Raw genomic sequence first — 54,560 nt, forward strand, 5'->3', positions numbered from 1 at the left:
AGTTTTGTTCTAAAAAAATATTATTTATTAAATACAAAAGTGCTGAAACACTCGTTCGTCATTCCCGCGCAAATCACCAGCTTTATAAGTTTAATAAAGGTAAACGGAAATTAATGAAACGTAAGCATTTTAAAAACATAAATTAAAAACTAAAACGAAACCTATAGGCCTATTGAATTTTTAAAATAGTGTGAAATGGCAAAACAAAATTAAAAAGGAATAAGCATCAACTAAGCAAATAGCAACGATAAACTATTTACAACGAAAATTGTAATAGCAAATTGTTTAAAAAAAAAAACGTTAAAAGCAGACTGCCTTAAACAACAAACGGAAACATTTTGGCCAGATCAATTTAACCATTCCTCTATGTTTCACTCATTTTATAAGGATTTTATGTTCGTTTCCGACAATGCAGCGATACTGAATACACTTTTCTATGGAATACACCTATGATGTGCTTCACGATAATAAATACACATTAAATGCCAATTAAGGACTAGCTGCTCTGTGAACGAAATCAAATCAAGTGTCGGCTACAAACAAAATCAAAAATATTAGATTGTTTTTTCTAAAATATGTATTTTCCAATTAAAAAGAATTAAGGCTCATATTGAAGGTAATTATAACTTCATGATTTAGAAAATTTATGTTTACAAATCGTACGCCTTTGTGTTTGAGGTTAGGTTTACATTTATATGCCATTAGTATTGAGGATTGAAGGAACGTTAAATGCATGTGGCTAACTGAGTGACGTAAACTCATTATAACATTTAACTTTCTTATAAGTACTCGTATATATGGCGCCGTTCTATGTCAGTTTTACGTCAGGATTGTACATGTAAATATTTTCGCTGCTCTCACTTTGTGAATCTACGATAATCGATTCACCTCGCAGGTGTGATAGATTAGCTTTGGATTCCACGAAAGTTTCCAAATTGATAAAAGTCTATCTGATTCATGCAAGTGTTTTTTTACAACGAAAAATGTTTCCTGTCCTGGAGAATAACTTGCCCTGCCTTAATAATACGTACTGGAAGTTTGAAAAAAAAATTTCAGAGATGCAAAAAAAATTCACACGTTCAGTGTTCAGTTAAAGTCGAGATAAATGTGATGGCAGCCTTATATCGTTATTTCACGAGATGATGTCATTACGAGAAATATTCCTCTTTTCAAATAATAGTTACTAACGAGGTTCGACGGCATAGGTCTTTAATTACCTAGCCCGGTGTTCCGGGTGAGCGCGTGTCGATTTTAAAGTGGCTGGAGGCCAAAAAAAAAAAAACATTAATCTTTTTTTTTTATATATAACCCTCGCTTGCTTTCTGTTCCTAGCCTTTCCCTACTCTCTCTCTCTCTCTCTCTCCACAAGTGCAAATTTTAATAAGCTTTCAAAGATAACTTCAGGCGAAACTTGCGTATCTCTGAAGCTAAGATCACGGGTTATCGAGTTGTCGAATTGGCTTCCGCGAAGGCGATCTGGTTCGATTCTCGTGCGAACCGTGACGGACGTTGCCGTGAGACAGTAGGTTTCCTCGGAGTACTCCCGCTTCCCTCGCTCACACATTCTTCCAGTGCTCCATCCTCATTTTTGCACAGATCATCGTCTCTGTCGACACAAGATGTCATTTATTGTTATCTTTAAAATATTTGTGCAATGGGAGTGCATGACTTGATGTAAGTTTTTGGACATACGCCATTGCTAAGAACTTTTTCTGTTGAAGAAAAACTAATAAATAAAATAAATAAATAAAAATACCCAAAAAAGACAAAAAACACACAAAATTAAGCAAACAATTGCTGTTGTCAACAAGGATATGAACACCACAAAATATTCCGAAACAGGAATATGGTCAACAAACAAAGAAAAACAAAGAAAAATGTACTAAGAGAACGAAAAAACCCCCACAAATAATGACAACACAAAAATATTGAAACCAAAATAATTCAGCTTAACTTAGTACATTTTTCTTTGTTTTTCTTTGTTTGTTGACCATATTCCTGTTTCGGAATATTTTGTGGTGTTCATATCCTTATTGACAACAGCAATTGTTTGCTTAATTTTGTGTGTTTTTTGTTTTTTTTTGGGTATTTTTATTTATTTATTTTATTTATTAGTTTTTCTTCAACAGAAAAAGTTCTTAGCAATGGCGTATGTCCAAAAACTTACATCAAGTCATGTCATTTATTAAAATTTTAACAAACCATCACTTGCGAATTTAAATCTACTTCAGGTTTTACTGCCATTTTTTTTACTATAAATATTTTCCACTTTGTTTAAGCAGTGCGTGTAGTAAACATAAAAAAATAATATATTTTTTAATATGTTGGTTTTGTTTTTGTGTATTATGATCCAAAACAATGTTTGTTTCCTAGTTTCACCCTTGTGTGCGATTTTATTAATTCGGCGAGCTGCCACCAAAATGTGTTGTAACACAGAATAATGTGTGTAATTATACAAATTACGATATTGCATAATTTGATAATTTTAATTTAAGACTTTCCGTTGGTTTCTTTTAACCGAGTTTGATAAAGTCATCATATTGGTTTCAAAATATTCCATAACATTATCGTACCGTTTAATATTGAAAAACTGGGCTTCGCTAAGGCATAGCCTACGCCACAATTAATGAATTCAATACTAAAAGCCATTAATTTCACAGAGGAAACTATTTGTAGTCAGTCATTATAAAACTTCAGACAGTGTTATAATCCATATACTATGATTTAAAGTAGCCCTTCATTTTATTAAATTAAACAATCGTAAATATTTATTGCTTAAAAATACCTGAAATCAAGAAGGCGTCGCGTACTGTACCGAGTTTACGGCAACGTGTCCCCACACACTGTGCTGACGGTTTTCTTTTTTATCCTTCTTGGCGCACCTTTGAGAATCCTACTTCATCTAAATTCCCGGGTTTGAGCCCCGAGTAAGCAGTGAATAATATTGTGCCTGCTATTTAAAAGTAAGTTGAGTTTTTTTTTTTTCCATTCGCTTGCCTGTTTTACCCTCCCTGGCATGACTTTGAAAATTTCGTTAAATAAGACTTGTTTGTGAATAAGAAAGCAAATATGTATTATGTTGTTGTTCCCGGCAGGGAATGGCGCTGTCCAGTGGGAAATGTACCTGTCCTGTACACGACCCAATACCTACGTCTGGTGAGTCACGCAAATTTGTCATTTCAGCGCAGGGCAATTGTGAGCGAAACTAAAATACCTAGCTCATTAACTACCAAAAATAAAGTTTGAATGTTCATAAGAACCGAAAATGCACTGCTACTTCTTACCAATTAAACTGAGATGAAATAAGATACGCGCTTATTAATTGTTGGTTTGAATTTCATAAGGCAGTAAAAAAAAGTTTGGATCTATTTGAATTTTGTTTAAATCCTGATATCATTAAATATACCGTATTGACTAATTTCAAAACTAAACATTGCTGTTGACAGATTCGCTTTATGCAGGTGTTTCTTTTTTATTTTAAAATAATGCATGCACAAGTCTATCACGGTATGCGTTGTTACGAATACTTTACCTGATGTATGCGTCCCTAAATAAAGGTATTGTTTGAACCGCTCGGATTCCCGGCGGCGTCACACCGGGAATTCCCACACATACGGTGTACAGAGCTTCAGGAAAAACAACGCGATTTCAAAACTACTCAAAATATCTGAGTGGGGACTGTTTACGAAAAGTATTTAAGAGTTCACTGAGGGCCGAAAAGTACTTTTGATTTCGGATTAAGTTTTCAAAATGTATTTCTAGAAGAGTTAAAATGGCTAAAACGCATGATTTCAGAGTAATTTTTAGGCGTAAAACAACCGGTACAGATTCTTGAAAGCACTTGAGGGACTTGCAATACACCTTTATCTTCATTTCTACGCAATATAATGTTATGGTCACCGCTCAAATTTCACAGTTGTCCTGTGACGACGAGAAGACTGCGCACCAGTTCAGAGCCTTGCGCTTAGAGGCGATACCGCGCTATAAATACCAGCGAGCGTCGCGCTTATCATCCCGCCTCACTAACACACATACACCCCTGACGAGGGATGTATCTGTGTTAGTGAGGCGGGATGACAAACGCGAAGCTCGCTCTAAGCGCTAGGCTCTGAACTGGCGCGCAGTCTTCTCGTCGTCACAGGACAACTGTGAAATTCGAGCGGTGACCGTAACATTATATGGCTGAGAATTGAAGATAAAGGTGTAATGCAAGTCCATTAAGTGATTTCAAGAATCTGTTCTGGTTGTTTTGCTCCTAAAATTAACTCTGAAAACATGAGTTTTAGCCATGCGTTTTAACTCTTCTAAAAATACAGTTTAAAAACTTAATCCGAAATCAAAAGTACTTTTCGGCCCTCAGCGAACTCTTGAATGCTTTTCGTAAGCAGACCCCACTGGGATGTCTTGAGTAGTTTCTGAAGTTCTGCGCACCGCGTGTGTGCCCGGATAGGCGGAACCCTTTAAAAGTTATCTCGTGGTACTCCCGTATCCCCTGCCTTTCAATTTCGTCAGTGCTCCATTAGACTGCCCTAGTTTCCTCTCAACTCGCATTGCCACTGTCTTTATTGTGAGTTGATGTCTCTAGAAATAATGTAAGAAGGAAATTATTTGAAAAAAAAAAATATTAAAAGGTTTTCTTACCTCAAAGTGTTTTTTTTTATATCTGAACGAATTATTTTTTTAGTTTAAGAGTTTATGTGTTAGAGAGGTGTGGAAGAAGGATTCGTCACATCGACCATGCCGTAGGACCCCACAGAGGCGAAGATGCACGTAGTGAAAGCTTGTAGCTCGACCTTGTATTCATTCTATACACTGTTAAAAAAAATTTCACCTTAAAATAACGAAGAACGCTGGTTACAAATTATTAAGGTATCTTCGTGAATTTACGGTTTATCTTCCAAAATTTACGATACTGGGTTTAGCTTATTTTTAACATGAATCAACAATAATAATCTTATTATAATAACGAAGCATCCAAAAACTTGTTGAATCAAAAACCTTTTTTTTTTTCCACGCTTGTGTTTGCCCAGAAACACTTAACTCGAAGTTAGAGAGACTACGAAGAACACTTATTTTATTTTCAGGTTGATTCTACGTCCAAAAATCCGTAAATTTACTGCAATTTCTAATAGTGTGCTCGGTAAAAGGTCAAGGGTAACTACCACTCATCTTCACATCACTGTCGATTATTGCACTCCCGAGACATTATCATTGTCGTACAATGCATTTTACTGCAAATTTCATCTCCATGTCTATGCCAGGCAATTAAAAACTTTTTATATTACTATTTGTGTCACTCTCAATTACCATACATTTTATTTCTGTTTTTATTTTATCAGCTGGATAACGATTACAACTTAGCACCCATAGCCCTGTTTTCGAGAAAAAAAATCTATCGTAAAAAATATAACATATATTGACCACCGAGCCTCATCGATAGTGTTAGAAAGAACCGACATTTCGCTCTGCATTGCAGCAGCCAAAATTTCAAACAGCTTTGACTATTCTTTAAAAAAAAATTATTCATTTATTTGACGATTTTTTGAAAGGTGATACGAAAATACAGCCTACACTATTCCCATATCTACTCTAGAATTATGTAACGAAAATTCAAATTCAAACAGAACTTTGCACACACTATTTTGTAGCATGTATGACTATGCGCTAAAACGCCATCTGAAAAAATATATATTCTTCCCTGTCGGGGTCATGGTAGACTTCAAATTACAAATAACTGGAAAATGTCCATGAATTGTAAATTGTCCATGCCAGTTAAAAATTTCCCTGTCTTTCCAGAACGTATGCACCCTACAGGCAGGGGCGTAGAAACGGCGAGGGGACGATTGCAAGACCGTGACAGTGAAACACGTTTTATGTCATAACTATCTTTTATAGAAAACTTTTTGTATATTTTTTTTTAAGTTGTCTTCTTATTGCATGCATGTGGGCCAGAATGTGGGCAGTATGCAACATACAAGAACCCATCCAGCGGATGGCTTGTGTCGGTTTAAGTCCACGTGAGAAACTCTCGGACCCCCCCCCCCCCCCCCCCCCACCCTTTTTCAGCACGATCGCGACTGTGAAACACGTTTGATGTCTATCTTTTATCACGAAAACTTTCTGTATATTTTAAAAGTCTTCTTATTACATGCTCTTTTTAACTTTCATCTTAATAAAAACTAATGTTCTTAGGTTATATTTTTTATATATATTTATTTCTCAGTTATTATACGTTTATAAATGTTTACATTTGTCAAAATACCGCATGTAATTTGAAGCGGTGACTAGATGCACTCACATACAAGATAGCTTTCGTGAGTGCTAAACTTCCTGGTTGATAAAGAAAATATTGTTGACAAAGTGTAAAAAAAGGGGAAATAAATGCTTATTATTATGTGGGCCAGAGTGTGGACAGTCAGCAACATACAAGCACGCTATCGAGAGAGGAAGACTTGAGTCGGCTTGAGCCCACGTGGGAAATCTCTCGGGCCGTGCTCCCTCCCCCCCCCCCCCCTAAGAAGTGGGCCCCTGTCTGCCGGTGACACCTACATTAGGCACCTACATGGGCACACGCAGCTATGTGACTCTGGGCCTGGGACCGCTGATCCGGCGCTGCTCTTGTTCCCTCCAGGCTGGCGCAGCGTGGGTGTGATGATCCAGAGTCCTCATAAGGACACCATGGACCAGGCCGTGCTCCCTTCCCCCCCCCCCCCCCCCCGCAGATGTTGGGCCCTGTCTGCCGGTGACACCTACATTAGGCACCTACATGGGCACACGCAGCTATGTGACTCTGGGCCTGGGACCGCTGATCCGGTGCTGCTCTTGTTCCCTCCAGGCTGGCGCAGCGTGGGTGTGATGATCCAGAGTCCTCATAAGGACACCATGGACCAGGCCGTGCTCCCTTCCCCCCCCCCCGCAGATGTGGGGCCCTGTCTGCCGGTGACACCTACATTAGGCACCTACATGGGCACACGCAGCTATGTGACTCTGGGCCTGGGACCGCTGATCCGGTGCTGCTCTTGTTCCCTCCAGGCTGGCGCAGCGTGGGTGTGATGATCCAGAGTCCTCATAAGGACACCATGGACCAGGCCGTGATCCCTTCCCCCCCCCCCCCGCAGATGTGGGACCCTGTCTGCCGGTGACACCTACATTAGGCACCTACATGGGCACACGCAGCTATGTGACTCTGGGCCTGGGACCGCTGATCCGGCGCTGCTCTTGTTCCCTCCAGGCTGGCGCAGCGTGGGTGTGATGATCCAGAGTCCTCATAAGGACACCATGGACCAGGCCGTGCCCCCTCCCCCCATGCAGATGTGGGCCCCTGTCTGCCGGTGACACCTACATTAGGCACCTACATGGGCACACGCAGCTATGTGAATCTGGGCCCGGGACCGCTGATCCGGCGCTGCTCTGTGTTCCCTCCAGGCTGGCGCAGCGTGGGTGTGATGATCCAGAGTCCTCATAAGGACACCATGGACCAGGCCGTGCTCCCTTCCCCCCCCCCCCCCCGCAGATGTGGGGCCCTGTCTGCCGGTGACACCTACATTAGGCACCTACATGGGCACACGCAGCTATGTGACTCTGGGCCCGGGACCGCTGATCCGGCGCTGCTCTTGTTCCCTCCAGGCTGGCGCAGCGTAGGTGTGATGATCCAGAGTCCTCATAAGGACACCATGGACCAGGACGTGCCCCCCCCCCCCCCCCGCAGATGTGGGCCCCTGTCTGCCGGTGACACCTACATTAGGCACCTACATGGGCACACGCAGCTATGTGACTCTGGGCCTGGGACCGCTGATCCGGTGCTGCTCTTGTTCCCTCCAGGCAGGCGCAGCGTGGGTGTGATGATCCAGAGTCCTCATAAGGACACCATGGACTAGGCCGTGCTCCCTTCCCCCCCCCCCCCCGCAGATGTGGGACCCTGTCTGCCGGTGACACCTACATTAGGCACCTAAATGGGCACACGCAGCTATGTGAATCTGGGCCCGGGACCGCTGATCCGGCGCTGCTCTTATTCCCTCCAGGCTGGCGCAGCGTGGGTGTGATGATCCAGAGTCCTCATAAGGACACCATGGACCAGGCCGTGCTCCCTTCCCCCCCCCCCCCCCCGCAGATGTGGGGCCCTGTCTGCCGGTGACACCTACATTAGGCACCTACATGGGCACACGCAGCTATGTGACTCTGGGCCCGGGACCGCTGATCCGGCGCTGCTCTTGTTCCCTCCAGGCTGGCGCAGCGTGGGTGTGATGATCCAGAGTCCTCATAAGGACACCATGGACCAGGCCGTGCTCCCTTCCCCCCCCCCCCCCGCAGATGTGGGGCCCTGTCTGCCGGTGACACCTACATTAGGCACCTACATGGGCACACACAGCTATGTGACTCTGGGCCCGGGACCGCTGATCCGGCGCTGCTCTTGTTCCCTCCAGGCTGGCGCAGCGTGGGTGTGATGATACAGAGTCCTCATAAGGACACCATGGACCAGGCCGTTCTCCCTTCCCCCCCCCCCCCCCCCGCAGATGTGGGCCCCTGTCTGCCGGTGACACCTACATTAGGCACCTACATGGGCACACGCAGCTATGTGACTCTGGGCCTGGGACCGCTGATCCGATGCTGCTCTTGTTCCCTCCAGGCTGGCGCAGCGTGGGTGTGATGATCCAGAGTCCTCATAAGGACACCATGGACTAGGCCGTGCTCCCTTCCCCCCCCCCCCCCCGCAGATGTGGGGCCCTGTCTGCCGGTGACACCTACATTAGGCACCTAAATGGGCACACGCAGCTATGTGAATCTGGGCCCGGGACCGCTGATCCGGCGCTGCTCTTGTTCCCTCCAGGCTGGCGCAGCGTGGGTGTGATGATCCAGAGTCCTCATAAGGACACCATGGACCAGGCCGTGCTCCCTTCCCCCCCCCCGCAGATGTGGGGCCCTGTCTGCCGGTGACACCTACATTAGGCACCTACATGGGCACACACAGCTATGTGACTCTGGGCCCGGGACCGCTGATCCGGCGCTGCTCTTGTTCCCTCCAGGCTGGCGCAGCGTGGGTGTGATGATACAGAGTCCTCATAAGGACACCATGGACCAGGCCGTTCTCCCTTCCCCCCCCCCCCCGCAGATGTGGGCCCCTGTCTGCCGGTGACACCTACATTAGGCACCTACATGGGCACACGCAGCTATGTGACTCTGGGCCTTGGACCGCTGATCCGGTGCTGCTCTTGTTCCCTCCAGGCTGGCGCAGCGTGGGTGTGATGATCCAGAGTCCTCATAAGGACACCATGGACCAGGCCGTGCCCCCCCCCCCCCCATGCAGATGTGGGCCCTGTCTGCCGGTGACACCTACATTAGGCACCTACATGGGCACACGCAGCTATGTGACTCTGGGCCTTGGACCGCTGATCCGGTGCTGCTCTTGTTCCCTCCAGGCTGGCGCAGCGTGGGTGTGATGATCTAGAGTCCTCATAAGGACACCATGGACCAGGCCGTGCCCCCTCCCCCGCAGATGTGGGCCCCTGTCTGCCGGTGACACCTACATTAGGCACCTACATGGGCACACGCAGCTATGTGACTCTGGGCCCGGGACCGCTGATCCGGCGCTGCTCCTGTTCCCTCCAGGCTGGCGCAGCGTGGGTGTGATGATCCAGAGTCCTCATAAGGACACCATGGACCATGCCGTGCCCCCCCCCCCCCCCCCCCGCCACATATGTGGGCCCCTGTCTGCCGGTGACACCTTCATTAGGCACCTACATGGGCACACGCAGCTATGTGACTCTGGGCCCGGGACCGCTGATCCGGCGCTGCTCTTGTTCCCTCCAGGCTGGCGCAGCGTGGGTGTGATGATCCAGAGTCCTCATAAGGACACCATGGACCAGGCCGTGCAGACGTCCTTCGACTACGACGACGAGCCGACCGGTGAGTAGGCCTGCCTCTGGTCTGTCCAGTCTTCGGCTGACCCTTGAGTCAGAACCCAATTAATCATCTCGTTCCATCGTTTTCGTTTTTTTTTTTTTTGACGTGACAACGTCTAATAAATCGTTGAACGCCGGCTGCACGCACGAAAAAATGTCCCGTTACGCACATTGTTCCGTTACGCTGTGTCCCGTTACGCTCTTTGTACGCTTGCGCCACATCTAGCTCTCTTCCACTCGATTGGCCTATGCGTCCGAGGAGAAGAAAGACAGCGGCAGCACACAACTTATATCTAAACGTGAACTGTTTCGTCGACTGTTTATAAAGTGAAGTGAAAAGTTAATGTGGTTTTCATTGGTTTTTTTCAACAATAATTTCGGCAATAAAGTTTATTTATTCTTGCATTTAAAAAATCTGATTACTAGTATAATTTCAAGAATTTATTCTTTTATTATTAAAATAAAAATTATTCAATTTTATTCATAAAAGTATGCAATCATTTCATCAATGTTTTGTAATGACGTTGTCACGTTAAACTTTCGTCCGTAAACTGACTTTACAGACAACCAATTTTTTGTTATATGTGTAACATCTTAGCTCTCAATTGACTGCATTTAGTGGGTGGGCGTAATTTCGTGAAGGGACATAAATGTGTAACAACCACGGCGCTGCCATCTGTGGCGGATGGCAACCAACCAAAGTTCGCAAAGCCAAAAGGGAAAATTTATATTGTTAACTGTTTAATGCTTATTTGAACATACATTTTACGTATATTTATCACGCTCGGTATTACCTTAAAGAATTCTACGTTAAACTTCGAATCAAAGTTTCGTATTATGAGTGTATTTGCAACAAGAAAAGACATGAATTGGCCCGTTACCTACGTTAGATGTTACAATCTCTGGGGTGTAATGGATAGACTCCTTCACTTTTTCTTTTAGTTGCAATAAGTAAAAGGTATGTTAAGTGGGTAGCAGTCACTAAACCTAAAGTCATTTGACCGAAATGTCGGAGAAACGACAGTTGCTCAAACAACTGCCGGTCTTTTCCTGTCGGTCCATTGAATTTTGGTCTACTAACACGGTCCCGCGGTTAGGTTAGGTTTGTTAAATAAATACAATTCTCGGATTTCTTTCTTTAGGTTTTTTTTTTTCGAGGGCGTAAGTTTTCACTAGGTCACTCCAACGTGTCATGACATCGAAGAGAGATGTTTCCGAATATGATGCAATCCACTAATGAACTCTATTAATACGTCGTCGCCCGAACCTTCCCAGTAAGGGACGAGCGGCAAGTGAGGTTATGTAGTCGGGGAAGCTACTCGACCATCCTCTATTTATTTTACTGGATCGAATCCGCTCGGCCAGGCAGTTTTGCTTGCATGGAGTGATTCCGCCGAAGTTCTCGCCACTCGATCAAATCGCTGGCCCAGTGTAAACCAGCCATGGGTCCGAGTTCCAAATTTGGTGTCTCGCTTTGTGAAGTAATCCGTGCCGAATACGGCCCGTTCGTCAGTATTTCCCACTGGGCCCTGGTTTGCTAGAAATACTCACGTCCGCAGGAGGAGACCCACAGACTTGTCTTTTGCATGCACGCTATCATCGAAAGAAATGAATTGAAATTCTCATCTTACGTGGACCACCTTCGCTGCAGTTAACTTAAAATTTGTCATTTTGTATTTTTTTTATAAGTTTCCAAATTAATACTCCTCAGAAAAGAAATATATTTTTTTTTGTAATTTTATCGATAACGTTATTTTCAATCCAAAAACCAAAATAAAATTGTATTTTTAATTTACAAATTACAATGTAAATTGCGCAATACATTGCTGTAGAATTATCTAATAACTGTTTACTAAGGGAGAAAATATTTATATACTTCTAGATGATAAACATGCAGTATAAGCATTATTTTATTTGTCTCATAAATGGATTTTATATGTAAATTTTGTTTTACTTTATCGTTAAAATAAAACTTTTGGGCAACTAAGTTTCCAAAGAATTTTCGATGTTAGGTACATATAATTAAATAATTATATATAATTATATATATATATATACTCGATACTGTTACCGTGCCCTAGCATTGTTTGGCCGCGGCAGTGAGTCTGTGGGCTTACGGTAAAACGTGTTCCCAACTCTTGGGAACAGTTGGGTTTCAGTCAAATTTAGCGCTGCAACAGTGTGTTCAAACCAACAGATACCTACGTGGTACGCTGTGTTTTTTATTTATGTATGTATACTCAGAATATGTTTAAGCAAAACTGACCGAATAAAACACAACTACTTCTGTGATAACAATGTTAAAGCCCGACGTTTTGACATGCCCTTGCTGCGTGTATTGTCAAGGGTGATTAAGAAACTGAAGGCCTGGTAATTTAATAAATACATCCACACACATTAACGGTAAACCCTTAACCACCCACCCCCCCCCCCCTCCACAAAAAAAACAGATTTGTGGAACCACTGAATGGTTTAGGTGTAAAGTTAACAGAGGATAGATATATTTTTATGTTGAAACATAACAGCTACAAAGCAAATTTTAGTTAGCTGACAGATGTGAGAGTGGCACTATCATTGTAAAACACACCCTAAAATAAAAATCCTCACTGCTGAAATTTATTTTGTTAAAATGTATATACTACCGCTTCTTAAAGTTAGCCTACGTATTGAAATATTGTATTACTTTATCATATAAGTATATTATCTCCCAGAAAAGTTACGTATTATTAAAGAAAAATTTCTTCTAATCTATAATCGTAAACATGGCCTACTCACGCCACAGTTTGAACTAAGAATAATTTTATATGTGTGTGAACATCATGACTAGGCCTATATATAAAATTATACACTGAGAATGCCATGAAAAATAAAATTAATTCTCCTGTTTAGCGACAAAATGGTTCAAGACTTTTGGGATAAAAACTCAGTTATCAAGTATGTCGGAACTCATGAAATGTGTTTTGGAAAAATTACTCGTAATTGGACGACATTAACTGAGCTTCGCTTTGGATGATGATGGGCGTACTATCGCTCTCTCGGCTTGTCACAATCATGACCGTAATGCATGAGCATAACTCTGCAATTGAGCGTCCTGTAGAATTGCAACCAGAACGACACACGAGACTGTAATGATCAGAGCAAGACTATAATGAAGAGCAACTGTAATAAAGAGCGAGTTTATAGTCGAAACTTAAGTATAAGAGACGCCTTTTAAAACCTTCATAATATCCAGAAAAATTGATAAAGCATACAACAACAATCTGATCAGGATATGAGCTCTCTGACTGGATTGGCACTCCGGCACCTTAGATCAGTACCTATCTCCAATTTCATGATATGGATTCTCGCTGTGTCTCGCAACCATGGATACCTCAAAATAAATTATCTGTCTCCAATATTTAGGACTTAGCTCTCTCTACTTGACTGTCACATTTCACAAAATCTTTGAGACAATATTTAAATCAAATTACTGTGTTTATTTTCCGTTTCGTCCATGAACTATTGTCACATTTATTTTTTAAAATATTCTTTTCAATAATCCGTGTGTTATTCTTGTTAAATCTAATAGTTCTAATGACTCCAAAACCCTTAAATTTTCGCTCAATTTATAAACCCTCTGCTGTTTGTTACAGGGGCGGGGACTGAAATGGACAGGAGTCATCTAGAGAGAGCCGAATATAATCTTCTGGAGACTAAAAATAGCAGCTTTAAATTCCAGCCGATGTATTCGTCACCTAGTGATCAACCACGTTTCGTGATCGAGATAGATGGCGAAGATTTTACAGAACATGAGCGTTCCCAAGAGGCGCATGAACCAGCGTCTAGTATGGAGTTTGCCACACAGACTGAAATTGTTTCTGTTGTGCAGTGGGGATTTGATGGTCAGAGAGATAATGGACAGGACCTAATATCGGAACCGGTACCCACTGAAAGTAAGTTTCCGAAGGTGTACGAGGACTGTAATTATCAGTGTGAGTTCGTGTTCGAAGTTGAACCAGAAGATCCTGCAGAATTAACTAAAATAAGTAATTTGGCACACTTTGACGACAGTTTACCAGAAAAAGAACCAGTGGCAGACCCTCACATTGGTCTTAGTAGCAGTAAAACAGAGAGAATCGAAGCCCAGGTAATGGAATCTGAAATCTCACCATTTGAAATTCTAAAGGTATATGAGACACATTCTAAAAAAATAAATGCTATACTCGTATTTGAAGATTCACAAAAAGAGAACACTTTAGAAACTGTAACCATACTCGAAAACAAAAAGATAGCGACTGCTGAATCATATCTATTACAAGAGGAAAGTAATAAAGGTGGGATTCTGATGTTAAATGAAGAGACTAAAGAAAAACACGAGATTGATAAACTACCCGAAGAACATATAACTTTTGCAAAAACTGAACCTCTAGAATTAAAGGCTGTGCCCTATATTTTAAGCTATTTTTTACCAGAAACACATTTTCCAGAACTTCGAAGTCGTGTTCATGTAACAGAGATACAAAAAATCGAAGCTCACATGTTTTTAAAAGAACTTGCTTATGATGAGGTTAAGGAAGTAAGTCGAGATGAAGATTTGAACATTGATCCCCGGAAATCACAAAACCAAATTGATTTTTCTTATTTTGTTCATCTTACGTCGCACACAAATTATAATGTACAATACAGCTCTTTATATTCGAAACCAGAAGATGGTAAAGAAGATTTATTTGACATTTCGCAAGACGAGCGCAAAGATTTAGATGGTGTTTATGTTACATCCCCAAAAGATATAAAAACTGTTACTTCTATGCAATATGACAAAGTGGAAGAAAAAAGATATTTTAAACTTGGTGTCGTGTTACCTGATGTGAAATCTGACCCGGAAAAAAATAGAGCTGAAAATACATTTGTAGACATGAATTCTAACCATCAAGTGAAAACCGATACTGCGTTACCTTCAACATCAAATAATGAACGGAACAATTTTAAATCAGATATTATTACAGCTCACCCGAAAGACCTGAATTATCCCAACCATTTCTTAAAATCTGAGTTCCATTTGCAAAAAGAGGAAGTACAGACATTCAAAAAAATAATGTTTAGTCAAAAAAATATAAAAGAAAATAGGAAGATTCGTAGTAATTTACATGAGATAGCAGCTACTCCAGTTTCACGAATAATACAGGAGAAGCATAACCAAGAACAAATAAATTCAGAGCAGATAAAACCACATACTAACCAACTTAAGAATGAAAGACCAAGAGATGTAATGCCATCATTTATGGGTATAAATTCACCGCCACTTCCAAAACATCATACTTCGATTAAAAATTCCTTTAGGGCATCTCATTCTAAAGGAAAGGGGGTTTCTCATGCAGATGTTCCGTCACATGGAGGTGTATTTCTAGCAGGGAAAGATCATGTAGCAATATTCTCCCAAACTAAGGTACGCGAACCGCAACCTATCAAACATGAAGAATTACCCTCAGATTCTGTGTCTCCTGACTACATCGTCAGTCAATCAACCGAAGTTACACCAGTTCATACTTCCTCGCAGTCTTATAACACCGCAAGTACACTTCAGTATCCCCAAACTAGTTCAGTTGCCATGAGTAATGATTCCACGAGTCAGACAGTGCCTAGCCATCATGAGGTACCTATTTTTCCAGAACATTCTTCTTCGCAATCTCATTACAATGCAAGTACCCAAACTAGTCCACTTATTGATGATTTTACCCCTCAGTCAGCCCCTAGCAATGCTGAGGTACTTACTTTTCCGGAACATTCCTCTTCACAGTCTTATTATACCACAAGTACACATTCTTCCCAAACTAGTTTATTTGTTACGAGTGATGTTTCTACCAGTCAGACTGCCCCTAGCCATATTGATGGATCAACTTTTCCAGTGCATTCTTATTCACAATCTTATTACAGTGCAAGAACACGTCAGTATCCCCAAACTAGTTCTATTACGAGTAATGATTCTGCCAGTCAGACTGCCCCTAGCCATATTGACGGATCAACTTTTCCAGTACATTCTTATGCACAATCTTATCACACCGCAAGGACACATAAATATCCCCAAACTAGTTCTATCGTTACGAGTAATGATTCCACCAGGCAGACAGCCCCTGGTCGTGTTGATGTATCAATTTTACCAGTACATCCTTACTCACAATCTCATTACACCGGAAGTGCGCATTATCTCAAATCTAGTCAATTTATTGCTAGTAATGATCCCACCAGTCAGTCAGCCCATGGCCAAGCTAAGGTACCTCCAGTCCATCCTTCCTCGCGGTCTCGTGACACGGCCAATAGACGTCGGTATCCTCAGACCAGAAAACCAGGGGTGAATATTGATTCCGTCGCCAGTCAGTCGGACCTCGGCAATGATGCGGGGCCTAACGTTACAGTACATGCTTCCTCTCTGTCTAGTTATGCTGCAAGTAGACGTCGGTATCTTCAAACCAGGAAAGTTGTGGCGGATAAGAAACGCGCAGAGCCAAAAGATCCATCGGCCCGTTCCACCCGAGCTCATGATGCGGCATTTGGCAGCAGTGCTCCTCGGTGTCTTGGAACAGATCGTTCTGGGTTTGAAGCGTTGAGTTCTCTGAGAAGCGGAATCACACGTCCGCCAGCAGTGAGCCGACGACGTTTGCTCGCCGGAGCCTCGTGCCAACCTAGTTCAGCCGCCCAAGAGACCCCCCGCAGAAGTGTAACAACTCACCACTACTGCCACCTCCCATTTAACCATTCCTTCGTCAACCCGGGGGTGGGACCTCCTGGCCTTACGGCGCACAGCCAGTGTCCTCGCCACTACATGACACAGTACATAGTGCGGGAGTTCTTCACGTTTCCAGTGATGGTGACGCTATACAGGCGGCAAGTTTATGAGTTTCCTTTCATTTGGAAGCTGGCAAATGTCACGAAAATTTCTGCTGCGGCAGGTAAGAAATTCTTTGAGCTGCATACTGTTGATAAATGGTACAAAAATTATAACATAACTTTATTAAATGCCAGTAGTAAAATTTTAGAATAGTAATGTTTAAAAAAAGTTTAATATTATTTTTCATTATCATTTTTATGGACACCATTATTCTGTGTATGTAGTTTTAAGTAGCAAATTGGAAATCAGATTTTTTTTTTTTCCATGTTCGAAAAGTGGTGGACATTGATTCAAGTTTATGTCAGCTCCCTTAAGCGCATCAAGTTATACATTAGGTCTACATGTCACAAGGAAGCGCCAGAAACTGAAATTGACTATCTTCATTCTAAGTTAATTATTTCTAAGTTTTATTCAATGGTAATAGAATTATCAGTCACCATCTGCCAAACTGAGTGATAATTTAGCGGTATCACCTTGTTTGCAAAAAAAAATGTTGAAAGTGTTGAAATACAAAATTTTAAATGTTATCTTAACCCTCTCCTATTAGTTTTATTTAATACTGTTATTGATAATCAAATTTTTCTAGCTCGTATTGCTAGTTGGAAATATGCTCATTGATGGCTTTATAAATTATTCGTTGGAGCTTGTCGTTAGAATTGTGAGGTTAGGCGATGATGATTTGCGGGGTGAGTATTTTGTGCTACATTAATAAATTCCATTTTGAAAAATCTGTTAGCTATAGCTTATATTTAAAAAAAATGTTGCATGTAGTTAATAATTATGTTTAAAATAGTTTTCTTCTATATTATATATTATGAAAATTAATGTTTCAAACATTTTTTAATGTTAAATTCATTTCAAAACATACATTGCAATATTTTCATGTTCATGAAATTCACTTTGAATTAAAAAAGTATTCTCGTTTTGATAGTTAAACATCAAACGATGTCGAAAAACAAATCATATCCAAAAACAGATCAGGGAGAAGAAAAGTCACACTCTACTCCCCTTGAAAAATAACTTATGACTTTTTGGTTAGATGTGTATTATAGCGCCCACGAATTCATTTTATACCGCGTGATCATGTACATTCTGTTTTCATATGATGCATCTTTTAACACAAACATTTATAAATATAAATCTGAGTGATCGGGGAAAAAAATCTTACTTTACTCGGGTGGTTTTTAAGTGCTGTTTGCCAGATTCGTTTGAAGATTTCTCGCGATGAGAATCAGAACACTTTTAATTTTTCGTTCCTCATGTGTTCACTGCTTGCTTTCAAAGATGGCGCCTCAGCTTGTGTCACGTCGCTGAGTGCAAGACATGCACATCTCCAATAGCTGAACACGACTCTGCTGGAGTAATATCGAACGCATGAATATCTCGTTTTATCGTAAAGGATTTTTTTTTTAAATTAAAGGTATGGATACGCTTTCGTTGGATGCTGGAAGACAAATGGATTTGTTTGAGTTTTTGTGGCCAAAATTTCAAACTTTACACCGTTAGAAATCACAGAAAATTAACCGTTTTTTAACGAAGAAGTTACCTCAAATAAACGAATAGTTCTTCGTGATTTCAAATAACTGAGTCGACGTAGAAACTACGCCAAATTTCAACTTCAGAGTTGTTTTTATTTCTAAATAAAGGTACTCACGTGGACAAAAGAGTGTTCTGACTGTAGACAAACGTTTTTGAATGTTTTGTTAATATACAGTAGTAGTGTAAAAAAAGGGCATACGGGTGCAATGTATTTCTTATGGGACTATGGCTTGGTGACTTACTCATTTGTGGATTACCAATCGTGAGGAAATGACCACGATCAGAACCTCAGTGGCCATTTTTAACGACGCCACATCCGCCATCTTGAAATCCACAATTTTGGAAAATCAGTAACTATTTAGCTATAACTTCGGAAAAAAAAATCCAAAAATAATCCAAATTTTCAGTTATTAAAAAAAATATTGATTCAGTTGAATTCTGTCCTTGGTTCAATCCTTGCCCGATGCCAAAATTTGTAATTTCATGTAAAAAAAAAATATTTACTTAATATAATATGGTGAAAAAATACTAAAAGATGTATACATCACTCATCTACCAGCCTCCAATTTATTCGATCTATTCTTGTCCATGGTTCGATCCTTGCTTGATCCAAAAAAAAACACTTAATAAAAAATCGTGAAATATCTTAAAAGCAGCTGAAATTCCTCATCCACCAGACGCTAATAAGATGCCGATAAATCGTTTTTTAGCTAGTAATTAGGAAAAAAATAAAAACCATAAAAAACTCAACAGTTACATTACTACTTAATTATTTCAATTCCTGTCCTTGATTTGATCCTTGCTCGAACCAAAAATAAATTAATTAATTCAAGTAAAAAATATTTATTATAATTTAAAATTGAAGTGACATGTTCGAGGAAAAAAGCAACAAAATTACAAATAAATTACAGACAAAGATAACTTATACAAAAAAAAAAAGGAAATTACAAGTTTTTCTTGATGTATACAGTCTTCTTAGAAGGCGAATCGAATCCTTTCTATGCCTTGAAATGTGTTTTTAGGGCATCTCCACATGACAGTCTATTAATCAGGCACGTCCAATCAGTGAGCACACTCGTCCAGTTGTTGGGAAGGCACATCCAGTTGTTGGTTAGGAGCAAACAGTTGTTGGCCAGGTACATCCAGTCGGTCGTCCAGGTACATCCAGTTGTTGGCCAGGTACATCCATATGTTGGCCAGGTACTGCAGTTGTTGGCCAGGTACATCCATATGTTGGCCAGGTACATCCATATGTTGGCCAGGTACTGCAGTTGTTGGCCAGGTACACACAGTTGTTGGCCAGGTACATCCATATGTTGGACAGGTACATCCATATGTTGGCCAGGTACTGCAGTTGTTGGCCAGGTACACACAGTTGTTGGCCAGGTAGATCCATATGTTGGCCAGGTACTGCAGTTGATGGCCAGGTAGATCCATATGTTGGCCAGGTACTGCAGTTGTTGGCCAGGTACATCCAGTTGTTGGCCAGGTACATCCAGTTGTCGGCCAGGTACATCCAGTCGGTGACCAGGCACGTCTGTCCGACCTTGAGAGCTGCTCGCGGCGACTGCGGCAGGTTGGCCCGGCAAGCTGGTGTCCGCGCCGCGGCGAGACGACCCGGGGGACTGGTGCCACTGCAAGGAGCAGTGCCGCTTCGTGTCGGCCGTCGACAACACGTGCCTGTGCTCGTGCGAGGAGTGCAGCGCCCGGCGGCGCCGCGAGAGACCGCTGCAGACCTCCAAGGTGCGAGGTCCATACCACGTCCTGGCTTGTTGTCACTCTGGTTCTAGTCATGGGCCGGGCAGATTGTAGCAGAAACTGAAGTGCCAGAAACTGGTTTCGACTATCTTCATTCTTAATTGGTAGAGACCTGTAAAATTCGCGGATTCATTTCGCGATAGGATAGAGTCCAAGTAATTTTGACATTATTTTGCTTCAGTGATTGGGGCACAGTTTATCTGAAGGACTCTGGGCCAATGAAAAAAACTTTAACAGAAGAATTAGCGAATCACGATCATTCCAGTCAACAGGTGTTACGAGTCGGTAACCAATCAGCAGATGTAATTTGCACGAGTGCATAGAGTATCATGGAGTATATCCTTTAGGGATTTGAAATCGCGAATTTTACAGGTCTCTATTATTTGGTAATATAAATATCAGTCACCATCTGCCTACCTGAGTGACCATTTAGCGGCATCACCTTGTTTAAAAAAAAAATTCTTAAAAGCGTTAAAAGACAAAATTTTAAATGGTATCTTAACCCTGCACTTTTTGGAAACATTACTGGCTGAGGGTCATCCAAGCAATTTCAAAATAATTGTGGGCCAGAAATCAAAGAAAATAAAATCACGCGTGTGTGCGCGTGCTTCAAGTTTACTCTGCTACCGGTGAAGTGAAGCAGATGTATTGAGTGTGTCAAGTCTGCTTTGCCACCCAAATAATCCGCGAAATAGTCGTAACTCTATCAATTGGTATCCAACCATCATTCGTGATCTTTAATGGCCTCTTAATTCTTCGAGAAGTCAAAGCTATGTCTCACTCACGAGTTTTTTTATTATTATTTGAATGTCACTGCTATTATTTGAGGGCTTTTCCTGTAAATTTGTTTCTATACCTCCTTGGCATTTGTTATTTGATCACAAATGTTCTTGCCATTTACTAAACGTTACTTTCGAGCTGTAAAAAGTCCCGCTAATATATATCAACATTTACGTGACTTTTTACAGCTATCAAATATTTATAACAGGACCGTGCCAGTAGTCAAGGGTAAGAGGTGAGCGTGCGCCTAAACTCTGCCTCACACCCTACTCTTTTCCACAACTCTACTCTTAAATTTAATTCTATTAATAAATTAAAGAAAATAAATATTGCACTAGACCATTTTTTCTTAACAAAACCAATTTTTTATCGTGATTATCTTTCAATGTTTTTATCTCATTGCAAACCCTTGTTATAGCAATGACCACAGTTTATCATTCGAAATTTAGCAATTTGGACTATGAACATTATTGTACGATACAGAAATTTATTTTGCCAATCCCCCCCCCCCCCCCCCAATAAAGAAGAAAAAAATATATATTTTATTTCCAGAGAATAGTTGGCGAACCCCTATTTATAGAACATTTGTTGAGAAAATTTGAGACGAAACAAAAAATTTCAAGGGAGTTATTGATGGGAATAAATCTTCAGGAAAAGTTCCGAAATATTAGTAATGATAAGAATATGAGATAAGTCTCGACGTGTGAGACGGAAGCTTGTTCTCGCGAGGGACGACGCACGGTGGTGCCGCAGTTACATATGACAAAACTTTTATATGCATCGTTATAACGGACATTTCACTTATCGTTTCAATGATATCGATATCACTAAAATAGCGGCTTGACAACATCGATAAACAAATATTTCAGTTAATGTTACATTGAGTTCTTGATACGTGTACAAGATCTTATAATGAAATCGCCTAAATAAACTTTATCTCTGATAAGTAGAAGCCAATCTGGTATATAGCTACTACAAAACTTAAAAAATATAACAATAGTGAAAAGAATGTTAAAAATAAATGATGACAGAATAAATTAATTATCATTTCTAATTTGAGTATGTATGCTGTAAGGGTGCAGAATCAACGAACACTTATAAATATTTCGAATTTTGGGTGAAAATTGGGGAAAAGATTATTTAAACCCAGTTCCATATCATCGGGAAAAAAATTATCTTTAAATAATTAACGAAGTTTTAAAAATGTAGAGCAATAATTTAATATTTACTAAATTACAGTAACTTCACGCCAATTCCAATCCTTAAGGACTTGGAGTTCTAAATTTTAATTTAATTTTAAAAATTAATTGCTTGTTTATACAAATGTTTGATAAACACGTGGGATAATGATATGAAACAAGCAAGTACGTGGTTGAAGTTGTAGTTGAAGTTCTGAGTTGTAGCCGCCGGTAGGTAACTGCTCCCTGATGACGGCGACTGCAGTGTCGACCGAAACGTCGGTGAATTGTTCTCCGAGGACGAGGCTCGCCCCTCGTGCTTCAATATTAGATTATTTTGAAGGCTTCCGTGAGCTTCATAGGAAAGTGTCAGCAGGTGAAGTACTTGCACGAGAACCTTCAACCGCGTGTAACACAATCCTTAAAAAATATGATAATACTATGAGCTGAGTAAACAGTGTTCAATTGCGTGATCCAATTAATTATAGCCAAGGATAGTCACATTTCGTTTTAATCGTGGGCAATAGCCTCATGTAAGATCCTCATACAATTACACAAACCTTTTACATTGAAATTAATACTGATTACATAGGGATACAGATACAATTATATAAAATTAAGTAAGTATCCCATAGAACAAAAGCACTAGTACAGTTGTCACGGCAAAATACGTGAACGTATTTTCAATATGACATATACTTTAGTATTTACTTTAGACAAATAGTATTAGATAGTATTGGATAGTAAAGAATAATCTCTCGTTAAATTAACGTCAACAAGTGCAAAAGAGAGACAACCCTCAATCATCGCAGCGACCGAGAATTACGTTAATACAGACAAATGCCTCATTAGAATTACAAGACCCGTAAATGTTAATGCGGGCGACCGCGGCCTAACCAACACTAGGTGAATTGCAACTTAATTCAAATGCATAAGATATCAAGAGAAAAACAATTTAACACTACGTGATTACATACATTACGCAAAAGCGAAACAAAAGCCCTAAACACGAGTAACGACATGACGGGGAGAAACGTCAGACAAAACACGAGTAGCAATGCAAGCTATTAATAAAAACAAACGAAAAGGGTAATAATGCCAAAAATAATTTCAAAGGTGACGGCCGAATAAACACTTTAGAATACCTTAAGAGTTTAGCTGTTACAAGTTACATGAATGTAAGGGTCACCACCTTACAAGCACTTACATGAAGTCTCCCCGCTGTCACACTCACTACATTTAACTAACTGACCTACATACTGAATTCAGTAAATACCAGCACCGACTGGCTATAACAACCTATCTACATGATTTGCTAACGAACAAGAAGAGCCTTCAAGGCAATACACGCAGTTTTAAGTAAAACAGAGGGCGCCACGCGCATGCGCGGACACCTCAAGAGGGGAAGTCAAGCACAGCACTAGAAGCAGGGAGGGGGGGAGAAAGGAGGAAGGGAAGGAGCGCCAAAGCCCACCGCGCGGCGCGAAGTACAAACGCAGCGCACCGACCACTTCAATTTTAAATTAATAAATAAAACCTTGGAAACTGCTGGGTTCAAAAATATTAAGAAAATTAAAGTTATTTGCCAGAGGGGGCACAAGGTGGTGAACAAGACAATTTTATACTCCCTGCACACAAGCAACTTGGTAGCTAGTGGATCGTTAAAATAGATTAAGGTATAATAAACACTACATAAGTAGCTTGGTCTATAGGTTTCCCTGGTTTATTTAAATAGGTTTTGTTTTTGCTTTGTTTTCGAATTCACAATAAAATATATTAGCAAGTAACAAAAAGGAGGGCCGGCCCGAAATTATATAAAACAATTTATATTAAATTAACTACACGTCAAAGCAAAACAAAAAAATTTAAATACTCCACCATATTAGATTCTTTCACTGATTAAATTGTTTACCGTTTATGCTTATTTTACATATTCTCGGGGATTGAGTTATTAAGAGGGCGATAAAGGGCTTCATTTAGAGCTGTTTTAGTGGTCAATGCGATGGCAAGTAGAGGTCAAACCAGTTAATGCAGATGAATGAGATTTTTACACATCATTGAGGAAATGTATAATGAATGATCCCAGTTGTCAGAATTTGGTTAATGTTGTTATTAATAAGCAAAATTAATTAGTAAAAAGGTTTTATTAGCACAAATTTGACAACTTGCAGAAAATAAAGTACTCGGAATAACAAAAAAGTAAAAACTGAACGATTTACATGTAACATTATTTTATAGTATATGATTTTTGGAAATAATTATCTTCATACAATTGCGAAATAATTGCACACGCGTAAGTCACTGCACATTCATGTTTGAGCCGAAAATTTGCCACTTCACTGTTTGGAGATAGGACACTTTTATTCCAGCCCTTCAGCAAGACCCGAGCGCTGTAGATAATCCTCGCCATTAGAGTGGTCGGGTTCCAGCTGTTATCTGAGCCTTGTTGACGAATGTGTGGAAGAGGTGTAGAGGAAGGTCTGGTTTTCGATAACACATGTCTTGTCGGGTTACTCTGCATTTCTCTTGTCATCGCATTCGCGTCCACCTCATTTACATTATTCTTAGAGTATTCTTTGCACACATATATATTTTATAGTACCGTTTATTTACAAATATTTAACTGGATTGTGGATATACAATTAATAATTTTTAGTTGCTTTTAGGATTCTTGGCATACATCTTATTTTCAACCAAATAATAGTTGTATAAAAATTAAATGAACTAAATATACCATGGGATATTACTTTGCAAGGAATTTATTGGAGGATAAGTTTTACAGATTTTGCAGTTCCAACACTTATAAGCACAGCACAAAATACGAATAATTACACAAAAATGTAAAGCTGATTTGTAAGCAAAATACATAAATTACAATATTTTACCTCGCGGTTACATACAAATTGATAATATACATAAAAAAAATTGGTTGTCTGTAAAGTCGGTTTACGAACGATAGTTTAACGTGACAACGTCATAACAAAACATTGATGAAATGATTGCATACTTTTATGAATAAAATTGAATCATTTTTATTGAATTATCACTATTTTGTATGGATACAAAGAAGGAGTGAAATGAAATCTACAATTTAATTGATAAATTTTCTTTTATTTGCACTCATTAATTCAAATATGTTTATTACTTTAACAAAGAGATTATTTTAACTATAACTTTTATACATGTTTGCCTTTTAACTTCTTCCAATCTGTGTTATTCTGTTAAGGATAGGACGATGATAGGAAAAGTAGGAAATATATGGGAGTGTTTCAAGGATGATGTGAAGGAAAATGGCTTACACAACACCAAAATGCAGTCAAAAATAATATATTTGCGCTACGGACTCTGCAGCAATGCTAGGAGAAATGGGTTAGCAAAGAGCAATGTAAATGTTACATCGTAATGCATGAAAACAGAATTACGCCACGGACTCGGTCGCAATGCAAGGAGGTTCAGGTTTTCAAAGAGCAATATAAAATGAGCGTAACGGGACACAGAGAAACGGGACAAAGTGCGTAATGGGACACTTTTTCGTGCGTGCAGCCAGCGTTCATCGATTTATCAGACGTTGTCATGTCAACATTTTTCAAGTTTTCAAAACTATCATGTTGTTTCATTATGTAGCATATAAAAGTACTAGCTGCAGTACCCGGCGTTGCCCGGGCTAAACACATGGAGCTTTATTGTCTGCGAGTTAAAGCAAACTGGATAGCACTATATGTCAGTGTGTTGGACATAGAGAAATGTCACACAATTACTGTTTGTATGCTTTTGACATATGATTTTTTGTTTACCCATGGCGATCGGTTATTTATTATTTATTATTAATTATAAATTTCTAAGACCATTAATCGAAAAATAACTATTATATCTCTCAAGTTGGAAACAATTATACATAAATGCCAAGTTTCATCGAAATCGGTTGACTTGATGAAGAGTTCACTGGAAACAAACATCAGGACACTGGATTTATATATATTAAGATCTCTTGTTTGTATCCCATTTAACACTAAAATGTATTTTATATATAATGTTTCACATATATAACGCATGTATATTTCATGAATAGTAGTTACTAAAGTAAAAAGGTTTTTCCTTTATTACAAAATAAAATACACAATATAAACTATTCATAACGTAATTTCTTCTTGCTTTTAGCATTCTCAGATGTAGTTTCTGCAATTGGCTTACTTTCTTCAGTATTTGTGCTTTCCTTTATCCTTAAATCAAGGTAAAAAAAACACATGTTTTTATTAATAACACTGCCTGAAGCTATACACTGAAAACGACCCATGAATACTATAAATAATTTGTGTACTTATTTTTCTCTCTCCAATTTGCTAGATTTTTACCTTTATTCCGTTTTCTTCACACAGACAAATGCAATTTACCACGAGCATTACCTTTTAAAAAACGTGCGTTTGTTTTCGCCATTTATAAATGAACATCCATTCTTATATCTCGAGCTAACACAGCGACAGCGAGGAAAACTAAATCCGACTGCCTCGCAGTGCCACCCCACCCCTTTCGGTCCTTATCGTGGTACTGAGAAGTGTCGCCTAACGCGAGGGACTCAGAGCAATATCGGTCTAACGCACAATATCAGTCGCACATGTTACGCTTCAAGCAGCTGGAATTTCTAGTAGCTATTTATCCCACTCTTAAGTCACTGTTCGCTGGTTTGTATTTTAATAAATTTAGTTCTATTTAAGGGAGAGAAATATTTCTAATATCGCCCGGATCTTCAGAGTATGATGTTGGGCCGGGAAAAATTATCTTCTTAAGGGGACTCGGAGCTCGATATCCCGAATGACATGCTGGGAGCAAATTCGTCTCCCAGCCCTTGGACCCTGTCTGAAACACAAGTCAAATTCCAAACGAATTAGACCTGCTTCCAGACAGTCAAACACAGTCGGCGCGAAAAGGCCAACAAACGGGAATTCGGGGAGAAAAAGAATACCGGAGTAACTCACCAAACAGGGTGTAGCTCCAGGGCTCAGGAGATGTCTCGCGCCGACATCAGAATAGCGCGGACGGAGAAATGCGTGGATGACGCGGCAGAAATCGAAATTTAGTAAAATAAAAAAAATTAATAAAATTTAACTAAAACATGACTTTTTTTTCTAATCACTACTTCTGACTGGCTACTGTTCAACTGGAATCACATCCCCCAAGACAGCTGACTACATCCTTAATTGAAGGTGATTCCGTCGTAGCCGTGACAAGAGACTGCGAGAAGTTCTGCCCGACCTGCAGCGCGGTTAGTAGCCAGTGGCAAAGTCCTGAGTGCCACGATGGCGGACAAAGCTCCTAATTAAAACGCGTGGTAGGCCCTAGGGAAAAAGAAGGGGGAAGGTTCGGCTCTGTACCGAACATATCCGGAGGTGCCCGAAGTGGTCGTAGCCACGACTTCAGTCGTTTGCGCCAAAGAGCGACTGCCGCTCTCTCTACCGGCGGGCACAGAAAGCAACAAACAATCGACTTCTACAGGTCGCGATTTGAAAGCATAGGGGCATATGGCGCCGCGGAGCTGCTCTCTAGCGGCGTAAAGGGGAACTAACGGGGGCGGTGAGCTGACTCGCCACCAGGTGTCACGAGCGTGGGCTCTGCACGCTGGCACCCAGGGCTGAAGTTACTTTTTCTGTCACTAGGTGTCGTGGAGGGCTCTGTAGGGCAAGGGAGAATGTCCTTGGAGTAGGCCACCGCCTTGGCGGGGTTCACCACAGGGCAATGATCTTGAGTTAAATTCTGCGAACCAGGGGGGGAAAGAGAGGAGAGGGTGGACAGAAAAGAGCAGAGATGGCTGGGAACGAGCATCCACTGGATACTCAGTCGTGCCTGAGGCTCGCTGATCTAGGCGGCCCTCTAAGAACTAAAGCTTGCACGCCAGAAGCTGCGCTCTGCAGATCTAGTCATGTAGCAAACTAAAATTACGGACCCCAGGCATGCCTGTAAGCGGGAGAAATTTCAACCGGGCTGCTAACGACTACATTAGACTAGCAAAAGCTCAGATAGATACTTGAGAAAAGGTGCTTCGGTCCACTGGCACAAAGTTTAACTACGTAGAGTACAACAGCCTAACAAAGTGTAAATCACCCCTTTAGTAACCAGATTATAATAAAAATAATTTAAAATTATAATAACAAATAAAAAAATGTGTCAAAATTCCTCATTTCCGGCACAAACCCGGACTACGATGGCCGTGAAAGCCTGCGAACATGAAGTGTGTGGATGGGTCGCTGTCTGTCGCAGTCGCAGAGGGACAAGGGCGTGCAGGTGCCCTCGCTGGAGAACATGGCCGTGCAGACTGCCCCAAGCGCCACCGTCTGGGAGCCGCCGGCCCGCCCGGCGCGGCAAGAGCCAGCGCTGCTCCCGCAGCTGACCGTGTCGGCCGAGTCCACGGCCGCCGCGCGCCACCGCCCTCCCCCCCACGACCACGGCGACCACGGCGGCGCCCGCGCGCAGCTGCAGTTCCTGATGCCGCCGCGGGAAGGATGGGGCGCGCCACGCTCCGTGCCCGTCCGCGACTTCAACGTGGTGTTCATGCCCGGCGCGGACGAGTCCATGGAGGGTGAGCCTGCAGTGCACCGTGTTGGGCGGGAAGCCTTCTTTTCCCAGACGAGAGAGCCAGACGCCCGATCGTGCATCTTCGGAGTTTTTTTTTCCCCTTCATTTAAATAAATATACAACTCATGATAACTAATGGTCAATTAGGTCAGGTTAGCTACATTATAAATACTTTAAAACATTGTGGACGGTTGATTTGGTTAGGATAGCTACATATTAAAAAGTTATTTGCTAAGCAACCATAAAAAGATTTTACAGTATTTTTAATGTAACTATACTTACCTCATATATCCAACCATCCACAATGTTTTAAAGTATTTGCATATAATTACTTCTTGCTAATTTTAAGAATGACATCTTATAAGATAAACCCGCGCATTTGGATAATAAATGCCCGCGAATTTCCCCCCCCCCCCCCCCCCCAATAAATACACCTGTTGTGGTACGGAAAAAAAAAGCAAGCATGAACTTGGGGAACATCGGGTTCAGCTATCTCGTCTGTGAAAAAAAGGCTTGCCAACGTGAATATTCGGGTATGTCCAGAAGGACGAGTGAATCGTAGGCTTCCCTGCAATGCACCGTGTTGGGCGGGAAGCCTTCTTTTCACAGACGAGAGAGCCACACCCGAAGTTCCCCGAAGTTCATGCTCGCTTTTTTTCCGTTCTATCTCATTGTAAAAACCGGTGTGGCATTAAATGTTGCGGTCGATTAGGATAGGTTAGCTACATTATAAATACTTTAAAACATTGTGGATGGTTGGTTATGTTAGGTAAGTATAGCTACATTAAAAAACACTGTAAAATCATTTTATGGTTGCTTAGCAAATAACTTTTTAATATGTAGCTATCCAGCGCTAGGAAACCGTTTACATGATTTCACAGTATCTTAAATGTAGCTATCCTAACCAAATCAACCGTCCACAATATTTTAAAGTATTTATAATGTAGCTAACCTAACCTAATTGACCATTAGTTATCATTAGTTACAATGAACAAAAAAAAATCGAAGATGCACGATCGGACGTTTGGCTCTCTCGTCTGTGAAAAGAAGGCTTCCCGCAGTGCACCGTGTTCGGCGAGGAGGCAAGGAGGAAACTTCCCAACACGGAGTTAGAAATTGCCAGGAGACGGCGTGCTGTGACTTGGGTGAAGTCACTTTCCTCCCTCGCCATCACCATATTGTATACGCCCAATAAGCATTGCGGAAATGGTGCTTGACCACGTCTGATGATGGTTAGTAAGTATGAATTAGGCCGGCTTGCACAGTCGTGACTTGAGACGAAGTGGAGTATTCTTCCATTTGATTAACCTGCCAAGTTTTTTCTCGGACTTCACTCACCTGACTCTGCAAGCGGCCCTTAGACTCTCCGTCGCGTCGTTAAAAATAGTCCCTTTCATAAAAAAAAAAGTAATTTAAAACTGTTTCCACACTGCAAACACTACACATCAGTCAATGTTTTGGGTGTTTAACCAATGTGGCGCAAGAATTATCTGAAGAAACAAAACTGCATGTAACCATGCCGACATGACCACCCCCTGCGTTCCAAGGGTGGATACGCGAAGCATGTGCCATTGACAAAGTCACTGATTTCAATGGTAAATAATGTATTGTGAATGCATGTCTGTTATTGGTATTCAAATACTTTAAACAGCCAAGTTATGTGGTTTGAGTTACCTTTTCCAGTTTTTAATGTAAAAAAAATAATAGTTCAATTATTCTTAAAGCCTACATAATTGTGACGAATCTGAGCTGAGAATTAACTTTTACATTTTCAGTATCTGTGATTCAGTTAATATGTAACACACATAAAGTAAATATTTTTACGGGTTTACTTCGGATGAATCTCTAAATAGACAATGGATACCAGTGTTTCGGAGGGAAAACTGTAAAAGCTTCAGCTAGCAGATTGTGTTCTATTCGTTGCTAACCTGATGTGATTGTGATAAGTATGAAGCAGGTCAGATGAAATTAAAATGCAGTTCCTGTGGTTTTTCCTGCGTTCCAAGGTCATTCGCAGCCTGTAGGGATTTTTTTGCAGAAAAATATAACTTGAGCCTAGTGTGACCACTACTCAAACTGGTGAGCACATTGCTTAAAAAGAGCAACTTGTGATATGTGATACTATAAGCTATAAGTAGTCGAGAAACTACTTATGACCCTTAATATTGCATGTTTTTCACTCCTTACGTATATAGTGCTACAGGCTTCCGTAAAATTACACGAATGTACGCCAGTTATTAATATAACTTACGTGATATGGTACACATTTGAATGTGTACCTTAAATGGATGGTGTTATGCACAAATGAGTTAACCAACAAAAGGAAAAAATGTTATTGAAATAATTGTGTAGGTAAAATGACACTTTTAATTGAGCTAAAAAATTTTAACCAACATTCCTTGCTAGTATGCCATCTTGCGACCAAACATTCAACGCACTGCCACAATACCAATTATTGTGTGTTCAACTTTGAGCTCAATTTACTCAGTTGAAATTGTTTGTGGATTGAACCATTTTTACATAACACCGTCCAAATTATCATTCCCTTGTTTTTTGTCTGTACGCTGTACATGCAGGCATATGACGTCGTAACAGTGCAAAATATTTGGCAGTATAAATTTACAACTACCAAAGTAATGCAAAAAAAAGTATTTTGCAATCTATACGGACAAACTCCATTTAATTTACATTAGGTTACTAAAGTAATAGTCCTGTTATACAATGATTTATAAGTGTGTACCATGGAAAAGAGGCTAATACGTTAAATTAACTAGGTTGTTAGATAGATACTCCGGTAAGTCACTCAGATTGTTAGAAGTGTTTATTTGAACAATTTAAAAAAAAATTAAATCGCTCTGAAGTACATATTGTTTACTAACAACTATAAAATACAAAAAAAAAAATAGATGTGGTTCAAATTAACATGTTCAATGTTATTGTAAATTTACGCAACAGCAGTACAATTAACTGAAAGTTGTGTAAAATATACACATGCATCCATATGTAAAATTTTTATATCCATCACAAAGTGAGATAATTTCATTGAAAAAATTGGGGTTAGCTTTAACTCTTTCAGCCACGCTTTGTCAATTCCTAAGTTATACCTAATTTTAATTTTAGTTTTGCAACTAAACCATTTTTTAAATTTTTTGTATGGTAATAATCTTACATTACAATTTTAATATTAAAGTTTAATTATAATAATTCAGGAAAGTAATATAAAATTTATTCATTTCATAGCTAGGAACTGGAAAAATTCATGGGTTCAATAACCTCTATCTAGGCTAGACTCCACAATCCCCCACACACACGGGCAAATGCCGCCTGCTTATTGGCCACTGTCATTTGGCGGAATGTTTCTCATTGGCTCGGAGTCCTTCAAATAAACTGGGAGCCAATAACTAAAGCAATATGAATGTACATTTGTTTGGGTTCTAGCACAACGCTTAATAAATCCCGCAAAAATTTTTTTCTGGTCTCTAGTCAGAGCTACGGAAGTGTGATGTTCGCTAGAATGTAGGTACATCTTGACCCATGCATTTTAAGGCTTCACAAACTTCGTGTGTAAATGAGCGAGTGGACCGGGAAAGTTGACAGGCACAGATACGGTGCGCAGAGCTTCAGGAAAAACAACGCGATTTAAAAACTACTCAAGATATCGGAGTGTGGTCTGCTTACGAAAAGCATTTAAGAGTTCGCTGAGGACCGAAAAGTGCTTTGGATTTCGGATTAAGTTTTTAAACTGTATTTTAAGAAGAGTTAAAATTGCTAAAAAGGCATGTTTTCAGAGTTATTTGAGGCGCAAAACAACCAGAACAGATTCTTGAAAGCACTTAATGGACTTTTGCATTACACCTTTATCTTCATTTCTCAGCCATATAATTAGGGACTGGAAAAATTCACGGTTTCAATGACCACTAGGTACTCGGGCAACTATCACCTGGTTTTTGGCTACCGACTCGGGACACCTGTTTACTGTGATTCTTATGATACGATACTTCTTTTGTTGAGTGTTTGCCATTGGCTCAGAGTCCTTCAGGTAAACTGCGGTTCAATCACTGACGCAGCATTAAGGTAAACGAGTTTGGATTCCAGCCTGTCTCGAAAGGAATCCGCGAATTTTTCCGGTCTCTACATATAATGTTTAGAGTCCCGGAAATTTCGCGGATTCCTCTGACCTCAGGATAGAATTCAAAGTTTTAGGTGTGCTCGGCCCATGTTTACTTTCCCATTGGTTGATTTCTAAGCGAGAACATTTTTATCCTTGTTATTTGGCACTACCTGATTCGCTTGCTTCTCTTCTGGCCGGGCATCGTTGGCTCACGGTCGTAGAGGGGCGTGTCCAGATAACTGCGGTCCAATCATGTACACAGTGTGACAGTGTGGAGGTTTGCATTCTAGCTTGCGACTAAATGAATGCGTGAAAATTCCGTGGCTCTAATAATGTTACGGTCACCGCTCAAATTTCACAGTTGCCCTGTGCACGACGAGAATACTGTGCGCCAGTCCAGAGGCTATACCGCGCTAGAAATACCAGCGAGCGTCGCGCTTATCGTCCCGCCTCACCAACTCACATACACCCCTCCTCTGTGTGCTCGCAGACGCACCGGAGGCACAGCCGATGGGATACGCCCACTGGCGCAGGAGGGTCCGGAGCGAGATGGTCCATCAGCCCTGCCAGGTGGAGTGTCACTTCTGGATGCTGTACATCATCGCGGCGGTGGTGAGCACGTTCCCCCGCCCACCCCCTTCTCCCCCCACCTCTCATCGCTAGACACCTGTACAATTCACGATTTCAAATCCCTAAAGGATAGACTCCGCGATCCTCTACGCACTCGTGCAAATTACATCTGCTGATTGGTTACCGACTCGTAACACCTGCATGACTGGAATGATCTTGATTCGCTCATTCTTCTGTTAAAGATTTTTCATTGGCCCAGAGTCCTTCAGATAAACTGTGGCCCAATCACTGAAGCAAAATAATGTCAAAAGTACTTGGACTCTATCCTATGGCGAAATGAATCCGCGAAATTTTGCAGGTCTCTACTCATCGCCTTTCCCGAGAAGTAAGGGCAGTCATCTTTTTTTCTCGCAAAAAAAATATCTCGAAGCCTATTGGACTGCAACATGGTATGCCCGCGGCCGATGGTTTCTCCCTGCTGATTGACGAAGCCCGTTGACTCGTTTCGCCGACACATTCATAACTCTAGGGCCATGCATTTTTTCGCGAAAATATCCCGAGAGAAGCTGGAAGTTGAAACACTGTAGCATCGTATTGTGTTTCGTGATTGGGTGAGTTTCTTTCAGGTGCATGTCCACTGTTAGAACACCAATCACAGTAGTTATGTGCGGAAGCAAACGCGTCCTGATTGGCTCGGTCGCAACAAGGCAACGACTTCTCTCGCAGACGGCCGCCAATCACGAGGAAGAAACCGCTGGTGCGGGTATAGCTAGTTGCAGTCTGACTGGAGTTCAGATCTTTTCGCGAAAAAAAAAAATGCCTGACGCTACATATAGTCAGAGACCGGAAAAATTCGCGAATTCATTTCGCGACAGGCTAAAATACAAATAGTCACTGCACCTCAGTGATGCCTCTGCTATTGGCTCACAACTCACCTGGATGACTCTGGGCCAATGAGAAACACCCAACCAAAGCTTTATAAGAATCACAGGCTGCTACGTTGTGACATCTCACAAGACAGCAGCCAATGAGTGGGTGGCATTTGACCGAGTGTACGTATAACTATGGAGTTCATCCTAGAAGTATTGAACCCGCGAATTTTTCCGGTCCCTACATATAGTTGACCAGACCAACTTGAAATTTCAAATTAAAGGCGCGCCAATCTTGTGGGTGAATCCAGACTGTGTTCCAGAGACGACTCGCGCAATATGCAGTCCATCGCCTTCTGTCGTTGTCGAGGTCAAGACGAGAGCGCATTCCGTCGCGCGGATCCGACAGGGACAGCGTTTTAATAATGTCTGCGCACGTAGCGGTGATACCCGCACCCCTCTCTCCATTCTTTCGGTCCCCGAATGCAAGGCGCCCGACGTAACTGCTGAAATTAAAGAACTTAGCGCGCTCATGAAGGGGGCGAGTGTGCAATTTAATTAACGGCCGCGCGTCAACTCAGAGTTACGTTCAGTATTATTAAAAACACCTTTTATATTCGCGATATAATATGTAACTTTCATTATTTTATGGTAAAATGTGGCTTCCGTGCAGCAAAGTACTTGTGATGCATTAGTTTGCGATTCTTAAAACTTTTTTTTTTACAAAACAAAAGCCATTTATTTGAAGTAGTAAATTTTAATTAGCTTCTTAAACCGTTTTTGCAGCAGGCGTGATCATTGGATATTTCCGGACACATCCAGTCAAATGTAATGAGAGACAATACATTCTACATAAAATAAATCATAATCAATGAAAAAAATCATCTTAATGCATTTTAATTGTGTTATAGTTCGTAGCAAATATATATATTAACGTGTTTTCAATTACGACACAAAACATTTGTCTATAACGGAAAAAACATTTCAAACATTGCGAAGAACGTCATGAACTAAGTAAACCTAAATCATCTCAGGCAATTTCCGCAGTTTTGCTCACAGTTAATTCAGTGCAATCAATTAACGTTCTTAACTTAATTTTTTGCAAAGGGTCATCGCTTTGTAAAATCAGTAAGTGCTGGGTTTTTTTTTTTGAGGTCACCGATTTTTTAAAAATTATTTTACATTACTTATTATGAAAATTAAAAACAAGTCTGTATAACAAGCTAGTATTAAAAACAAAGACCGTACTGAAATTATGGCAAATAATTTTGGTAATTGGCTAATAGTACAAATATATAAATGTAAATTTTGGATAATTTTTTACTCAATCGAGATTATATTATTTAACAGGCTTTCAATACTTTGTGAATAGAGGAAACTCATATACTGTCGTAAATCATATAATACTTTTCATCCTTTTGAAAAGCAACGTCCGTTATAAAATTTGCCCATCTACTACTTACTATAAAGTGTAGCGACACAGACCCCAAAAAGGGAGTAGCCTCATGTTTAAGTTTTCAATAATTCTCTTATTTATATCTAATTTTTTTAAAAATTTTATATTAAAATAGGCGAACATTAAATACGTTTTATACCATTATTTGAATGTTATACTGTGGTTCGAGTTATTTACATTTCAACGCAGATAAACACGCAGCTGAGCGCGTTAGAACGCTTTGCGACGAAACTAAAGTTGAACCCGCCAACGGCGACTCTCACAGTTAGTGTTTTTTTTTTTCTTTTTTTTTTCGCAATTCGAAGTTTTATGTCACAAAACAACAACACGGAGTTAATGATAAACATCCGACGGGCACACCCTATATAGCGTGCATCCTAAAACAAACCCACAACGCGCACCCGAGCACCCCGAGCCGAACCTTTTTGCACCGACAAAGAATCAAACCGTTGGCAGTTGTCGATATAATCATAAATACAATTAAAGATAGTTTTTTTGACGTGACAACGTCTAATAAATCGATTAACGCTTAACGCACGAAAAAGTGTCCCGTAACGCACATTGTCCCCTTACGCTGTGTCCCGTTGCGCTCATTGTACGCTTGCGCCGCATCTATCTCTCTTTCACTATATTGGAACAACCATCGGTTTGACTTTTTCGAGGCACATTAAACTTGAAACACTCCCATTCGTTTCCTACTTTTGCTATCATCGTCCTATCCTTATCGTTAAAGTAATAAACATATTTGAATTAATGAGTGCAAATAAAAGTAAATTTATCAATTAAATTGTATATTCCTTCTTTGTATGCATACAAAATAGTGATAATTCAATAAAAATTGTTAAATTTTATTCATAAAAGTATGCAATAATTTCATCAATGTTTTGTTATGACACTTTACAGACAACCATTTTTTTAAAACCTTTTTAGATTATTTCCGGATCTATAGGTTAATAATAATAACTTTTTTCTTGGAGGCCAAGATGGCCTACAAGATGGCTGATGCTACGTCAGCTGACGATCTGACGATGAAAAATTCTGCAATATTACGGTAGTAAACTTAGAAGACGAAAACAGTATGGCGGATCCAAATGGCCATCATGATGTGATACTGTTGGAGTAATCTATATATTTATTTTTTGGCTTATTTTAAAGTTAAGGCGTGCCGTCTTGTCTAACCCCACTTATCCACATAAATCTTTACTAACTAGGTACATGCAAATAAACTTGATAAATACTATAGCCTAGAAATACAAAAAATTATCACAAATACATTTAAATAAAAACTTAATTAACATATCAGTACAAATATAAAAAATAACAAAAAAATAGCACGTAAGATACACATGAGCCTCCTAAAATAAAATATATTAAAGTTATATTACAAAAGGGCCCTTATTTTTAGTCTATCTAATGCTAAATTTATAAAGAATTAAAGATATTTGATAACCTAAACATTTATGTGAAAAACTAAACTAAGACACAAACATTTAAATAAATATACTAATACATTTTCTTTCAATAAATCATACATATACACGCACATTCACACATATCTGATACCACATCTGAACCTGATCACCGGAGTTAAGCAAGTACCTTAATAACGTTTTCTTAAACACAGAAAGGGAATTTTGAAATCTGATTGACTCGGATAGTTCATTCCAGGCATGAGCAGTAGTCACAGAGAAAGATTTTGAGCATACAGATGTCTTATGTTGTGAGATGAGCAAAGAACAATTACTCTGCGAACGCGTGTCTATACCATGTCGTGAACCGAGGAACTGAAACTGGTCAGCAAGATAGGACGAGGTCTGTGTCATTACTTGGTTTTAGTTGGGTGGATAAGTGTTCCAGTAACCGCCACGGGGGAAGGGTGTTTTAAATTTTGGCACTGACCAGTTCAAACCGATGACTGAATGGTCCATGAAGTAGTATGTGTGTTTTATTAAAAATGCATTGAAAATGTTTTGAAATAATATGTTACCAATTTTTCTTCTTTTTCCTTCAACTTTCAATATCGTGGCATCCAGGATGGTGGGATTCCAAATGGCATATATTTCTAGAATCCATAATGGTGGTTTCCAAGATGGCGAAATGTTCTAGAAAACAAAATGGTGGCTGTGATGTCATAATCCAATACGGCAGTTTCACATCATAATTCAAGATGGCGGATTACATAATGGAGGTAGTTGATAAGGTCACCCAATATGGTGACCAGGGTCTAGGTCATCCAAGATGTTGGCAAGGGTCAGTCAAGCTAATCAAAGATGGCGACGGTGTTGTAATAATACAATATTGCAGCCGGCACCGTCTGGCGAATCCTATCTTCGGAGTCTCACAATCATATTACTTATACTAATGCTTTGTGCACGTAATATGAAGTTAATTAGCGTATATTTAAGTGGGGGCAAAATGTTCCAGAATGAATCCTTCACTTAGTCTATACCTTGAGAGTAAAATATATTTTGAACGGTTCGATTTTATTGCTTCCATGATTTTTTTTTTTTTTGTAATTTCTTACAATTCCTGTTGTAATTAGTTCCAAGTAAAAGGAGCATCGAAGTAGAACGTATTACTTTTTACCTGAACAGCAAAGTATTTCTAATTTCCTCAAACAATGTCTAAGAAATTAGAGAGAGAGAGTAAAAAAATCTATGTTAGGGGAGAAACTCGTTTTGACTTTTAGATTAGCCGTAGCTCTGCTGTCGTTAACTGAAAGGAAAGAAAGTTTGAAAGTTTAAATGGAGCTTTATTAGCTGAAGATGGTGAACTTGTACGTAGCGTATAGTAAACGCGATATAACTAAAATTATTTTTTAGCTATTTTTTTTATCTGGTGTCAGTTTTTTTTTTTTTGCATCGCAACCAGCAATTTCTCTCCGATGCTTACTTAGTTCGTCATAAACTACAAAAAAAAAACACTTGCTTAGTTAAAATTTAACGCTTATTATTGAATCAAAGAAAATACTTATTTTTTTCCTAAGGTGTATTTGAGTCTTTAAAGAGTAATGTGTGGAGATAATATATTTAGCTAAACGTTTACAAATAATAATTTATTAAAAAACTTATAAAATATTCAAAAATATATATTGCGATGAAATAATTCAATCATATTCTTTCAATTTGCATTGTAGGTATAAAATTTTTACAGAGATACCTTATAGAGTACGTCATTAATATTAATTTAACTTTGCGTTACTATGTAACCCGTAAAATGTTCAGGACATAATACAAATCATGACATTTGGTTTCATACGCTCAGGTTTTTGTAACTAAATAACGCGTAATCACAGCTCATCAGATAACTGGCGTTACATTGTCAGTCTATTTTAGTTACGGCTACTGGAATTAGGTTCATGCAGGCGCTTTAGCTTTTCTCAGTCGCTTTGTCGGCCCCATAAAGGTTGACACAAGTTAAAACTGTTTGTGGTGCTAGTACATAAATAAGAAAACCCGTTGGGGTTCTCTATAACTTATTCAATATTACAATGCAGACAAGTGGTGAAAAAAACTGATATTTTTTCTTTTAGCTGGCGTTTCCTATGTAGTTTCGTTAAAACCAATATAAATCATTCCTAACGTACCTGTACCTCGAAAGTGTTGGCCGCTTATTTTGGAGTATCCACCGTAACGCACCGAAAATAAAGATTTGATTTCCTGAACAATATACTTGTTTTTATATAACTAAACAAATATGTGCAGTTGATTCAAACAAATATTTTGAAATAGTAAAGATGTTGTTGACCAAACAAAATGGTTTCGCCAAATGAATTGTATGTATATTTTGTTAGTGTGTAAAATTTTGGTTCACGTAAAGTTTGGTTAGGCCAACAATATATTTTGTTACAGCAAGTAAATATTTTATTTACGATTTCTTTTTTTGACATACGTCAATGTTGGTTACACTGTATGTCAAAAGAAACCTAAAAACGTTAATGTTAAAAAACCACAGAAAAATTAAGCCAAAAATCAGCCAATCTCCAAAAATTAAAAAATAAATAAATAAATAGACAGCTCAGAAATTTCCGCGGAAGGAATTAGTCAAAAAATATTGTTACAGTATAAACGGACACAGTGGAATGACAACGACGAGGCAGTTGCAACAAGAACATTCCATTTTTTGAACATGTCCAAAAAAATCCAAAATCAATCTTCCCCATTGCTAGAATTATTCAAAGAACGTAAGCATTTTTTTTTGGACACGTACAAGCAATTATTCGTTTGTATAAAATAAACTTTTTTTTTCTCTGTGCGGAGATTAAAAAATATATGTCCACATCGCCGATTGTTTCCCGGCTTGTTCGGCGTGACGTGGTGCAGTGGCGACGCTCCAAATTCGCATTCCAGACGACACGGGTTCTGAACCCTTGACCCTCCGAGCAGAGGTCTGTTTCCTTCAGTTCCGCGGGCACCCCCGCAGGCGAACTGAGTGGTTCCTAGCCAACGAGGAGTGGTCGATTCCCGTCTCCGATCTCCCTGGCGCACACAGAGTGACTCAGGTCCTACACGCGAACTTCGGCTGCAGGATCCTCTAGAGAACACTATTGAAGGACACGTCACAACTAGAGATGGGCCAATCAAATCCTTAGTTATCAGAGGATTCTATATTCAAGGAAAAAAGATTTTACGAAAAAATAATATTAGAGGAAATAAGGAAATTAATTTACATCGCTATTTTCACTCCAAATAACGCACTTTCATATGGGTCTACAGTACCTACATAGTGGCTTCCCACGCAGTAACGTACTGCCGTAACTGATATTTATTCAATTTTTTTTCCATAACTTTGGGAGGATGTACTTATATCCCCCGTTTTCCTTCCCTTCCTTAGGTCCTTATGTAGGTCCACCACTGTTTGTCGCGAAACACAATGGTTTTGTGCAGGGGCGCAACAACTAAATTTCCAAAAGAAGGGCATTATACCTTTTTTTAAAGAATCATTGATCCCCCCTATTGAAGCGGGGGAAAATTTGTATTTCAAGGTGGGAAAATGGTGCTATTTAAGCAGTTTTATTATCTAAAAATTGATTACACAGCACTTTCTTTGACCCCGTTTGCCCCCACTTCTAGGTTTCAGGGGGGGGGGGGAAATACCCTTGCCCCTTCCCCCCCTGTTGTTGCGCTCCTGGTTTTGTGGCATTTGTGAGCTGCCTTTGCCGTTTAAAACGATTTTTTCCTGTTTTCGCCGCATCTGTGCGTGTGAACTTGCCGTCGAGTTGTCGCCGTGTGTTGTAGTTGTTTCCCCACGTGTGGCGTGTGTGTTGTTTGCCACGAGGTGCTGGCCACGGTGCTGCTGTGCCTGGCGGCCTGGCTGCGGGAGTCCGCCGGCGACTACCGCAGCTCGGAGTTCGTCAAGGGCGGGCTGTTCCGGGCGCTGGTCGTGGCCGCCTGCGCGCTCGTCATCCTGCTGGCCTTCTACGTCATGTGGCTGGGCTCGCACGTAGACCAGCTCCGCGCGCTCAGACTGGTAGGTGTCGCGCCGCCGGCTCCGCGTCCCCACACACCTACTGTACATCTCATTTCATGCAGTTTTTTTTGACGTGATAACTAGAGACCTGCAAAATTCGCGGTTCCGATGGCCTTTCAGGATAGACTGCACGGAACCCTGTAACACTCGGGCAAATAACGCAAGTTCATTTGGCTGCCGACTTGCGAGTCGTCTCAGCTGGTTTGTCTGTGATTCGATCCTTCTTTGGTTGAGGGTTTATAACTGGTTGAGATTCGTCCAGATGAACAGTAAGCCAATAGCAAAATTATCTAAGAGGTAAGTGTGTTTGAATTCTAGCCTATCACCGAATGAATCCGCGAATTTTGCAGGCAGACAACAAACCTGGACAATGCAGCAAACATGTGAACACAAAGGTGAAGGTAAACAAGTACTGCGGACAACACAACGATGATAGCACTGTTGAACACAGAATATTTCCAATGACAACAGTTGCGACGTTTCGGGAACTGACATATGCTCCCATCATCAGGCACAATCATAGCCTATCTATTTCCATGGCAAACAGTTCAAAACTGCAATGGCGTATGTCCAAAACACTGCATTAAATCAAAATTCCCCATTGCATGAATCATTTAAAGAACGTATCCTACATATAGTTAAGCTCGTCACTCACTGACTCTGTGACGCCAAAGATATGTGTATACCCTTGGAGACGGCCGTATCGTGATGCAAAAAAACGGATGTGATATTTTCATATATCACAAGTTTTAAAAAATTTTCTGTTTTTCAAGAAACCTTTCTTTTTTTCTACCTCTTTGGTCGAATTTTTCCCATTAACGAACTCGGTCGAGATTTTCATTTCTATATTTTATGTAGGTATAAGTTTGAAGTGATTTGTGCAAAATTGCGGCAGTTATCGTGTCCATAAAAAATATAATATATATTAATGTATATTTTTATATAAACTTTTAAGTTTATGATGTTTTTGGGTTCTATGAACCACGAAATTAAAAACTATGTAAAAAAATTTCGAAAGTCATACCATGGTAACGGCTACAATAGATAGTCTTTCTTCGAAATCTACCTAAAAATAGTTTTGAAATGTACAAACCTTTTTCATGCGATGCCCCACTTGACCTGATTAGTTTAATTTGAAATTCCCCCCCCCCTTTTTTTGATACCGATACATATCATTCATTATTTTTGCCCTACTACCTACCAAATTTTATGAAGATCCAATCAACAATTCTCAAGTTACTGTCGGACAAAGTCACATACAAACATGCATACGCCGATACACTTATTCACTTCGTTTGTTCAATTAAAAAAAAAAACATTTGGAAATTAATATTTTTTAGTTGAAGTCGTAAAGTTGATGTAAATATGAAAAATTATAAATAATGGTAACTGAAATAATTAGAGCTTCGGATAATTTTTCTGTGATGTCACCAAGACCGGTTTAAAGCATTTATTTCCTTCAACTGCAAAATAATAAAAGTCATTGTATGGAATATGAACTAATTTTCTCTATGATCCCTTAAGTAGTGTGAAAAAAAAACCAACAAATCAATCAATCATTATGATTTTCTTTCATATAAGCAAATTGAACTAAATATGATGATCTAGGATTTTAAAAGATTTTTCTGATTAATTTTATGATAGGGAGTAATATTCTCAATACATAAATAGTTAAACCGAAGGACTTGATGAAACAATTATTAACCTAGTTAGCGCGACCCACTTCGGGAAAAGTCGTAGTCCGGCAATTTCTTGGGTATGCTGTTGAAACTTCTGCCATATTTTATGAAGTACTTCACGGAAATATTTCGTTAACGAGCGGAAATGCGCTCTGCAAATGCGAGCTGCCGGATAGCTCTCGGAAGTTACGAAGTAAGAACTCCTCCATTAGCCTACGCCAAGTGTCTTGGGATCTCGGTTATGAAAGTTACAGATATGACACGAAATTTTCTTCGTTGCTGCAGCTTGAAAATTTTGTCTGCCAAATTATTTATGAGATTATTTTGATTATCCTTGTGCTCAGTAAGGATTAATTTAAGTAAAAAATAAATGTGTGTTATGAAGAATGTGCTTTGGCATTTTCATATTACCATTTATTCGTTCAGTATGTTGGTGGACTTAAATAAAATTTAATTCCGGTTAAATTTACTTAAGGTAATAGCATTTAATGTATTTTGTAAGTTGTCAAAACATTGATATTACATTAAGATGTATTATCGGTTCGCAGAAAATTATAAGTGACATTTTCTCAAGGATAAGACTACATTCGTAATTAACTGAGTACTTTCCCGAAAGGCAACTATATTTGGGACCTGTTTTCAACACACACAAAAATAAGACGGGTGACTGACAGCCAAACAGCTCATAAAAATAACTGCTTGTTAGGTACATACTTATCACAAAGTAAAGTAGCTACTTATAGGTTATATATCGGCTTGACGAGTTGGCACTGTGACTTAGTGACATTTAGTGGCAGATAATACAATAACCGATTGTTTGAACGCAATTATTTGTCTAAATGAACACTTATTGTTTGAGTTATTTCAATAAGCTCTCTCATTAAAACGTGTAATTTTGTAAGCAGTAAATAACGTGCTAAGAAAAATATATATAATTATCATTTTTAAAATTTTATATTTAAATCGTAAAATCAAGTATCAAAATAAGGAAAGAAAAATATTCATGTTACGAATTTTAGTTTTTATTTAAATGTCATGTTGGTACATAATTTCTCAACATAAATAATTTTCAGGGCAGCATTCTCTATAGAAAATTCACGCAACTAAAAGATATAGTTACTCTTTTTTTTAATTTTCTTAATTTTTTTTCATTTTCAAATATCATATTAATTAGAGAACTCTTTTTTTTTGCGTTTGTATTTGATTGTGCTACATTAATTATGCATAATAAAGTAATGATTCAGGAACTACCAATCATATCTATGTCTCTGTAGCTACGTGGAGAATAAATTCTTACCAACATGCTAGAAATGTAAATGTTGATTTTGAATAAGTCTTAGTCCTTTTCAACTCTTACATTATTTCTAAAAACACTCAAAACGCCTAATTTACACAAGCTGATAAACATCATACCGTTGCGTATTATTGTGTATAGATTTTTTAGAAATTTCAAATGTTGTAGTGCTTTATGAAAGTATATTATAAAAATATATTCAACGAAAAAAGAAAATAAAAACACAAAATTTTGTTTATTTATTTTTTGTGCTACAAATGTTTATTTTTACAATACAAATTGCAATTGCTCTATAGTTATAAATTGTAACAATCATAATTTTAATTTGATGAACATTCATCCTGTTGGTTTTTAAGTAATGTTTGCCTCTTTAATCACACAGAAACATTAACGAAAGTGTAACTGGACTTTAACATTCGTAGAACTTGTTTTATTTTCGTCTAGAGAAAAAAATAACAACGGGATTTTTCGTTACTGTTTAATTAAAGAGTTGAAATATTATAATGTGTCACGCATAATTACAAATGTGTCTGTGTTTTACGTTTCCGTGGTCGTTATGAGAAAACAAATGCGTGTCGCGAGAGACAGTGCTCCCAACAGCGCTGCTTGCGTGAGAGTTTCCCTTTGAACTGTATCATTTTATAAATGCGAGTTACTACAGTAGTATACTCTGCACTCGTTATGAAACCAAAAAATAAATTACCAAGCAAAGAACAACATTGAAACGTGACAACTTTTTTTCCCCTCTCTGGGTTTTTATTCAGATTCGGTCTCTGGATATTTACTGTGAGGTAAAAACTAAATGAATAAGAGTTCGCTATAGAATGAATGTCAAACAGCAAAAGCATTCACAATTATTAAGCTCGTTATATTTAATCAAATAAAAATACATGTTACATTTCAGGTCTATTCACATCCAATGCCAGTAATTTCCATTTTTTTTTCTTCATTACTTTAATTTAAGAGATGTTCGTATAAATTGGTCGTCATAGCTTTCTTGAATTTTATGTTCTATCACATCCATATTTTTAAGTGCTATCCAAAAGGTAGTGGTAAAAAGTGACGCAAGCCTTCATAATTTTATTTTACAGCTCGCAATATCAAGCGATTAAATGTTACGACGAAATAGCAAGTTTATAAAAGCTATCAAGATAAATTCAGGCAAATATATCTTGAATTAAAGAAACTTCAAGGGCATTTAGAAATAAATTCGTCAGCTTAGAAAAAATCACACAATACAGTGGATAGAGCAACCTCGTTCCCTTTGTGCTAGTAATGTTCAAGTCTAGTGTATAGTGTCCAAAATAGTAACAACGTCTCGCCTTGATGGTCCCGTCCATTTTCAGTCAGGGCGTGTTGGGCGGGGACCACGAGAGAGAACTGTTTCATAAACTGCTTGTCCAGAATTGTACGTGCTCGATTTCCATCAGGACTTATTTCACACATAAAAAATAAAATTACAATAAAATATTCAGACATCAATTGGAAACATTAGTAGCCGCGATTTTATAGGTCATCGTTGTTTGCCTGCAACTCCTGTGTCGTAGGTTTGACTCTTGCTTACGTCTCGGGATTTAATTTGATACTTGTTGGTTTGTAAGCCGTTTTCCGCTTAGATCTTTGGCAGTCCAAACGAAAACCAAATCACGAAAAAATATGGAGGTGCAAGCTTAGTTCCAGCAAAGTTGCATTCAAGAAAATAATTGGATAAGAACTACTGGTTCCTGATCTTACAATGGAAGAATCACATATCGCGCCACCAGAACAAGGATATCGTAACAAAGTAATAATGTATACTTCATCAAAATTAACATGATTATGTATAACAGTTTTATCTTTATATTTAACTAGCTGCCCGACCCGGCTTCGCACGGCTATACTAATTGAAAAAAATTAAGCCATATCTCCCATTTACAGTAATGGTATAAATAAAAATAATTCAGTGAAAATTTATTACAATGCTGTATAATGTACCGGAGAGAAAATGAATAGCACCGATGGTTTCCCGACTCGTGCACGCAACGTACAACTGATGTACCCGTACTTCGCTACGGCAGTCTACAGGCAGATCACTCTTGCGCCGCTCATTATACATGCCCCTCCTTACTGCCACGCGATGCCCGTTGCCATGGAGACGCAGAAGGCATGAACAATGAAAAATCCTGTTCTCATGCAGACAAAGTACCCACTGTTGCCTGGTTTTAACCACCCATGGGATCTTATTTTCGGAAAATGTCATCCTGCGTAACATAAGGATTATTACTGTGAATTTTAAAGTATGTAAAATATATATACTTGAAAAAAAGGGCAATAAAAAACAAATTAAACACAGAGAGAGGAAAAAAACAATAGTTTAGGTTTGCGATTTAAAGTGATAAAAAGTATTTAAATACTAATTGAACTCTTATGAAAGTACTGATTGCTTCGTTGTTAATATCACACGGGTGTTTTTTACTTGTATGGGAAAATTAAGAATGTGCGTGGCAACAATGTTAATAGGCAATAGGAAATAAACTTCTAGCGCCTGCGGCATTGTCAACACACGCTTCGTACGTGTACTGCATGTTGTATCTAACCCCCTCCAACGCATTTGATTCTAAATTGGACTTTTAGTAAGGATCCCTATTGTTATTGATAATATAATATAGCCTATAACCTTCCTCGATAAATGTACTATCCAACACTGAAAGAATTTTTCAAATCGGACCAGTGGTTCCTGAGATTAGCGCGTTCAAACAAACAAACAAACAAACTCTTCAGCTTTATAATATTAGTATAGATTAGAAAAATAAACTGTTTGATATCCCAAAAAATTCTTCGTCTTAAGTTATCAGGACACCACATGATTGACAGGTAAGCTTCAAAACTTTAAACCCGTATGAAGTGAAATCAGTAGTATTTTAGTTGAGATAGTCTTGTTTTGGGGATGCGATAGCAAAACTTTAAAAAAAAATAGTATAAAATGGTTATTCTAGAGTGACAAGTGGCTTCTAGGAAGGTCGTTTTTATTGTCTAAAGGACCTAACTAAAGCCATGTCCGAATTCACTTGATTTATAATAATGATATCGTACTTGTCCCCGGAAGGAACATCACAAGGGTTGTCCAAACTGGAAGTAGGCAGGTATGCAGGTATACAGAATCCTCACCGCATTGAAAAGCTATTTGTAGGTTATATTTTAATGAACATTTAAGTAATTTAAAGTTTACTAAAAATATTTCCACTTATAAATTTACTGCTGCTAATAATTTTAATTCAAATAAATATTTATACATGTTTATAATGAAGATTTACAAAAAAATGTACACATAATTGATCGAAACTTTAGACAAAAAGGGAGGAACATAAATCAGGTGACTGTAAATTCGCGTTCCTTTTTAATAATTAATTCCAGCTTAATATATTTTTTCTGGAGGTAAATGTATTTATTGGCAAACATTGATGTCAACAACCTTTTTGTAGGAGCCAAAAATTTTACACCCTTAAAAAACACTTGAAAAAATTTATAAATACAATTTATATCACTAATATTCACAATAAATGAATGTTTTTTTAATGATATGTTTACAACATTGGTCACTAAAGTATGAGATTTAAAATCACATAGCCTATACAATATTTATTTGTTTCTAACTATTTTTTTGTATGTAGCCTTCTTTTTTTTCATCCTGTGGAAATTTCGTTGCATGGTGCGCGCGCATCGTAAAAATTCACTCACATCATTTTTTTTCATAACGCGCCTAAAGAAGTATATCTTCAAAAAAAATTCGGACACAGACTTAGAGTGGATTTGTTCAAGAATAAAGTTGGGCATTTCACTCAGAAAACCGAGAAAATTCCTCGCCGAAGAAATGAGCAGGAAATATTTTTTTCCAGAGACTGCGAGTCGAACCGTTAAGGAACTCTGAAACAAAATGTCGTGAGGAGAATCATCGCTTTTCTGTTTTCGAAGGTAACCCTTGTGGCGACCACAAAATAAAAACACGTTGAGCTTCGTGGAGTTGCGCGGAAGCAAATAGGAACCGCGCGATCCGGAACTCTTCGCTTCCCGAGGGCCCAGCTGTCATTGCGAAACAAGTGCAAGATAAAGGATAAAAAAGAAATATAACTTCCCGTCGGTTATGATCGCTGGGGAAATACCAAACGTTCTGAAGTGGCGCAAGTTCATCTGCGCCGCCACCAAAGATCCGAGCGAGGCATACATATCTATGCCTGTCCGAAATCGATTCAAGTTCTGGATCATTGGTGGCCAAACCGTTGCCCGCGGACAAGTTTCGACCAACCAACGGCTTGGAAATGCCACGCCACACAAACAGGAATTCACAGCTCGACTACTGATTTAAAAAAAAAATTAAACAATGAAATTACGCTTTGTTGCAAACTAAAATTGATTTAGAAATTATGCTCAGCCTAGCTATAATGACTGCTGCGAATAACATAGAATAAAGAGAATAAATAAAAGTTTAAAAAAACTAAAAAACATGCTTTTATAGAAAATCCAGCTAAAAAATATAAAATAAATTTTAATAAATTTGAATTAAAAATAGTGTAAACTAAAAAAAATGTACGTTATTTAAAAAAATCGTGGGGTGAATGGTGTCAATAGTTATAATTATTTTATTGACAGATATGAGTAGAAGGATTATCATTTTGATAATATCTTAAAACGCACCCCACGCTTTTTTTAAATAACATACTTTTTTTTAGTTTGCACTATTTTTAATTCAAATTTATTAAAATTTATTTTATATTTTTTAGCTGGATTTTCTATAAAAGCGTGTTTTTTTTTGTTTTTTTAACTATTATTTTTAGTTTGGTTTATTTATAAAAGCTTGTTTTTTTTAATTTTTTTAAAACTATTTGTTCTAATCTACTATTAATTCCGTGATAACTATAAGTAACTGTAATTATTTTCCAAATTATTAATGTGTACAGCTGTATTGATAGTGAAGCGTTCCACATTTACGTAACAGAAATTTTGGGAAGGATAAGGATTGAGAAAGGATGAGGAAAGGACCTTCTCAATGAGAGTGTATAGAATATGTGAGAAATATTCGGATAGCCAGGACTGGGATTCGAACCCAGAGCCTTCCAATGACATGTCGGCTGCTCTACCATCGAGCGCTCGATGTACGATAAATATGGAACAAAGCGCCCCACGCTTTTTTCGCAATAATACTAGTATTTTTCATTCATTATTGTTTTAAGCTTATTTTAAAAATTATTTCTCACTTTTTAGTTTGATGTGCTTTAAAAGCGTGTTTATTAGTTGCCGCACCTTAATCCGCTCGGCCAACAAACCAACTGTCGAGGATATATTGCAATAATACTAATACCCCGAGTGCTCGAGCTGGAAAGTCGGTAGACGGTGCGCATGCGCCGACTGCACGGTTGTCTCACTTGCTCTCACACAGAGGCTGGGTGAGTAAATTATTTAATCCTGTCGATCCTAATCAGGATAATGAGATAAACTTATTAAATTAGTGTTTTGTCACCGGTCCTCGATAAGTGTACGAAGTTTAGATTAAATCTGTCCTTTTAAAGTGGGTCACAATCGAGTGCAAAGGAGTCGGTTACAAACATATAAACGAACATACAGGTGAAGCTAATATAAAGAGTGTAAAAAAGCGTGTAAGAACTCCCGCGCCTTCGTCTACGAGGCAAAGTTTGGCAAGCTGTTGTTTCAATCACCGCCAAATTGGAAAAAAATCTAAAATCAATATATGTAGACATTTTACACACGTTAAAGTGTGTTATTTTTTAAAAGTGTTTTGTACAATTCTGATAGATTCTCAAGCTTAGTTAAAATAATCATAACCCACTCTCACTTTTCATTTAATTAAATGTCACAATATTTAGTAGGCTTTGTTGCCAAAGACAAACTGAAAGAAAAGAGTTCGCACATGAGCGAAATGGTTTTCTTTACAATGTGCGAACTCTTTTCTTTCAGTTTGTCTTTGGCGCGATATAAACAAAGCCTAATAAATATTGTGAAATTATATAAATTGTCAAAAATCTTATTTTGCAAATTGAATAATGAAATAATCTAATCTAATTAGTGTATTGACTTTATACTTTACCAACCGTAGTTATAATATCACTCCAGTCCTTTCATGATTTTATATCTCTTAATTATTTGAAGCAAAGTTAAAGTAGGTTTTTTACCACGCCATGTAAGTATAACTTCTAACGCGCGTACATAATTACACACACCCATAATTTTTTTTTACTGGCTGCCCACGATATGTAAATGTGAGTCATCCCTGTCCTAAAACATCAATCGGGAAGCCACAACACTATTCCGCTAATGATATGTAATGTGTCATTACGAAATACTGGCAAATAGTAAATGAAAAGTGTTTTGTTTCGACAAGTAGAAATGAAACTTGAGCCCCTTACAGCACGTTTCGTTTGAATTCATCGACGTTGGTGAAGCTCGCAGTTTCTGTCAATAGGGCGTCACGTGGTTTTAATTATAATTTCGAGCTGGTTTTGTAAAATGATAGTTTAAATAGTAACCTGATAGTGATTGTTATGAAGTAAAGTTGAGCGAAACTTTAGATGTTTTTTTTTGTGAAAATGATAGTAAATGAAAGTTTTACTTTTAATGATGTTCATTTGATATTATTTTAGTGACATTATCTGTTATATGTGTTTATACATTCTTTTTAATTAAACCTTTTGGGAAAGAACATTCATTTTACCCGTTAATACAAACGTTAGTTTAAAATTTCACTACATGCACTGTGTAATTTTATGTATTGCTTGAAAATTATTTTTCCGCCCAGCAAGCACTTCCTGAATGATGTTAGTTTGCCCTTTTTTTTCTCGAACGATTGTAGTAAAAATATTTATTCTGCTAACTTGAAATGTAGGGGCCAATGTATTTGAGTCAGTTGCCAGGAAACATTCCTCAATGCAGGTTGGCCCGTCCACGTTCCACCAAATACCTGTGTATTTCGACCACGCCTATTCCAGTTGGACCATAACCTAACTATGGATAAAGACCGCATTAGAGATGAACGGTAGAACATTAGTTGACCTGATATTGAGCGGCTGCTTTGCCAATATAACTGTCGGAAACTTGCGTGATGGAGGACGACGCCGGTGCGTTGTTGAGGTTATGTCCTACTTTTTATTTAAACATTCGTTTCAGCACAATCAGTGCTTGAAATTTTGTGATCAGTCATTAATCTGTTTACTGCATCAAAACACGACAAATAGAATTACATACTAATTTTAATAAAGATATGTCTGGTTTGTATTAACGGGTAACAGTAAGGTTATTTCCTAAACGGTTTAATTAGTTACAAACAAAGGCCCTGCATGTCAATGTTTACATAAGCTCGATTTCGACAGTTCTTTGAGCGAATCAAAAGACAATGTTAGAGTGTTGAGCAGAAAAGAATCGGTGTATATCATCATTTGTCATCGGGTTTTTTTTTCGCGCCGTGTCCTTTCAGTATTTTGTCGACAGGGAACGTTGAGGACTTCGCCGAAGCCCGACGGGCTTGTCTTGTTCTTCCTTTTTGTTGTTCCTGTTCACTGTTGTCTTCCTGTTCGCCTGCATGCACGCTGCGTTTTCGCTGCAAACCGTTTGTTTCTGTTCACGTCGACTAACAGCGAGCTGATGCTAGGCATGGCAGCTAGCTGTAACTTATTCGGGTTATTCCTATTCCCAAGTGCCTTTATTGGCTGTCTGTATGGATTATATTTAATCCTGATAGACCTTTAATAATATATAATCATAAATTAATGCGTAACATCGTAGATGTTTAGGTAGAAAGGTAGTAAACACTCTAGTTTGGGAATAATAAAAACATTGGTAAATCAACACCAAACACTCTTTTTTTTCTTCCTTCTAAGTGCATTTATACCCCACTTACGACTAAAACAAGAACACAGAAGTCTGAATACTGGTGTAGTCATTATTTTACGAAGATCCAGCTATCTGGTAGTGATATAAATAGTTGTTCGATTCAAATTCCGTTAAATTATATTAAAATTAAAACAGTGTTTATGTCATTAATCACAGGCAGCGCTCACGGATAGCAAGCTGTTTCTTAAAAAGAACAAAAAAATTTATGTACTTTAACAAAAGATTCCTTTTAAAACCGTTTGCTAAGAAATAGTTTTTAATACTACCAGAAAGATAGTCTATTGTAACTCTTTACAACATATAGTTATGATCATTTTTTTTAATGTATGTAATACGTTTTTCCAGAAAGTGCTGAATATTTTTTTTACTAATATTGGCTTATAATTTTATATTTTATTTTGATGTTTCATTCAAACATGATTGTTTTAAATAATGGAAAAGTATATTGTACTTAATTTTATTTTATCGTGCTTATTAATGTGCGCATTTAATAATTGATAGCTAATCGTGGAACGGTTTACAGTACAAATCATAAATTACTGGGTAAGAAAACTGAAACCAGTGTAACTGCGAATACTAGTTTGTGGTAAATGTACAAAATTACAAATATGTGTAATTTTGAAATAATATTTGTTCCATTTACAAAAATAAAATTTACCAGTGTAGGCAGGGTTGCAAATCTGTAGGATTCGCAATGAGAGCCCTCGGAAATTCGCAGAGTTTAAGGGGGGGGGGGGGGGGGGAGTTTTCCGCTTGGGTTTCAACCGACACAAGTAAGTCATGTCTGGATAGGGAGTTTGTATGTAGTAAACTGCCCATGTGTTGGACGCAACAAGCAGAATACTTAAAAATATAGTGAAATTATTCCATGAGACATGTTTTTTTGACGTTTACGTTCATCAAACCCGTTCCACAGATTGTTCCGACCTTACGGCCGGCATTCTCACGTTCCCCTCCCACGTGTGCGCTCTAATAGGGTAAAGTGGCAGTAACATTCCAGTTCGCTTCTCATAAACATTCCAGAGCTTTTTTTAAAAACCGAACTGTTAGGGATCACTCCCTGTTGTTTGATCTGGAAGGTGTTAGAGCTTCGGCAATGACCAGCGGCTGGGGCCACCAACCCAGCATGTCACCGCCTCAGCCCCGTACCTCACTCAGCTGAACAGACAGTTGGCTGTGTCCTGAGCCCTGAGACTTCGTCAGCACTGCTGGCGCCTTGCCCGATCTCCCACCCGTTCCGATAGTCTAGGTTTTTTTCGGGTCGTTAGCACAACGCCGAAATACCATAACGCCGAATGTCAAAATTGACCGCAACGCCGACAGCTAGAAAACTGCTGTGTACCACAACGCCGAATTACCACAACGCCGAAATACCGTAACGCCGAATGTCAAAATTGACCACAACGCCGACAGCTAGAAAACTGCCGTGTACCACAACGCCCGAAATAACAACTGAATGAATTTTGTGCGTGTTTCTTAAATGTAACTTAACGCCGAAATACCACAATCAAACCTAACCTTACCTAACCTAACCTAACCTAGCGTAATATAACCTAACCTAACTTCACCTAGCCTATCCTAGCCTAACCTAACCTAGTCTAACCTAACCTAACCTTTGTGGCAGTCCTGCAATGACAATTTTTCGGCGTTAGTGTAGTTCGGCGTTGTGGTAATACGGCGTTGTGGTACACAGCAGTTTTCTAGCTGTCGGCGTTGTGGTCAATTTTGACATTCCGGCGTTGTGGTGCGTCCCCTTTTTTCCCAAGCGAAGCGAGGGGGTTTGTTTCCCGACGGAGGATGAGGAGGAGGAGTGAGTGTGGGCTCCTGCCGGCAGGTGGTGGTCGCGTCCGTGGTCGGCCTGGTGTTCTTCACGGCGCTGGGCGTCGCGACGCTACTGCTGGGCCCGGAGTCGCCCGTGTACGCCGTGTTCCTGTTCCTGCTGGCCGCGGTCTTCCTGGCCGCGTGTCTGCACTCGGCGTGCGCGCGCCGCCTGGCCGCGCGGTAGCCTGTACTTCGTTCACGCCCTGAAATAAAACTACCTACTACCTGTCCAAGCAAAAACAAACAAGTCTTTCAGTAGAGACCGTGGAAAAATTCGCGAATTCATTTCGCGATAGACTAAAACACAAATAGTTGTACCTCAGTGCTGCCTCTTGATATTGGCTCGCAACTCAACCTGGACGACTCTGGGCCGATGAGAAACACCCGACCAAAGCTTTATAAGAATCACACAGGCTGCTACGTTTGGGACGTCTCACAAGACAGCAGCCAAATGAGCGGGTGGCGTTTGACCGAGTGTACGTAGAACTGTGGAGTTCATCCTGCAGGTCATTGAACCCGCGAATTTTTTTCCGGTCCCTAATATCTTTCAGTGATCGGACGGTGATGTGAGAACATCTGAACCTCGCTGACGAGCGAATTCACGTGTTCTCGTGTTGCAAAATACCAAGCTCGGACACGAAAGTTAACGTACAATATATAGGCTATACGCAAATTGGGTTTTCAACTATACCTCTTCACTCTAATCACACGTACCATTTTACTATCATGAATAGTAACTTCAAACTATAAAATAAAACGGATCCGATAAAAGCGAACAAAAAAAAACTTAAAAGAATTTTATGATCGAATTTCAACAAGGAATATTC

At 39.2% G+C, this 54,560-nt stretch overlaps 1 protein-coding gene across 1 annotated transcript; it reads left to right on the forward strand.

Moving 5' to 3' along the window:
• Positions 1-473: 473 nt before the first annotated feature.
• Positions 474-53,917, forward strand: LOC134537319 (uncharacterized). The gene is made up of 9 exons (XM_063377621.1): positions 474-616; positions 3,096-3,156; positions 9,808-9,903; positions 13,532-15,013; positions 19,880-20,046; positions 28,272-28,590; positions 33,188-33,309; positions 40,870-41,061; positions 53,747-53,917. The coding sequence occupies exons 2-9, from the start codon at positions 3,099-3,101 to the stop codon at positions 53,915-53,917; spliced, it is 2,607 nt and encodes an 868-aa protein (XP_063233691.1). The 5' UTR covers positions 474-616; positions 3,096-3,098.
• Positions 53,918-54,560: the final 643 nt, after the last annotated feature.

Source organism: Bacillus rossius, chromosome 12, assembly GCF_032445375.1.
Source record: "Bacillus rossius redtenbacheri isolate Brsri chromosome 12, Brsri_v3, whole genome shotgun sequence".
Taxonomy (NCBI): Eukaryota; Metazoa; Arthropoda; class Insecta; order Phasmatodea; family Bacillidae; genus Bacillus; species Bacillus rossius.

What these genes read in the sequence shown, in the direction of transcription:
- LOC134537319 (XM_063377621.1), top strand. Translation starts at nt 3,099, where the DNA reads ATGGCGCTGTCCAGTGGGAAATGTACCTGTCCTGTACACGACCCAATA. An exon ending in AAAAGAAAATAGGAAGATTC is followed by an intron (nt 15,014 to 19,879) that starts GTAGTAATTTAC and finishes CGACTGCGGCAG; the next exon opens with GTTGGCCCGGCAAGCTGGTG. An exon ending in TGTACATCATCGCGGCGGTG is followed by an intron (nt 33,310 to 40,869) that starts GTGAGCACGTTC and finishes GTTTGCCACGAG; the next exon opens with GTGCTGGCCACGGTGCTGCT.